This window comes from Bufo gargarizans, chromosome 8, assembly GCF_014858855.1.
Source record: "Bufo gargarizans isolate SCDJY-AF-19 chromosome 8, ASM1485885v1, whole genome shotgun sequence".
NCBI lineage: Eukaryota > Metazoa > Chordata > Amphibia > Anura > Bufonidae > Bufo > Bufo gargarizans.
The window spans coordinates 132,109,185-132,166,852 of NC_058087.1; the positions used below are offsets into that span (position 1 = coordinate 132,109,185).

At 43.2% G+C, this 57,668-nt stretch overlaps 1 protein-coding gene across 1 annotated transcript; it reads left to right on the top strand.

Annotated features, from left to right (window-relative positions):
- The first annotated feature begins 367 nt into the window (after positions 1-367).
- On the top strand, positions 368-49,660 carry LOC122945314 (acyl-coenzyme A amino acid N-acyltransferase 1-like). Its single transcript, XM_044304367.1, has 4 exons — positions 368-415; positions 9,594-10,088; positions 21,417-21,619; positions 48,150-49,660. Exons 2-4 carry the CDS (start codon positions 9,626-9,628, stop codon positions 48,726-48,728), a joined length of 1,245 nt encoding a protein of 414 aa, XP_044160302.1. The 5' UTR covers positions 368-415; positions 9,594-9,625; the 3' UTR covers positions 48,729-49,660.
- Positions 49,661-57,668: the final 8,008 nt, after the last annotated feature.

Here is a 57,668-nt window from a genome sequence, read left to right on the forward strand (position 1 = left end):
TGGGTCCCACAAATTAAGGACATATCTTACATGTTTGTCTATTGGTTCATACCTTTTCAGAAATATATTTTCACATGGTCATTTGTTATTTTGCTATTCTTTGAAAAAGGCCTAGTGTAGCCTGGAAAACGTAAGCTATTTTTACAGCTTTGTACTCTTCTATCAATAAAGTATACGTTTTTTATCTGTAATTTTGACTTAGATAATAACCATACTATATGTTACTATCCATGCAAAAATCCAGTTATTTCTAAAGGGTTCACTTACATTTTTTTGCAGCTTTAGCAAAGCAATAAAGCTGGTGTAATATTGTACTATGACCTCTGTTATCTAACAAGTTAACAAGTTAACTTGTTAGTGAACTGCATTTGATATCTAGAAACAAAGCTGAGAGGCAGAGTGGATGCTGTTTGAGGTTAGTAATACCATAGTCAGTGCATGTATGTCTTATTGGTTTGCGGTGGTTATGTCTTGGATTTACATGTGAGACAATTATTTGCGTATGTCCTTTTTTACTTTGGTTCTAAATGCATGTAACATGACTGTGGCTCAGGGACGAGTCAGAAGGCAAAACTAATGTGAGACACAAGAATCTACTACATGTTATTACTTTACAACTATCTATTAATGTAATGTTCACTATCAGTATTATAAGGTTTGTCTGGTTTATTGTAGTTGACATGTATTCTTTCTTTCAAGATATGTTATTTTTAAAAGGGTTTTCAACTTTGGGCAATCTTTACTTGTTAAAAGGGTCCTTTGACGATGTGTTCCAGAGGGAACATGAAACATTACACAGATTTCATTCAAATTAATGGCTGTCCATCCTCCAGAGTGAGAGGCACTATGTAACTTGCTTTCTACCCCTCCCTAATAGATTATAGCAAATTAAGGTTTAAGAACTACATTTACTGGCCAAAGTAGTTGTAGAAGGTAGAAAGTATTCACAGTAGAAAATATGTATACAAGTGTAGGAATATAAACTATGTATCACTGAATAATTATCCTACTTAAAACTTAACTTTTAGTCATTATTTGTTAAAAATAAGTCCCACAAAAATAATGTGTATATTTATGATAACTGCATAGGTCAGATACTATGGACTTAAGTACAATAAGACACAGGGTAAATAGGCAATCTCGTATGCTCGGATTTGGACCAGGGGTCCCACTCACGGTTTGATGATTTTTTCTTGTGTGGAGATGAACCACAACAAAAGAGACGTAGTAGGAAGGTCCACAGAGATCTTGGTAAAAAGGAGTTGAGATGAAACGATTTTTCTATTGCAGGGTAGGAGATGGCAGGGGCTGGGGAGATAAATATCCCTACCAGGCTATTAAGATTCTGCCTAAAAGCGGAGAGGTCTCCCGCCTAAATGCGGGAGAATCACCTCAGGAGGAGGCGACCCCACTTATCGATGGCTGTCCCTGTTGTCCTATCCCTATAAAAGTTGCTCCCAGTGTCTGTACAGCCAAAAATAAAGAGATTTAGGATTCCCAACGCGTTTCCTCCAATACAAATGTGACCGGATTCATCAGGGGAAAAAAGGAAGATGTAGATATATATAATAAAGATGTGGCACAATCGCCCTCAGCACAATGGCTCTCTATCGATAAATCCAACTGAATAATGCAGTCCAGAGATCTCTCTGCAACTGCGCCTCTATATATATGCTGAAATAAATTAACTTAACAAACATTTGATTAATTAAATACCTCATGGTGTGAGTGAAGAGCGGCGTGCGTTCCACCATCGGCCAGGCAAACCGGAAGTGCGTCATGTCGCGTGCGCCGACCGCTGCTATTGGCCGGCGGTGGAACGCAGACCGAGGATGAACCGCATGGAAACCGGAAGTATGTAATATGCACCGGAAATGACGCATGCGGGACGCTGAAGCGCATAAGGATATGCGCTCCAGGGTAGATAACTAGCGAAATATGTGCAGAAGATAAAGAATTACATATAGAGATGGAGGAGAGACTATTTTATGTATAAAGATGTAGTCAATAAACACTTTATTATAATATTATCATGTGGAGCATATATAGAATTAATTTTGAAGAGGGTTGGATTGAATAGTGTGGGATACTAAATGGAAACAGGGAAGAACATTATATTGTCAATACTTTCGACTAATAGAGTCCTAGCAACTGATAAAGGTTCCATTGAAATGTAGATATTACAAAGTAGACCTATTGCGGTCTGATACTTTCATTTGTGTGGTCCGAAGAGTAATAGACAATAGTCTTGATCAATGCAATGAGGTATATCAAGTTATCAAGAAAAATATTTTCTTATATTTTATATTAATTAAACCATGACAATAAAAAGGTTTTTGATGAGAGCATGGCAAAATTAATAATATATAAGACTAGATATTTAGAAGTAATGCCATTCAAACATATTCAGATGAAGCAACTAAATGACAGACTTTCTGGCCGATCTGAACAAGAACGACATAGGTATGCACTTCACATGTGAGGTGTATGACCAAGGTCTGGCCTTTTTGGATTTATTTATCACTTTACAGAATGGTACTATCATTACAAAGACTCACAGAAAACCTACAGCAACAAATAGCTTGCTTAGGTGGGAAAGTTATCACCCTGAAAACCTTAAATGTGGTATCCCAAAGGGGCAATATTTGCGAGTCCGCAGAAATTGTACTACCCAGAGAGATTTCTTTAGCCAAGCTAAAGACCTTAAAACCAGGTTTAACCAAAGAGGGTACCCCGATTACCCCTTACAAAGGGCCTTCAGGTCGGCCTTGAGTAAAAACAGAACGGATCTTCTGTCACCTCACCCCAAAAAAACAGATACGGATTCCATCTTTCGCATCATTGGGACATATGACACCTGCAGTAGAGAGGTTAGAAATATCTTCCAAAAATACTGGGATATGCTCTTGTTGGACCCAGACTATCCATGATATACTTCCATCAAAACCAGCTATAACATATAGAAGAGGTAGATCTTTAGGTGACCGTTTGTTCATAGTCATTACACAGCGCCCAAAAAAACAGGCACTTGGCTAGATAGAAAACCCCTGGGTACGTACCGGTGCGGATCATGTATAGCTTGCCCATACATATATCAAACAAAAAATTTTACAAGTTACACCACCAACAAAACCTATAATATCCGGGACTTTGCAAATTGCAAAACGACTGGGGTAGTATATCTTTGTATCTGTTCATGTGAACTTCAGTATGTCGGCAAGACAAAACGTGAACTCAGAAGAAGAATTGGCGACCACCTTGGGGACATAAGGCACAAAAGGGACACTACTATCTCTAGACACGTGCATGATCTCCATGATGGAAATCCAAAATGTCTGAAGTTCTGCGTTGTTGAGGTCATTCGTCCATCCCCTAGAGGAGGTGACCTCGACAAGAGAATTTTACAGAAAGAGTCCGAATGGACTTACCGTCTCAAAACTGTGAGCCCCTCCGGACTCAATGAAATTCTGTCATTTAGTTGCTTCATCTGAATATGTTTGAATGGCGTTACTTCTAAATATCTAGTCTTATATATTATTAATTTTGCCATGCTCTCATCAAAAACCTTTTTATTGTCATGGTTTAATTAATATAAAATATAAGAAAATATTTTTCTTGATAACTTGATATACCTCATTGCATTGATCAAGACTATTGTCTATTACTCTTCGGACCACACAAATGAAAGTATCAGACCGCAATAGGTCTACTTTGTAATATCTACATTTCAATGGAACCTTTATCAGTTGCTAGGACTCTATTAGTCGAAAGTATTGACAATATAATGTTCTTCCCTGTTTCCATTTAGTATCCCACACTATTCAATCCAACCCTCTTCAAAATTAATTCTATATATGCTCCACATGATAATATTATAATAAAGTGTTTATTGACTACATCTTTATACATAAAATAGTCTCTCCTCCATCTCTATATGTAATTCTTTATCTTCTGCATATATTTCGCTAGTTATCTACCCTGGAGCGCATATCCTTATGCGCTTCAGCGTCCCGCATGCGTCATTTCCGGTGCATATTACATACTTCCGGTTTCCATGCGGTTCATCCTCGGTCTGCGTTCCACCGCCGGCCAATAGCAGCGGTCGGCGCACGCGACATGACGCACTTCCGGTTTGCCTGGCCGATGGTGGAACGCACGACGCTCTTCACTCACACCATGAGGTATTTAATTCATCAAATGTTTGTTAAGTTAATTTATTTCAGCATATATATAGAGGCGCAGTTGCAGAGAGATCTCTGGACTGCATTATTCAGTTGGATTTATCGATAGAGAGCCATTGTGCTGAGGGCGATTGTGCCACATCTTTATTATATATATCTACATCTTCCTTTTTTCCCCTGATGAATCCGGTCACATTTGTATTGGAGGAAACGCGTTGGGAATCCTAAATCTCTTTATTTTTGGCTGTACAGACACTGGGAGCAACTTTTATAGGGATAGGACAACAGGGACAGCCATCGATAAGTGGGGTCGCCTCCTCCTGAGGTGATTCTCCCGCATTTAGGCGGGAGACCTCTCCGCTTTTAGGCAGAATCTTAATAGCCTGGTAGGGATATTTATCTCCCCAGCCCCTGCCATCTCCTACCCTGCAATAGAAAAATCGTTTCATCTCAACTCCTTTTTACCAAGATCTCTGTGGACCTTCCTACTACGTCTCTTTTGTTGTGGTTCATCTCCACACAAGAAAAAATCATCAAACCGTGAGTGGAACCCCTGGTCCAAATCCGAGCATACGAGATTGCCTATTTACCCTGTGTCTTATTGTACTTAAGTCCATAGTATCTGACCTATGCAGTTATCATAAATATACACATTATTTTTGTGGGACTTATTTTTAACAAATAATGACTAAAAGTTAAGTTTTAAGTAGGATAATTATTCAGTGATACATAGTTTATATTCCTACACTTGTATACATATTTTCTACTGTGAATTTCTTGTTTAGAATGGCTAGTTTCTTGTCTGGTCCGATTAACACTGACCAATGGCTGGCTGAGGCCACTCAAGTTTTTTCAGATCAAAATATTGACTGTATAGATACACCAGGTAACCTTAAATCCGTGTTCAAAGAACTATATGTGTGTTACAGGGATAATATCAAATCCTGGTGGGAGACTCAGTCTCTAGAAAACTATATAAAATCTGAAATTGTCCCCAAAGGACTACGTATTTTTATTTCCCCTGCCATTAGATCCCAAACACCAGATCTATTACTAAAGTGGGAAAAAACTCTAACAGAAAGTTCCCTCAACCTCATGCGTTTATTACTGACAGAGGAACGAGTTACCTTGGAAAAAACCTCTGCCAGACTAAACACTGCCATTGAACAGACTCTTAAATTCAAGGAGGATCCTGATTTCTCTAGAAGAGAGAACAATTTACAGATCTCCGTTGAGAGATACCATACCTCTATCAAAGAGAGGAAACATAACCAATATAAAAAAGATCTTCTTGAATTTAAAGAGAAACGGGCATATAATAATCTGGGTGAGAAGACCAAATCAGTAATAAAGGAAATCTCTTCTTCAGAAATAGATACCTCGGACACAGATAGATCTGTTGATTATAGTTCCCGAGGTAAGCCCAGATATAGAGGATCAAAGGGACCTAGAGGTCGCAGGGGAAAATATCAAAAATGGGGAACCAATACCAGAAACGACCCACATACTACATACTCAGAAGCACCATGTTCATCTGGTTCTGGCTTGCCATCCAATTTTTTAGGGTCGGGGGGGATCCCATACGACCTCAGGGACCGACCCCGATCAGCCAAATAGATACATCCCAGAAAGGACAAATTATTAATCTTACCGACTATACCTTTTCAGATACTGAAATGAACATACTTACTAGGGGTACCTCCTTTGTACCAACTACCAGGTACAACTCTTTTTCTTGGGTGAAGGACCTACATTTGTTCTGCCGTAAACTTAAATGGCAGAAATTTTTCAGACACAGTGATCTGGAGGAGAGTGTCAAATTAGGGATTCCATTGAATGAACTTCCTCTGGTCAGAAACCTGGCCGACCTTTTATCAGAGGGGGAAAGAAAAATAGGTGAAGGGCCCTTTACCAACCTTAAACCAAAAAGTACTAAACTCCCTCCCCCAACAGAAAACAGTTCTATAGACCTATTTTTGACAATAGTAACTAAAGAACTAGAAAAATTGGACAATAAACAGCCTAAAAATGGCTCCAATCTGGACAAAAAGGAAATAGAGGCCATGATGCAAATTCAATCAAACCATGATATTATCCTAAAACCATCCGACAAAGGTGGCAATTTGGTGGCTATGAACCATCAAGAATATAAACGAATGTGTAATACCATTCTCAATGATAAAAACTACTATCAGATTCTTGGGGCTGATCCCACAGATAATTTCACTAGGGATCTTGAAACCATTCTGATAGAAGCCCTAGAGAATAAAGTAATATCCAATGATGAAGTCAAATTCATACTTGCACCATACCCCCAAATTGCCACCTTTTATACTATTCCAAAAATCCACAAAGGACTAAGCCCATTAAAGGGACGCCCCATCGTTGCAGGCATTAATTCCCTCACACAAAATGCGGGTATCTATATTGATAAGATCTTGAGAAATTTTGTCACAGCCCTTCCCTCTTATATCAGGGATACGTCCGATCTATTGAGCAAGATAGACGGTATACATCTTGAAGACGATATTCTTATAGCCTCTATAGACGTAGAGGCTTTGTATAGTAATATCCCACATGACAAGGGACTGTGTGCCATAAATCATTTTCTCAGGAGTCGTGGTACACAATATCATGCACATAGTAATTTTGTTCTGAAACTTATGGATTTCATCCTCAGACACAATTATTTTCTTTTTGATGCCCGTTTCTTCCACCAGCTCAGGGGCACGGCAATGGGGAGCGCCTGTGCCCCCACCTATGCTAACCTGTTCCTGGGCTGGTGGGAGGATACTGTAGTCTTTGCGGATGAATGTCCTTGGACGTCGAGAATAGTCTTCTGGGGCCGCTATATCGATGATATACTGATATTCTGGGGTGGCCCCAGACGACTATTCTCAGACTTTCTGGCCGATCTGAACAAGAACGACATAGGTATGCACTTCACATGTGAGGTGTATGACCAAGGTCTGGCCTTTTTGGATTTATTTATCACTTTACAGAATGGTACTATCATTACAAAGACTCACAGAAAACCTACAGCAACAAATAGCTTGCTTAGGTGGGAAAGTTATCACCCTGAAAACCTTAAATGTGGTATCCCAAAGGGGCAATATTTGCGAGTCCGCAGAAATTGTACTACCCAGAGAGATTTCTTTAGCCAAGCTAAAGACCTTAAAACCAGGTTTAACCAAAGAGGGTACCCCGATTACCCCTTACAAAGGGCCTTCAGGTCGGCCTTGAGTAAAAACAGAACGGATCTTCTGTCACCTCACCCCAAAAAAACAGATACGGATTCCATCTTTCGCATCATTGGGACATATGACACCTGCAGTAGAGAGGTTAGAAATATCTTCCAAAAATACTGGGATATGCTCTTGTTGGACCCAGACATCCATGATATACTTCCATCAAAACCAGCTATAACATATAGAAGAGGTAGATCTTTAGGTGACCGTTTTGTTCATAGTCATTACACAGCGCCCAAAAAAACAGGCACTTGGCTAGATAGAAAACCCCTGGGTACGTACCGGTGCGGATCATGTATAGCTTGCCCATACATATATCAAACAAAAAATTTTACAAGTTACACCACCAACAAAACCTATAATATCCGGGACTTTGCAAATTGGGGTAGTATATCTTTGTATCTGTTCATGTGAACTTCAGTATGTCGGCAAGACAAAACGTGAACTCAGAAGAAGAATTGGCGACCACCTTGGGGACATAAAGCACAAAAGGGACACTACTATCTCTAGACACGTGCATGATCTCCATGATGGAAATCCAAAATGTCTGAAGTTCTGCATTGTTGAGGTCATTCGTCCATCCCCTAGAGGAGGTGACCTCGACAAGAGAATTTTACAGAAAGAGTCCGAATGGACTTACCGTCTCAAAACTGTGAGCCCCTCCGGACTCAATGAAATTCTGTCATTTAGTTGCTTCATCTGAATATGTTTGAATGGCGTTACTTCTAAATATCTAGTCTTATATATTATTAATTTTGCCATGCTCTCATCAAAAACCTTTTTATTGTCATGGTTTAATTAATATAAAATATAAGAAAATATTTTTCTTGATAACTTGATATACCTCATTGCATTGATCAAGACTATTGTCTATTACTCTTCGGACCACACAAATGAAAGTATCAGACCGCAATAGGTCTACTTTGTAATATCTACATTTCAATGGAACCTTTATCAGTTGCTAGGACTCTATTAGTCGAAAGTATTGACAATATAATGTTCTTCCCTGTTTCCATTTAGTATCCCACACTATTCAATCCAACCCTCTTCAAAATTAATTCTATATATGCTCCACATGATAATATTATAATAAAGTGTTTATTGACTACATCTTTATACATAAAATAGTCTCTCCTCCATCTCTATATGTAATTCTTTATCTTCTGCATATATTTCGCTAGTTATCTACCCTGGAGCGCATATCCTTATGCGCTTCAGCGTCCCGCATGCGTCATTTCCAGTGCATATTACATACTTCCGGTTTCCATGCGGTTCATCCTCGGTCTGCGTTCCACCGCCGGCCAATAGCAGCGGTCGGCGCACGCGACATGACGCACTTCCGGTTTGCCTGGCCGATGGTGGAACGCACGCCGCTCTTCACTCACACCATGAGGTATTTAATTCATCAAATGTTTAAGTTAATTTATTTCAGCATATATATATAGAGGCGCAGTTGCAGAGAGATCTCTGGACTGCATTATTCAGTTGGATTTATCAATAGAGAGCCATTGTGCTGAGGGCGATTGTGCCACATCTTTATTATATATATCTACATCTTCCTTTTTTCCCCTGATGAATCCGGTCACATTTGTATTGGAGGAAACGCGTTGGGAATCCTAAATCTCTTTATTTTTGGCTGTACAGACACTGGGAGCAACTTTTATAGGGATAGGACAACAGGGACAGCCATCGATAAGTGGGGTCGCCTCCTCCTGAGGTGATTCTCCCGCATTTAGGCGGGAGACCTCTCCGCTTTTAGGCAGAATCTTAATAGCCTGGTAGGGATATTTATCTCCCCAGCCCCTGCCATCTCCTACCCTGCAATAGAAAAATCGTTTCATCTCAACTCCTTTTTACCAAGATCTCTGTGGACCTTCCTACTACGTCTCTTTTGTTGTGGTTCATCTCCACACAAGAAAAAATCATCAAACCGTGAGTGGGACCCCTGGTCCAAATCCGAGCATACGAGATTGCCTATTTACCCTGTGTCTTATTGTACTTAAGTCCATAGTATCTGACCTATGCAGTTATCATAAATATACACATTATTTTTGTGGGACTTATTTTTAACAAATAATGACTAAACGTTAAGTTTTAAGTAGGATAATTATTCAGTGATACAAGGTAGAAAGTATATTCAACTTTCTGTGTCTTTCTTTTAAAGGTCTTACAAGGATTATTTTTAATCTTCCAAAAATGGCCAACCTTATTGTTATACCTGAGACAGGCTTGGCTGATGAGCCCATGCAAATTAAGGTCACAGGACTCCAACCTTCCCAAAAAGTGACTATTCGACTGACACTCAAGGATGACAAGGGTCAACTCTTCCAGTCACGGGCATTCTATGAAGCTGACAATGCAGGAGAAGTCAGCTTAGATAAAATTGCTGCATTAGGAGGAACCTACCAAGGCGTATACCCCATGGGTCTTGTTTGGTCTCTGAAACCATTAAAGCCTTTTCAAAGGCCTATGAAAAAAGATGTTGCGAATTGCCCATTTGAGTACACTGTGGATTTGTTTGATAGCTTGTCATTAGGATTATCTGCTGATCCACAGCCTACTCTAACCAAGACATGTACAAGATGGCATATGACTCCAGGAATACAAAAAACCCAAATCAAAGAAGGGAAGATTCGAGGCACTTTATTTTATCCTACAGGTAAATTCAAAAATATTAAAATACAAAGGCTAGATTACATCTTTACATAAACAGTGGTTAGGGAAAATCGTTATGCTTTATAAGATGTCTTGTTATATTTACATTATCACAATAAATGGCTTCTGATATTTAAGAAACTGTTTTATTAGAACAAGGTGACATAAGGGAATCTCAGGTTTGCCCAGTGTTCCACTTTCGACTTTAAATAATGTTATTCATTGAGTTGCATCTCAATAAATTAAAATATCATTGAAAAGTAAATTTATTTCAGTAATTCAATTCAAAAAGTGAAACACTATTTCAAGCGTTTATTTCTTTTAATGTTGGTGATTATGGCTTACAGCTAATGAAAACCCCAAAAGTCAGTATCTCTGAAAATATGAATATTTTATAACACCAATTTAAAAAATGATTTTTAATGCAGAAATGTTGGCAAATATCTTGGCAAAAGACAACTTTTCCCATTTTTTTATACAAAGTTGGCATTTGACCAAGATATTTTTCTCACCCAGCATGGGTATATGTAAAATGACACCCCAAAACACATTCCCCAACTTCTCCTGAGTACGGCGATACCAGATGTGTGACACTTTATTGCAGCCTAGGTGGGCAAAGGGGCACATATTCCAAAGTGCACCTTTCGGGTTTCGCCGGTCATTTTTTACACATTTTGATTGCAAGGTACTTCTCACACATTTGGGCCCCTAAATTGCCAGGGCAGTATAACTACGCCACAAGTGACCCCATTTTGGAAAGAAGACACCCCAAGGTATTCCGTGAGGGGCACTGCGAGTTCCTAGAATTTATTTTTTTTTGTCACAAGTTAGCGGAAAATGATGATTTTTTTTTTTTTCTCTTTTTTCCTTACAAAGTCTCATATTCCACTAACTTGCGACAAAAAATAAAAAATTCTAGGAACTCGCCATGCCCCTCACGGAATACCTTGGGGTGTCTTCTTTCCAAAATGGGGTCACTTGTGGCGTAGTTATACTGTCCTGGCAATTTAGGGGCCCATATGTGTGAGAAGTACTTTGCAATCAAAGTACTACGGTGCTCGTTCAACACTAATAGAGGCCCAAGTAGTGTCGAAAGATTGCAATTTTGTCATTCATCTTTTCAGTTAGCCATTGAAAGGTGGCAACCACTGAGGAATGCAAAGCACATGCAAAACAAAATAGAAGAATTAATTTTTTTTTTTCTCTTTTTTCCTTACAAAGTCTCATATTCCACTAACTTGCGACAAAAAATAAAAAATTCTAGGAACTCGCCATGCCCCTCACGGAATACCTTGGGGTGTCTTCTTTCCAAAATGGGGTCACTTGTGGCGTAGTTATACTGCCCTGGCAATTTAGGGGCCCATATGTGTAAGAAGTACTTTGCAATCAAAATGTGTAAAAAATGGCCTGCGAAATCCGAAAGGTGCACTTTGGAATATGTGCCCCTTTGCCCACCTTGGCATCAAAAAAGTGTCACACATCTGGTATCGCCGTACTCAGGAGAAGTTGGGGAATGTGTTTTGGGGTGTCATTTTACATATACCCATGCTGGGTGAGAGAAATATCTTGGCAAAAGACAACTTTTCCCATTTTTTTTATACAAAGTTGGCATTTGACCAAGATATTTTTCTCACCCAGCATGGGTATATGTAAAATGACACCCCAAAACACATTCCCCAACTTCTCCTGAGTACGGCGATACCAGATGTGTCACACTTTTTTGCTGCCAAGGTGGGCAAAGGGGCACATATTCCAAAGTGCACCTTTCGGGTTTCGCAGGCCATTTTTTACACATTTTGATTGCAAGGTACTTCTTACACATTTGGGACCCTAAATTGCCAGGGCAGTATAACTACGCCACAAGTGACCCCATTTTGGAAAGAAGACACCCCAAGGTATTCCGTGAGGGGCACTGCGAGTTCCTAGAATTTTTTTTTTTTTGTCACAAGTTAGCGGAAAATGATGATTTTTTTTTTCTCTTTTTTCCTTACAAAGTCTCATATTCCACTAACTTGCGACAAAAAATAAAAAATTCTAGGAACTCGCCATGCCCCTCACGGAATACCTTGGGGTGTCTTCTTTCCAAAATGGGGTCACTTGTGGCGTAGTTATACTGCCCTGGCAATTTAGGGGCCCATATGTGTAAGAAGTACTTTGCAATCAAAATGTGTAAAAAATGGCCTGCGAAATCCGAAAGGTGCACTTTGGAATATGTGCCCCTTTGCCCACCTTGGCATCAAAAAAGTGTCACACATCTGGTATCGCCGTACTCAGGAGAAGTTGGGGAATGTGTTTTGGGGTGTCATTTTACATATACCCATGCTGGGTGAGAAAAATATCTTGGTCAAATGCCAACTTTGTATAAAAAAAATGGGAAAAGTTGTCTTTTGCCAAGATATTTCTCTCACCCAGCATGGGTATATGTAAAATGACACCCCAAAACACATTCCCCAACTTCTTCTGAGTACGGCGATACCAGATGTGTCACACTTTTTTGCAGCCTAGATGCGCAAAGGTGCCCAAATTCCTTTTAGGAGGGCATTTTTAGACATTTGGATCCCAGACTTCTTCTCACGCTTTAGGGCCCCTAAAAAGCCAGGGCAGTATAAATACCCCACATGTGACCCCACTTTGGAAAGAAGACACCCCAAGGTATCCAATGAGGGGCCTGGCAAGTTCATTGAATTTTTTTTTTTTTCGCATAAGTTAGCGGAAATTGATTTTTTTTTGTTTATTCTCACAAAGTCTCACTTTCCGCTAACTTAGGACAAAAATTTAAATCTTTCATGGACTCAATATGCCCCTCAGCAAATACCTTGGGGTGTCTTCTTTCCAAAATGGGGTCAGTTGTGGGGTGTTTGTACTGCCCTGGCATTTGAGGGTCTCCGCAATCATTACATGTATGGCCAGCATTAGGAGTTTCTGCTATTCTCCTTATATTGAGCATACAGGTAATGAGATTTTTTTTTCCGTTCAGCCTCTGGGCTGAAAGAAAAAAATGAACGGCACAGATTTCTTCATTCGCATCGATCAATGTGGATGAAAAAATCTCTGCCAAAAAAAAAAAATGGAGGGGAAAGGCGTCTGCCAGGACATAGGAGCTCCGCCCTACATCCATACCCACTTAGCTCGTATGCCCTGGCAAACCAGATTTCTCCATTCGCATCAATCGATGTGGATGAATAAATCATTGCCGGGATTTTTTTTTTTTTTTTTTTTTTTTTTTATATATATACAAAGTGTTTGCCAAAGCATAGGAACGCCGCCTCCTCCTCAGCTCGTATGCCTTGGCAAACGTATCTGTCACTGCAGAGGAGAAAATCCCGTCTTGCAGCGCCGCATACACCGACTTGCGTGTAATCTGACAGCAGCGCAATGCTTCTGTCAGAATGCACATCGGTGCTGCAGCTAGTAGATCGGTTGGTCCACCTGGAAGGTAAAAAAAGAAAAAAAAAAAAAATGAAAAAACCAGGCCACAACGCAATAATTTTATTAATTTTGGAACAGAACATGTAAACTTTAACTTTTTGAACTAAACATTAACGTGTTTGCTTACTGGTGTTTTTTTTTTTTGTTTTTTTACCTTTATAGAACAAACCTCTCCTTCCCCATGGGTCAATGTGCAAAGCGCAAATCGCCCAAAGATGTGGCGAAGTGCGTTATGCACTTTGTCCCATGTGAAAGGAGACGTTTGCAGCAGCTGTGAGTGAATGGGCCCTAATAGCCCTGTGTGCCTGTCCTGGTGAGATGATCCCCATGCTAGGTGGACCTGTGTGTGGTACTTCCGGAAACACTCCCCTAAGCATAGGGCAGGGTGGTCAGGACAGTCAGGACAGAAATAGTGGGTGTCACGCCTTATTCCACTCCTGCTACAGACATGACATCTTTTTCGGGGTGACGGGTGGGTTGAGGTACCAGCAACGACATTGGGGAAATGTCGCTCGTGTAGACGGCTAACTACACTGGTGGATGGAGCCACGGAACCTCCTGGATACAGGAGGTTCTCGATGATCTCTTCCTGAAATTTGAGGAAGGATCCAGTTCTCCCAGCCTTACTGTAGAGAACAAAACTATTGTACAGAGCCAATTGAATTAAATATACAGACACCTTCTTATACCAGCATCTGGTTCTGCGGGAAACTAAATACGGAGACAACATCTGGTCATTGAAGTCCACCCCTCCCATGTGAAGGTTATAGTCGTGGACTGAGAGGGGCTTTTCAATGACACGGGTTGCTCGCTCAATTTGTATTGTCGTGTCTGCGTGAATGGAGGAGAGCATGTAAACGTCACGCTTGTCTCTCCATTTCACCGCGAGCAGTTCTTCGTTACACAGTGCGGCCCTCTGCCCCCTTGCAAGACGGGTGGTAACGAGCCGTTGGGGGAAGCCCGCGCGACTAGTTCGCGCGGTACCACAGGCGCCAATCCGTTCTAGAAACAAATGCCTGAAGAGGGCCACACTTGAGTAAAAATTGTCCACATAAAGATGGTACCCCTTGCCGAATAAGGGTGACACCAAGTCCCAGACTATCTTCCCACTGCTCCCCAGGTAGTCAGGCCAACCGACCGGCTCCAGGGTCTGATCTTTTCCCTCATAGACGAAATTTGTGTGTATAGCCTGTGGCCCTTTCACAGAGCTTATACAATTTGACCCCATACCGGGCGCGCTTGCTTGGGATGTATTGTTTGAAGCCAAGGCGCCTGGTAAAATGTATAAGGGACTCGTCTACGCAGATGTTTTGCTCTGGGGTATACATATCTGCAAATTTCTGGTTGAAATGGTCTATGAGGGGCCGAATTTTGTGGAGCCGGTCAAAAGCAGGGTGGCCTCTGGGACGGGAGGTGCTGTTATCACTAAAGTGCAGGAAACGCAGGATGGTCTCAAATCGTGTCCTGGACATAGCAGCAGAGAACATGGGCATGTGATGAATCGGGTTCGTGGACCAATATGACCGCAATTCATGCTTTTTTGTCAGGCCCATGTTGAGGAGGAGGCCCAGAAAAGTTTTAATTTCGGAAACTTGGACTGGTTTCCACCGGAAAGGCTGGGCATAAAAGCTTCCCGGGTTAGCGGTTATAAATTGTGTGGCATACCGGTTTGTCTCTGCCACAACTAAGTCTAAGAGCTCCGCAGTCAAGAACAGCTCAAAAAATCCCAGGGCCGAACCGATCTGAGCTGTCTCAACCCGAACTCCAGACTGGGCGGTGAAAGGGGGAACTACAGGTGCGGCTGAAGTTGGGGACTTCCAATCAGGGTTTGCCAGCACCTCTGGGATTCTAGGGGCTCTACGGGCACGTCTTTGCGGTGGCTGCGACGGGGTCACTACTGCACGTGCCACCGTACCAGCTTCAACTGCCCTTCTGGTGCTCGCTACTTCACCATGTTCTACGGCAGTGCTGGTACTAGGTCCAGGAAGGGCTGGGCTGCTGGTGTATCCCTCACCACGTAATCCGACAGCACCAGCCCCACTCTGCTGCTCTTGAAGCGGATCCTGCGCAACCTGCGGTCTAGCGACACGGGGCCGGGTACGCCTGCTGCTATCAGGGACCTCAGCCTCCTCGTCCGAACTTCGGGTCAGAGAGCCACTGCTTTCTACAGGTTCGTATTCTGACCCGCTGGATTCATCAGATGAGGGTTCCCACTCCTCATCCGACTGGGTCAGAAGCCTGTAGGCCTCTTCAGAAGAATACCCCCTGTTTGACATTTGGGCTACTAAATTTAGGGGTATTCAAAATATCAAAACAGATTTTTTTATCGCCGCAGTGCGTGTAAAGTGAATGTGCAGCGATCCAAAAAAAAATTGTTTTTGTCACTGCGGTGGGGCGGGCGTGGGCGAACGCACGTGTGGGCGACCGATCAGGCCTGATCGGGCAAACACTGCGTTTTGGGTGGAGGGAGAACTAAATACAATTATAGATCTGACACTTATACAATTATAGATCTGACCGTGATCAGTTTTGATCACTTCCAGATACTATAAAAGTACAAATGCTAATCAGCGAATAACGGACTGCGGTGCGGTGGGCTGGGCGCTAACCGATCCCTAAACTACCTAACCAAGGGGCCTAAACTATACTGAAACCTAACGGTCAATACCAGTGAAAAAAAAAAAGTGACAGTTTGCACTGATCACTTTTTTCCTTTCACTAGTGATTGACAGGGGCGATCAAAGGGTTAATTGGGGTGATCTGGGGGCTAAGTGTGGTGTAGTGGGTACTCACAGTGATGTGTGCTCCTCTGCTGGAACCAACCGACCAAAAGAAGGAGCAGAGGAGCACAGCAGCCATATAACCCCATCATATTTACTAATATGATGGGTTAAATGGCTGCTGATTGGATTTTTTAAAAATCAGCAACCTGCCAGCCAATGATCGTGGCCGGCAGGCTGCTGACGAAATACTCTGCTGCGAAATGCCGGCCAGCGATGCGCATGCGCGGGCCGGCTGTGACGTAATCTCGCGTCTCGCGAGATGACGCGCCGATGCGTCCAGGAGGAACAAATCAACCACATCCCGGACGCATCGGTGCGTTAGGCGGTCGGGAGGTGGTTAAACAAGACATTGGTACTTTTGGCAGTGTCAAGTCCTGCTGGAAAATGAAATCAGCATCTCCATAAAGATTGTCAGCAGAGGGAAGCATGAAGTTCTGACTTTTGACTTAATATAACACAGTGGATCAACACCAGCAGATGACATGGCTCCCCAAACGATCACTGACTGTGGAAACTTTACATTGGATCTCAAGCAACTTGAATTGTCTCTCAGACTCTGGAAGGGAAACAGGACTTTGGACCACTGAGCAACAATCCAGTCCTTTTTCACCTTGGCCCAGGTGAGATGATTCTGACATTGTGGGTCATGAGTGGCTTGACACAAGGAATGCAACAATTGTAGCCCATACCCTGGATACGTCTGTGTGTGGTGGTTCTTGAAGCACTCACTGTAGCCGCAGTCCACTCCTGCGGCATTTTCTTGACAATTCTTTCAAGGCTGCGGGTATCCATGTTGCTTGTGCATATTTTTCTAACACTTTAATGCGCATATTTTTCTAACATTTTACTTGCAATGCCCTTTTGTGGCTTACCCTCCTTGTGGAGGGTGTCAATTACTGTCTACTGGACAATTATCAAGTCAGCTGTCTTCCCCATGATTATGTAGCCTACTGAAATAGAATGAAGGACGATTTAAAGGCTTAGGAAACCTTTGCAGGTGTTTTGTGTTGGTAATTAAAGTGTGACGCCATGAGTCTACAATATTGAAATTTTTCACAATATTCCAATTTTCTGAGATACGGACTTTTGGGTTTTCATTAGCTGTAAAAAAAATAGATCGCTCAGTGTGTAATGAATCTATATGAGTTTCATTTTTTAAATTGAATTACTGAAATAAATTAACTTTTATATGATATTTTAATTTATTGAGATGCACCTATATAAAGTTCTGAGGTCCCACAGCAGGGTACAGATCGGCTGCGTGCCTTTTTACTGTCCTGTATTCAGTCTTGGATGGAAAATGGCAAGGTGCTTGTGGGCTGATATTCATTCCTATAGTAGCAAACTTCAGATCGAAAGTGGAAGAAATATATCTACAGTGGTGCTTGAAAGTTTGTGAACCCTTCAGAATTTTCTTTTTTTCTGCATACATTTTGCATTCGATTTTCACACAAGTCCTAAAAGTAGATAACAGTAACCATACCAAACAAATGTGTCAAAAATATTAGACTTAGTAATTTATTTATTGAAGAAAATGATGATGATCTAATATCATCTCTGTGAGTGGCAGAACTATGTGAATCTTTAGGACTAGCAGATAATATGAAGGTGAAATTAGGTGGTTTCAATAAATGGGATGACAATCGGGTGTAAGTGGACAACCTGTTTTATTTAAAGAACAGGTATCTATCAAAGTTTGGTCTTCATAGCATGTTTGTGGATGTGTATCATGGCATGAACAAAGGAGATTTCTGAGGCCCTCGGAAGAAGAGTTTTTGATGGTTATCAGGCTGGAAAAGACTAGTCAAATAAAAACCTGAATCAACCTAATTGCAAACCGAATAAGCTGTAGTTTTAATCTTTATTGAAGACAGGGTTGGAACCCTAACAGACAAAGATTTATCTGAGTCCACCCATTACAGTTATTACTCTAGTTAAAAACACATATTTTCAGGCAGGCTTATCAAGCTACCTAAAATGACCTTTACCAGACTAAACCTCTCCCCCACCAACTCCTCTGGCCTAAACTCGATGCTCTAGTAGTCCCAAACCTAAAGCAGATCGGCCAGCACCACTACTGTCAGTTCAATAATGGCTCAAATCCTACTAATCACAATCAACTACCTTATGTGCCACCCACAATTTCTCATAGATTGTAAGCTCTTGCGAGCAGGTCCCTGACTGCTAGAGTTTCAGTTGCATATTAGCTGGTTACTTTTGTTTTGTACATGAACCCTATAAATTTGTAAAGCGCTGCGGAATATGGTGGCGCTATATAAATACATTTTATTTTTATTAGTTGCCCTCCTCTGAATCCTCACCCTGGAAGCTGTTTTATACAGAGAAATTAGTAAAAATTCCTTCAAGCCAATGTGCAGGACTAAATAACCAATTATTGGAAACATTTAGTTGCAGTTATTTCTGCAGAAGGGAGTCACACCAGATACAGAAAGCAAAAGTTTATATACTTCTGCCACTGGATCATTTTTAGCGATGGATGAACATCTGCCGGGACGGTTCGCGAACGCGATCAAATGTTCGAACCGCGGCGGGTCCCATTAATTTTAATGGCAGGCGAACCTGAAAAACCTTTAGCTCATATTTGCAGCCAAGAAATAATTACTCAAAGTGCACAAATAGTCCTACAACATGAACAGTGACATACCAGATGTATTATTCGAATTTGCGATCTCCATTAATTGTTTTTTCAATGCAAAATATTGGCAATATAATTTTCGCGCATGCGCAAATGCACTATGCAGTACCCAAATGCACTATACAGAAAGTATATTGGTATATAACATATAATACCCCGCTTCAATCAGTTTTTGGGGGGTAGACTGGTATATCACACCAGTAGAAATTATTTGTTCCAATAACTCTTGTCCCTCTATATACCTGCAGTATCTCAGCAGAACCGCACACAACTGCCGCACGATACAAATGCACTATAATATACTTTCTAACATAGAAAGTATATTCTAACATTGTACAAGGAAGGCAATCCATTAGAATATACATAAAGATAAAACGTAACCTTTAATAATGTTACTATGAGGGTCCATTCACACGGATCCGCAAAACACGGACACCGGCAATGTGCATTCCACAATTTGTGGACCGCACATCGCCGATACTACTTGTCTGCAATTGCAGACAAGAATAGGACATGTTCTATTTTTTTACAGAAACGGAAGCACAGATGCAAATGCGGATCCGCAAATGTGGATGCGGACAGCACATTCCGGCCTCATTGAAAATTAATGGGTCTGCACCCGTTCTGTAAAATTGGGAAACGGATGCGGACCCATTTTGCAGACATGTGAATGGAAAAGATATCCCTCAAAATGAAAATAAATTAAATTATTAAAGTTAAGCAAAAAGCATTGATGTCGTAGGCAATAACAAGTGCTCGGCGGCACTAAATCAGAAACCATATGTCCAATCTGGGGGGTTCCAGTGCACATCGATGAATCCAGGAGGGAAAGCAACAAAAAAAAATCCATCCCTGGGCTAGATGATGATGTGGTATTGAAGGACAGGGTGGGCAAAGAACTGTCCCTGATAGCCTAACCACAGACCACCCGCCCTGATGAAGAGCGACCCCGTCCGGAACCTTACCCTATATAAAAATGGCCCTAGTAAGCCCCTAGGTCCCTGACTTCCAGGTGATGGGTCAAAGTTCTTCACAATGTAAAAGAATATGGCGGGCGCGAATTTCTCCATATGTTCGCATGTTCAGCGAATCGTATACACGCAAAGTTCGCCGCGAAACGACTGCCGGACAAATTGCAAGGCCATCTCTAATCGTTTTCCTTAAAGGGGTTGTCCTGAGTTATTTTTTTGTTCTTTCTATGTTCCTAACTTTACAATTAACTCACTTTATCTGCAGTGCCGGGTTTATTAGATTTGACTGACACATGAACTGTGATGTCAGCTTCTCTCCCTGCTCTGATAAAGTTTGTTTACAAGCCTGTAAACGAGACGTCACAGGGCTGGCCATGCCCCCCTTCACTGCCGGGCTGTCTGCTCTCTCCTAGGATTCTTAACCCCTTCAGCTGCACAGACTGGGTAGCTACAGCAATGACAATGCTGGGCACAGGAGCTGACAGACTAGAGAGAGCATTGCACAAGAAGGTAGGGGGAAGTTCCTGTGTGTATTAGCAGTGTGATTATACAGGTGGGACTTGTAGTTCTACACTTACAAGTTGCTGTTGATTCTCCCAGCACTCAGGGCAGCTCTTGTATCCACTCCCTTAGCAGTGTCATTATACAGCTGGGACTTATAGTTCTACACATACAATATGCTGCTGAGTCTCCCAGCAGGCAGACATGTCACTCAGGGCAGTACCTGTATCCACTCCCTTAGCAGAGCAGGGGGAGGGGCAGATTGTTTTTATTGCATGTAAACAAAGGGCCAGAAAAGAACCAGGGAAATTAGGAAATATATATATATATTTTTTATTTATTTAATTTTTTTTGCATAAAACTTGCTTAGCTTAGTTATATATTGCTGCCCATCAGAATTTCAGAGCTTTATATTTTTTTTCCATAACTCTGACAACCCCATTAATAAATAAATTACCAAGTCTAATACTTTAAATTATTTTGTTTGATTTGGTTATCTTTATCTACTATTACAAACTGTTTGAAAATGTGATGTAGTCTTAGGTGAAATTTATGCTGAAATGTGGAAAATTCTGAAGGGTTCACAAACTTTCAAGCAATACAGTATATCTACCCATAGTGTATATTATATTGACTACAGAAGAGTAATAGAAGAGATTGCAATACGTTTTTACGTATTCTTTTATCCAAGTTGGTTGATAATGTGGCAGGCTATACCATTATTTGCAGAGCCCGAATAACACATTAATTGTGTTAGTTTTATATACTGTATGTGACTAGCGCTGGAAGTTTTATACAGTTGTTTAACATGTCACAAATGCTTTATTTTCATACAACTAGTTATGTCTTTTTTAATATAAATTTTAATGTTAGAAATGCAATGGTTGCTTTTATTATTCCAGTATTAAAACTATGGTTTCTGCTGTTTTCTCAATTTTATCTTAAGATAATAATACAATTAAATGACAAATATTTTTTATCTGATACTGTAGGAGAAGGATCATACCCTGGTATAATTGACCTGTTTGGTGGAGGTGGAGGCCTTGCAGAATACCGTGCTAGTCTCCTTGCCAGTCATGGATTTGTGGTTCTCGCTCTGGCATATTTTGCATATTCTGATCTACCACAAACATTTCAAAAACTACATCTGGAATATTTTAAAGAAGCCGTAGATCTGCTTCTAAAACATCCAAAGGTAAAGTGTCACTTACAACCAATATACCGTGGTGATCAAAGTTTAGGTTCATCTGAGGGTTCTCATATGACACTTAAGTCACAGTACTTCGGAAAAGTTTGGTTTTTAAAGATAAACACAAGAAATTCTTTAAAATAAGATCATTATCTCATTTTGCTCTTTATTTCTTATTGATTATATAGCACCACACATTCCACAGTGCTTTACACACACAAGGGCACATTTCATAAGAAGTCAACTAACATATTGGTATGTTTTTGGAAAATAATTAGAAACTAGAGTATATGGAGGAAACTCATACACAGAGAGAAAATACAAAATCCATGTAGAATATTACTCAAAAAAATCTCACATCTTAACTTTCCGGGAACTGAATGTGGGTAATTAAATAGTAACTTAAAATTTATGTTCACAAATGCCAGAAATCTAGCAAGTAAAATGGGGGAGCTGGTGTCTATGGTACTAGAGGAAAACAGAGATGTAGTTGGTGTGGCTGAGACATAGATGGACTCGTCACATGACTGGTCTTTTACTATAAAGAATTTTACACTCTTTAGGAAACAGGGCAAATAGGAAAGGCGTTGGTGTGCGCCTGTATGTGAGGAGTAATATAAAGACAAGTGTGAAAGAGGTAATCGTGGGTGAGGAGGATGAAGATGTTGAACCCTTATGGGAAATAAACTCAGAAAAAATAACACTTGGTGTAATCTATAGACCCACTAACACAGAGGAGATAAAACTATCGCTGTATAACCAAATAGAGCGAACTGCACAGACTGGTACAGTGCTCATAAAGGGAGATTTGAATTTCCCAGATATTGACTGGGGTCATGCTTTTGCCTCAACTGCAAAGGGGAGAAAACTCCTCAACTTGCTGCAGGGCCATTTTATGGGCCAGTTTGTAGAAGGTCCCACTAGGGGTGATGCTCTGATGGATCTGGTAATTTCTAACAATGCAGAACTTGTTGGAAATGTTACTGTTCGTGAAACACTGGGTAATAGTGACCACAATATAATATATATAATATATAAGAGGAGGAAAATAAGAAAAATATTTTTCATTAGACCTCATATCATTAGACCTCATATCAGACCCCAATAAATATCAGGACATCAGATCAGGCCCCCATATCAGAACATCACATCAGCCCTCCATGTCAGAACCCTATCAGACCTCAGATCAGCCCACAATGACAAACCCACATCAGACCTCAGATCAGCCCACAATGTCAGACCCCTATCAGACCGCAGATCAGCCCACATTGTCAGACCCCCATTATCACGGCCTATGGTATGTTGTGTGACACTTTCCTTCACTTGGTTGTCCGTGGCAACGTGTGATGTTGACTGCATGTGGTGGCAGTGTCTCAGCCCTATGGCTGATCCCCAGGACATGATTGCCACACATGCCATTGCCCGCGGCAACAGGTGAAGTGTGTTTGTTTATGTGTGTATTCGGTATATGTACTAATGGGAGCACCCTTATAGGGTATATTAGGGATTCTGCCCGTACAGGGTCAGGTATCCGGACGGGGACGCCCCTTGCGGGGCAAGATCCTCGTGTAGGTAGGTAGGGCGTATTAGCCCCTGTCCCCCATTTAGGGATTTCTAGGGTTAACCCACCCTGTCACCCCATTACTTAAAGGGGCAACTACGCCTTTTACCATCCAGTACGGTGATCCAACAACAAAGGTCCGTTCCTATCCTCAACAACCTCCGAGAGAACCCCTGGTCTACATCTACAACCGGGTGAGAACGTTCCTTTTTGTCTTTCCATACCATCATTCCCGTACTGTTTTTGTGTGTTCAGTCTAGGCCTTCGGGCTGTTTTTTATGTTGTACGTTACAGAGGCTCATCCTCTAGTGTCTATTTATTTTATAATTGACCTTATTAAATGTTAAGTCTTACCCCTCTGTCCCCTAGGGGATCAGTACATATACCACATTAATTCTTGGGAGTAAACAGGTCCGGTCGTCAAACCTGACCTTATTGTGTTTTCTTATGTGTGTATTCCCCTTTAAGTGGCCGTCTTCCCTTGCCTTGTGTTTGAAGGGTTAATTCCCTTCTGTGTGTGTGAACACTGGGTGTGTCTGTGTGGGTGTGACTACTTGGGCCTATAAAGCCTCAGTGAATAGCACTTGTCTGAGGGGTACTTCAGCCATGGTTAGCTGGAGCATCCTCCTGTCTATTCAATCTGCCAGTGGGGGCCACCCTTGTGGTCATAAGTTTATGTGTGATGTTTACTTGATGTTTTCCTTTGTTATTCGATGCAGCTATGGATCTGGGTTCCTGTGTGTGGATGTGTGTGTGCTGAGTTCATTTTGTATTGTGTGGACTTCAGCTTGCCAGCACAGGGATCCAGTCAGCAAGGCTGTGGCAGGTGGCTGGAACTAGTGCAGTTCACCTGCCATATCCATAGGACTGTTTGTGTTCCCCTTTTCCCTGCAGCTTGGCCAGTGAGACTCCTGTTCCTCCGTGTCCAGAAGGAACAGGTTGTCTTACCCTACTCCTAGTTCAGGGACCGGCGGAGGGTGAGTAGGGATCCGAGGTTCCTGAGCATGGGCCCTCCTACCTTCAAGGTCGGCTCATGCAGCTAGGAGTTAGGGTTGGATTAGGGATGCGTTAGGAGGTGACCTGCTCCCTAATTCTCTCGTCCTGGCCGAGCAGCCGTTAACATCTTCTGGCATCGCACGGCTGAGGGTTTTCCCCATCCTCAGCCGTGACACCCATCAGACCTCAGATCAGCCCACATTGTCAGACCCCCATCAGACCTCAGATCAGCCCACATTGTCAGACCCCCATCAGACCTCAGATCAGCCCACATTGTCAGACCCCATCAGACCTCAGATCAGCCCTCAATGTTAGACCCCATTAGAACTTGGATCAGATTAAAATAAAAACCTCCTCTTACCTGTCCTGCGCCGCGGCTCCTCTCCACCTCCAGCAAAAGTCATGCTTCCCTGTCTTCCCGGCCTGCGCTGCTCTGTATGTGGTCAGGACAGTAAAGCACCATCCCCAGGAAGGAAAATTGGGAAGGGTGAGTACCACAAGTGCTTACGGTGCTTCACTCCCCACTCTCGGCACCTAATGCACACTAGTGAGCGCTTCCATAATGAGGGAAAAAAGTGAGTCTTATAAAGCAAAAAATACGGTATATTCCCCTTGAACTATAAAAAGCAAACTCTGACTGGGAGAGTAAACACACTGAATTTTAAAAAGTCTAATTTCCCTGGGTTGAAGGTGGCATTTCAGGGCATAGACTGAGAGTATCTGTTGTCACATAATGATATAGAGAATAAATGGGAGAGCTTTTGTTGTGCCCCTGTTCAAAATGTTTAGAAATTCTCTAGGGACTGGTACAGTGCCAATTGACTGGTCCAAGGCAAATGTGGTCCCTATATTCAAAAAGCCCTCTAGATCTTCCACAGGTCAATTATATACCATAATGTTTTCCACAAGGACTATAGAGTCCCTTAAGTACTCTTAAGGGACTATATACAGGAGGATGTGACTGTAAATATCATAAATGATAACTCTCAAGAGTTTGCCAAGGACAGAAGTTGTCAGACTAACCTGATTTGTTTTTATGGGGCCAAATAAAGAGAAGAAACTCCCACAGCGCAAAAAACAATCTTTGATGACGATATAAACTTGATTTAAAATTTTAGCAGGTGCTATCACGTTTCGGGCACTCACTGAAGCCATTTGGCATGAGGAGTGAGATAGTTTGTGGACTCTCACTGCAGTCTTTGGTGGCCATTTGGCGCCGGGAGTGTTGTGGAGTGGGCCGGCATGCATGTTGGTACCTGCACTCATTGGATACAGTGGAGGCCATTTTGGCACCCAAAATGACAGTTATAGAAGCAGACCCAGCATGCATGTGGAACCTACACTCCCTGAAGTGTATGGTAGCCGTCATGGCACTTAACAGGTAGAATTTAGTGTTAGGAACCCGTCTAACAGAGATCGCCTTGACGTGCAGCAGACGGGCTCAATTTATTTTGTACAAAATGATTTGCCAAGTATCTCTCACTTATAGTGTAGCACTTGTAATTATTATGCAATTTTGTACTTGCAGTGAGTTGTCGCATTGCATGTTTTGTCTTTTAAAGGAAAAAATACGGTATATTCCCCTTGAACTATAAAAAGCAAACTCTGGCTGGGAGAGTAAACACACTGAATTTTAAAAAGTCAAATTTCCCTGGGTTGAAGGTGGCATTTCAGGGCATAGACTGAGAGTATCTGTTGTCACATAATGATATAGATGATAAATGGGAGAGCTTTAAATCCACATTGGATAATTACATTGGAAAATGTATTTCTGTAGTACTATTAACAACTACTGTAAAAATGGCAATAAATTTCAAAAAAGGCATTTAAAAATACAAATATAAGGGGTTAGCTGTAGTCTTTGAAATTTATAAAGGGCTAAATAAAATGTATAAAAGAGATATAATCTGCAAAAAATACTAAATGAATGGCAGGTGGCGACAGAGACAACCCCCCTCAAAAAAAATCTTTAAATATACATGCTAAAAAACCAAAGTCAGAGCAGTCAGGTCCCCTAAATAATGGTAAAGGAGGGATGCTCAGTAGAAATGAGGAAGAGGCAGGGCTACTACATTATTATTATTTTTGTTAGCTTTGTATATGTAAAAGAAGAGACAAGAGCTGTTATTGGAGATGCCAGGGCTTTTAGTACATCCAGTAATATGAACATATATGACATAAATGTGAACACAAAGCTCCAGGTCCAGATGGATTACACCGTTTAGTTATTGTTGTGCCCCTGTTCAAAATGTTTAGAAATTCTCTAGGGACTGGTACAGTGCCAATTGACTGGTCCAAGGCAAATGTGGTCCCCATATTCAAAAAGCCCTCTAGATCTTCCACAGGTAATTATAGACCATAAAAGTTAACTTCTGTTGTGGGAAAATGTTTTCCACAAGGACTATAGAGTCCTTTAAGGACTCTTAAGGGACTATATACAGGAGTATGTGACTGTTAATATCATAAGTGATAACCCTCAAGAAGTTGTCAGACTAACCTGATTTGTTTTTATGGGGCCAAATAAAGAGAAGAAACTCCCACAGCGCAAAAAACAATCTTTGATGACTATATAAACTTGATTGAATAATTTGGCAGGTGGTACCACGTTTCAGGCAGAAAACACCCCTTCATCAGGTACAGACTGCTCATACAGTAAACACAACTACAAGACACAGTTAAATACATTTAGAAAACTCCAAAATGGCATAGAAAGGGGCGTGGAGGGGGAGGTCCTTACCCCTCCACATGTCAAATGTTGAATATACAATCCAGCTTACAAATCCGTACCATCATTAAATAGGGCTCATTGTTGAATAAAACATTGGTGGTCAGTGTGGAATAAATAAAGACATTTCATACAAACAAACTTGTTTGGGGACGTTGGAGCAGCGTCCGGCTGAATGAAAAAGCCAGAACACATAGCTCTGCTAGGTGCGGTCATGTGATGGCAGCGGCGGTCACATGACCGCTCCATCACCTAGCAACTGGACGCTACTCCTCCTGCCCTGTTAGAATGTATGGGCGGGCGGGAGGAGGAGCGCATCGGAGGAAACAAGCGGTGTTGGTAACTTCGATGCTGCTCGTGGATGGGAGGGAGAGTGGGGGAAATTAAATAAGAGGAGAAGAGGAGATCAAGGAAACGCTCCTATACTATAATAGGAGGTGGAGGGGGAGAGACAAGAGGCAGGGCTGCCAAGGAAAGATTGCCAAAAAGATCGGTTTTGGTTTAATTTGGCTGGGTGCTAATAGGTTCTTTAGAGACTGGGTCCTCCTAAATGTCATGTGGGGTCTCTCTGGTAGAATCTTGTTCAGAATGGGGTCTCGTTTGAGGATAAACCAGTGTTTGTAAAGGATCTTTTTTATCGTGGTGTGATTGCTATTAAAAGTGGTTAAAAAGTTGGTACTAAAACCTCCCACGGGCAGGTCCTTCTTTTGGCCAACAATGTGTCTTGCAACCAAGGATCACAGCAGCACAATGCTGCAATGCATTGAGTTAAAATGAACTGGGTCGCATTGTGACCTTCAAGTTTCTTACAATTACAATCAGAAAGTCGCAAGAAATTCAGCAGACTGGATTTTTAGTGACTGTCAGGTGACGGCCCCATTTACTTTTACTACTTGCGGTGTAGCGTAGTGTTGCTTCAGGCTTTGGCTGCACAATGTGTGTTGCAGCCACAGCCACCTTGTGGTGTTAACCTAAGGGACCATTTAGACAGCCATATATGTTTTGCAGTTCGCAAATTGCAGATCCGCAAAACACGGAGACTGGCAGCGTGCGTCCTATGATAGAAAATGGTGATTCTTGTCCGCAATTGCCGAAGAACAGAAGTACAGCACGCATTGTGCTGTCTGCATCATTTGAAGCCCATTGAAATGAATGGGTCTTTTTCACACTTCCTCACAGGCACTCTCACATAAACACACTGTCATACATGCAGGCACTCTCACATACACACACTCCCAGTGCAGGCACTCTCACATACACACACTGTCATGCATGCAGGCACTCTCACATACACACACTCCCAGTGCAGGCACTCTCACATACACACACTGTCATGCATGCAGGCACTCTCACATACACACACTGTCATGCATGCAGGCACTCTCACATACACACACTGTCATGCATGCAGGCACTCTCACATACACACACTGTCATGCATGCAGGCACTCTCACATACACACACTGTCATGCATGCAGGCACTTTTACATACACACACTGTCATACATGCAGGGCAGGCACTCTTTTACACTACATTAAATATAGATCCCTTCCTCACCTACTGGCCTTCTGTATTGCTGGTTCTTGTGTCCTCAACCAGGCTTCTCCCCTTATCAGTAGCAGGGCTCAGTCTACACACAGAAGCAGCCCTTCCTTTCTTCTAGCAGAGCTGGCTCATTGGAGGAGAGGCTGTCAGTGCTTTTGAGTGACAGTTTGTAGACCAATCAGCTCTCCTGGTCAGTAAGGTTGGGTCCACAAGGTCCTATGGCAAAATGCAGTGTTTTTTTTCCAGGAAACCGGGGTCCTCCAGCCACAGCTCTCCCTGCTCTGTTCTCGTTGTAGGTGCAGGTCCCAGAGGTGGGACCCGCACCTATCAGACAATGGGGGCATATCCTAGCGATATGCCCCCATTGTATGTGATAGGAATACCCCTTTAATAGGTAAAATAAAGTCTATAGGCTTAGACAGTATAGTTTGTAATTGGATTAAAAATTGGCTTAAGGACCATGTCCAGAAAGTTGTGGTCAATGATTACTATTCTGAATGGTCTGGGGTTATAAGTGGTGTATCCCAAGGTTCAGTGCTGGGTCCCCTATTATATATTTATTAATGATATTGAGGATAGGATTAATAGCACAGTTTCTATTTTTGCAAGTATTAATAGGATCACCTAGCACTCCTGTACAGTATACTGTATTTGTTAAAGCACATGGCTCCCATATTAGTTATTTCGGCCAGGTGTAATACACATGCATCATTGAGATCCTGTTGCTGTTGAAGAGATAATGGGAATATATTGTGGGCATATGCAATATATTCCAGAGAAAAATAGGTGGTATGTCCAATATATCCTTCAGGCCTACTGCAGTTGCTAGAAATTAAAAAATAAGTGACGATTTTCCTGCGTCTGTAAAAAAAAGAAAAATAGACCTGTACTTGATTATTTTGGTGGTAATTATCATCACTTTACTGCTCACAGTTAATGCTGTTAATGAGTTCTTATCAGTATATTGAGTTATAGACAGGTATCACTTATAATATTTATCATCCATTATGATTTTCTAATTTGTCCGTAAAAAAACATCTGTCCGTGATTTTGGGATATTTTGTCCACAAAAAAATATAAATTCTGGTTGACAACACTGAGTATAGTAAGGCTGGGTTCATCTCAGTTTTGAAAACTACATTGGGTATATACAGTGGATATAAAAAGTCTACACACCCCTGTTAAAATGTCAGGTTTCTGTGATGTATAAAAATTAGACCTTTAATGTGACCTATAAACTGTACAACTTAATTGAAAAACAAACTGAAATCTTTTAGGTAGAGGGAAGAAAAAATATAAAATAGAATTATATGGTTGCATAAGTGTGCACACCGTTAAACTAATACGTACTTTGTTGAAGCACCTTTTGATTTTATTACAGCACTCAGTCTTTTTGGGTATGAGTCTATCAGTATGGCACATTTTGACTTGGCAAGATTTGCCCACTCTTCTTTGCAAAAACACTCAAAATCTGTTAGATTGCGAGGGCATCTCATGTGCACAGCCCTCTTCAGATCACCCCACACATTTTCAATCGGAGTCAGGTCTGGCCTCTGGCTGGGCCATTCCAAAACTGTAATGTTCTTCTGGTGAAGCCATTCCTTTGTTGATTTGGATTTATGCTTTGGGTCGTTGTCATGCTGAAAGATGAAGTTCCTCTTTATGTTCAGCTTTCTAGCAGAAGCCTGAAGGTTTTGTACCAATATTGACTTCTGGTATTTGGAACTGTTCAGAATTCCCTCTAGCTTAACTAAGGCCCCAGTTCCAGCTGAAGAAAAACAGCCCCAAAGCATGATGCTGCCACCACCATGCTTCACTATGGGTATGGTGTTCTTTTGGTTGTGTGCAGTGTTGTTTTTTTGCGCCAAACATATCTTTTTGAATTATGGCCAAAAAGTTTAACCTTGGTTTCATCAGACCATAACACCTTTCCCCACATGCTTTTGGGAGACTTCAGATGTGTTTTTGCAAAATGTAGCCTGGCTTGGATGTTTTTCTTCATAAGAAAAGGTTTTCGTCTCACCACTCTACCCCAAAGCCCAGACATATGAAGAATACAGGAGATTGCTGTCACATGTACCACACAGCCAGTTCTTGCCAGATATTACTGCAGCTCCTTTAACCGCCTCCGGACCGCCTAATGCAGGATCGCGGTCCGGAGGCGGCAGCTCCAGGCACAGTCACACATATACGCGTCATCTCGCGAGATGCGAGATGACGCGCTTATCCGGCCCGCGCATGAGCATCGCGGGCCGGCAAAAGTTAGAGGGGGGTCACGTCACCAGCCTGCAAGCCAATGATCGTTGCTGGCAGGCTGGCGATTTTTAAAATCTCAAATCAGAAGCCATCTAACTGTCACCACCAGACATCTGAGAAGCTCTGACAGATGCCTTTCAGAACCTCCTCCTTGAGCTTCCTTTCGTTTTGCTTTCATTTTCTCATCTCGTTAGCCTCTCTCAGCTGTCATGTAGTTGCACTGATTGCATCCCTTTAAATCCCTTCCCAGACTGCTTCACTTTGCGGTTTATATTCCTTCCTGGAGTGTGTGCATGCTGATCCTACTTCTGAGTCTTCTACAGATAAGTTTTGTTCATTCATTTGTGTTTTTCTGTTTGCGGGATCCCAGGTGACCCTGACTCCCTCCGTATCAAGTGTAGGGAGCCGGTGGCCGTGTCCCCTCACTATTATAGGGTGTTCAGGTGTTATACAGTCGAGGTACGAGGATATGCGATCATCTACCATTGGGATTTTCGCATAGGCTGAGCAGTCAGGGAGAGTGCCAGGTCTGATGCAGGGCTCTCCCTTTTGTTCCTTAGTTTTGGATCCAGTCAGTCGGATATTCATTTTGTGTCTTCTAGTTTCCTGTACACCTTCCGTGACACTAACACATTATATTTGTAAATATGATGTGTTAAATGGCTTCCCTGCTCCTCTGCTGGTCCTTTTCGTCGGTTGGTCTCAGCAGAGGAGCAGGCATCACAGTGAGTAGCACCAAACACTTCACTTAGCCCCAGATCAACCCCCAGCACCCCAATTAACCCCTTGATCACCCCTTGTCAATCACCTAGTGAAAGAAAAAAAGTGATCAGTGTAAACTGTCACTTTTTTTTTTTCACTGGTATTGACTGTTAGGTTTTAGGATAGTTTAGGCCCCTTGGTTAGGTAGTTAGCGATCGTTTAGCGCCCAGCCCACCGCACCGCAGTCACTGATTCGCTGATTAGCATATCACTAATCAGCATTTGTACTTTTATAGTATCTGTAAGTGATCAGAACTGATCACAGTCAGATCTATAATAGTATTAGTGTCACCTTAGTTCGCCCTCCACCCAAAACGCAGTGTTTGCCCGATCAGGCCTGATCGGTCGCCCACACGTGCGTTCACCCACGCCCGCCCCGCCGCAGTGACAAAAAAATATATATTTTTTTATCACTGCACAATCACTTTACAAGCGCTGCGGCGATAAAAAAAAAACAGTTTTGATATTTTTTATCAACTGCAGCAGCCTCCGGTACTTCGCTAGCCTCCCATTTGTAAGACAGGCTTGCTTTTTTTCTTGGGTAGTCTCAGGGAATACCCCTAAATTTAGTAGCCCAAATGTCAAACAGGGGGTATTCTTCTGAAGAGGCCTACAGGCTTCTGACCCAGTCGGATGAGGAATGGGAACCCTCATCTGATATATCTAGCGGGTCAGAATATGAACCTGTAGAAAGCAGTGGCAGTCTGACCCAAAGTTCGGACGAGGTTGAGGTCCCTGATACCACCAGGCGTACCCGGCCCCGTGTCGCTAGACCACAGGTTGCACAGGATCCGCTTCAAGGGCAGCAGAGTGGGGCTGGTGCTGTCGGATTACGTGGTGAGGCATACACCAGCAGCCCAGCCCTCCCTGGACCTAGTACCAGCACTGCCGTACAACATGGTGAAGTGGCGAGCACCAGAAGGGCAGTTGAAGCTGGTACGGTGGCACGTGCAGTAGTTACCCCGTCGCAGCCACCACACAGACAGGCCCGTATACCCCCTAGAATCCCTGAGGTGCTGGCAAATCCTGATTGGCAGTCCCCAACTTCAGCCGCAGCATTAGTTCCCCCTTTCACCGCCCAGTCTGGAGTTCGGGTTGAGACAGCTCAGATCGGTTCAGCCCTGGGACTTTTTGAGCTGTTCTTGACTGCGAAGCATTTGGACTTAGTTGTGGCAGAAACAAACCGGTATGCCACTCAATTTATATCCGCCAACCCGGGAAGCTTTTATGCCCAGCCTTTCTGGTGGAAACCAGTCCAAGTTTCCGAATTAAAAATTTTCGGGGCCTTCTCCTCAACATGGGTCTAACCAAAAAGCATGAATTGCGGTCATATTGGTCCACAAATCCAATTCATCACATGCCCATGTTCTCTGCTGCTATGTCCAGGGCACGATTTGAGGCCATCCTGCGTTTTCTGCACTTTAGCGATAACACCACCTCTCGTCCCAGAGACCACCCAGCTTTTGACCGGCTCCACAAAATTCGGCCCCTCATAGACCACTTCAACCAGAAATTTGCAGATTTGTATACCCCTGAGCAAAACATCTGCATAGACGAGACCCTAATACATTTTACCGAGCACCTTGGCTTCAAACAATACATCCCAAGCAAGCTCGCCCGGTATGGGGTCAAATTGTATAAGCTCTGTGAAAGGGCCACAGGCTATACCCACAAATTTCGGATCTTCGAGGGAAAAGATCAGACCCTGGAGCCGGTCGGTTGCCCTGACTACCTGGGGAGCAGTGGGAAGACAGTCTGGGACTTGGTGTCACCCTTATTTAGGAAGGGGTACCATCTTTATGTGGACAATTTCTACACAAGTGTGGCCCTCTTCAGGCATTTGTTCCTAGAACAGATTGGCTGCTGTGGCACCGTTGCGAACTAGTCGCGCGGGCTTCCCCCAACGGCTCATTACCACCCGTCTTGCAAGGGGGGAGAGGGCTGCATTGTGTAACGAAGAACTGCTCGCGGTGAAATGGAGAGACAAGCGTGACATTTACATCCTCTCCTCCATTCACGCAGACACGACAATCCAAATTGAGCGAGCAACCAGAGTCATTGAAAAGCCCCTCTGTGTCCACGACTATAATTTGCTCATTGGAGGGGTGGACTTCAATGACCAGATGCTGTCTCCGTATTTAGTTTCCCGACGCACCACATGCTGGTATAAGAAGGTGTCTGTATATTTAATTCAATTGGCTGCATATAATAGTTTTGTTCTCTACAGTAAGGCTGGGAGAACAGGATCCTTCCTCAAATTTCAGGAAGAGATCATCGAGAACCTCCTGTATCCAGGAGGTTCCGTGGCCCCATCCACCAGTGTAGTTAGCCGTCTACACGAGCAACATTCCCCCAGTGTCGTTCCTGGTACCTCAACCCAACAGTCACCCCGAAAAAGATGTCGTGTCTGTAGCAGGAGTGGAATAAGGTGTGACACCCGCTATTTCTGTCCTGACCACCCTGCCCTATGCTTTGGAGAGTGTTTCCGGAAGTACCACACACAGGTACACTTAGCATAGGGATCACATCTCACCAGGACAGGCACACAGGGCTATTTGGGCCCGTTCACACACAGCTGCTGCAAACCTCTCCTTTCACCTGGGACAAAGTGCATAACGCACTTCGCCACATCTTTCGGCAATTTGCGCTTTGCACATTGTCCCATGGGGAAGGAGAGGTTTATCCCATAAGGTAAAAAAAAAACAAAAAAAAAAAACACCAGTAAGCAAAAAAGTTAACGTTCAGTTTCAAAAGTTAAATAATTGAGTTAATAGTTTATATGTTCTGTTCTAAAGTTATTCTAAAGTTAATAAAATTTATTGCATTGCGGCCTGTTTTTTTTTTTTTTTTTAACCTTCCAGGTGGACCAACCGATCGACTAGCTGCAGCACTGATGTGCATTCTGACAGAAGCATTGCGCTGCTGTCAGATTACACACAAGTCGGTGTATGCGGCGCTGCAAGACGAGATTTCTCCTCTGCAGTAAAAGATACGTTTGCCGAGGCATATGAGCTGAGGAGGCGGCGGTGTTCATATGCTTTGGCAAACACTTTGTATATATTAGGGCTGCAACGATTAATCGATGTAATCGATTATATTCGATAACTGGATTCGTTGTCGACGAATCCAGTTATCGAATAATCGCCGATTCGTTGCTATTCGGGCGGGCGGGCGGTCGCTGCATCTTTATTTTACCATTTTACAATGACGCTCCAGCTCCTGTAACAGCCAGGCAGAGCGGACGGCGGCGTAACGTCACTCACTCACGTGACACGCCTGCTCCGCCTCCTTCATTCATGAAGTGGGCGGAGCAGGCGCGTCACGTGATTGAGTGACGTTACGCCGCCGTCCGCTCTGCCTGGCTGTTACAGGAGCGGGAGCGTCATTGTAAAAAGGTAAAATAAAGATGCAGGCATCGGGGCCGGGGCTGTTAGGGGGTAGGGGGAAGGGGGGATCTGTCTATGGCACTGCTATGGGAAGGGGGGTCTGTGTATAGCACTGCTATGGGGAGGGGGGAGGATCTGTCTATGGCACTGCTATGGGGAGGGGGGTCTGTGTATAGCACTGCTATGGGGAGGAGGGGGGGGTCTGTGTATAGCACTGCTATGGGGAGGATCTGTCTATGGCACTGCTATGGGAAGGGGGGTCTGTGCACTGTTATGAGGAAAGGGATCTGTGCACTGTTATGAGGAAAGGGATCTGTGCACTGTTATGAGGAAAGGGATCTGTGCACTGTTATGAGGAAAGGGATCTGTGCACTGTTATGAGGAAAGGGATCTGTGCACTGTTATGAGGAAAGGGATCTGTGCACTGTTATGAGGGAAGGGATCTGTGCACTGTTATGCCCATAACAGTGCACAGATCCCCCTCTCCATAACTACGCCGTCCACAGATCCCCCATAACTACGCCGTCCACAGATCCCCCATAACTACGCCGTCCACAGATCCCCCATAACTACGCCGTCCACAGATCCCCCATAACTACGCCGTCCACAGATCCCCCATAACTACGCCGTCCACAGATCCCCCATAACTACGCCGTCCACAGATCCCCCATAACTACGCCGTCCACAGATCCCCCATAACTACGCCGTCCACAGATCCCCCATAACTACGCCGTCCACAGATCCCCCATAACTACGCCGTCCACAGATCCCCCATAATAGTGTCGTCCACAGATCCCCCATAATAGTGTCGTCCACAGATCCCCCATAATAGTGTCGTCCACAGATCCCCCATAATAGTGTCGTCCACAGATCCCCCATAATAGTGTCGTCCACAGATCCCCCATAATAGTGTCGTCCACAGATCCCCCATAATAGTGTCGTCCACAGATCCCCCATAATAGTGTCGTCCACAGATCCCCCATAATAGTGTCGTCCACAGATCCCCCATAATAGTGTCGTCCACAGATCCCCCATAATAGTGTCGTCCACAGATCCCCCATAATAGTGTCGTCCACAGATCCCCCATAATAGTGTCGTCCACAGATCCCCCATAAGTGTCGTCCACAGATCCCCCATAAGTGTCGTCCACAGATCCCCCATAAGTGTCGTCCACAGATCCCCCATAAGTGTCGTCCACAGATCCCCCATAAGTGTCGTCCACAGATCCCCCATAATAGTGTCGTCCACAGATCCCCCATAATAGTGTCGTCCACAATTTGTTTTAATATGGCCTTTGAACATAATTTTTCAAGTAAGATCATATAAACCTCTCTGTTTGGTAATTTTGTCGTTTTTTCCGATTAATCGATTAATCGTAGAAATTAATCGGCAACTAATCGATTATTCAAATAATCGTTAGCTGCAGCCCTAGTATATATATATAAAAAATAAATAAAAAAAATACCGGCAATGATTTATTCATCCACATCGATTGATGTGAATGGAGAAATCGGGTTGGCCAGGGCATACGAGCTAAGTGGGTATGGATGTTGGGCGGAGCTCCTATGTCCTGGAAGACGCCTTTCCCCGCCTTTTTTTTGGCAGAGATTTTTTCATCCACATCGATCGATGCGAATGAAGAAATCTGTGCCGTTCATTTTTTTTGTATAAAAACTTTGTATAAAAAAATGGTAAAAGTTGTCTTTTGCCGAGATATTTCTCTTACCCAGCATGGGTATATGTAAAATGACACCCCAAAACACATTCCCCAACTTCTCCTGAGTACAGCGATACCACATGTGTGACACTTTTTTGCAGCCTAGGTGGGCAAAGGGCCCCACATTACAATGAGCACCTTTGTGATTTCACAGGCCATTTTTTACAGATTTTGATTTCAAACTACTTCTCACGCATCTGGGCCCCTAAAATACCTGGGCAGTATAACTACCCCACAAGTGACCCCATTTTGGAAAGAAGACACCCCAAGGTATTCCGTGAGGGGCATGGCAAGTTCCTAGAATTTTTTATTTTTTGTCACAAGTTAGCGGAAAATGATGATTTTTTTTTCCCTTACAAAGTCTCATATTCCACTAACTTGTGACAAAAAATAAAAACTTCCATGAACTCACTATGCCCATCACAAAATACCTTGGGGTGCCTTATTTCCAAAATGGGGTCAATTGTGGGGCAGTTATACTGCCCTGGCATTTTAGGGGCCCAAATGCATGCAAAGTAGTTTGAAATCAAAATCTGTAAAAAATGGCCTGTGAAATCACAAAGGTGCTCATTGGAATGTGGGCCCCTTTGCCCACCTAGGCTGCAAAAAAGTGTCACACATGTGGTATCGTCGTACTCAGGAGAAGTTGGGGAATGTGTTTTGGGGTGTCATTTTACATATATCCATGCTGGGTGAGAGAAATATCTCGGCAAAAGACAACTTTTCCCATTTTTTTTATACAAAGTTGGCATTTGACCAAGATATTTATCTCACCCAGCATGGGTATATGTAAAATGACACCCCAAAACACATTCCCCAACTTCTCCTGAGTACGGTGATACCACATGTGTGACACTTTTTTGCAGCCTAGGTGGGCAAAGGGGCCCACATTCCAAAGAGCACCTTTCGGATTTCACAGGCCATTTTTTACAGATTTTGATTTCAAACTACTTCTCACGCATCTGGGCCCCTAAAATGTCAGGGCAGTATAACTACCCCACAAGTGACCCCATTTTGGAAAGAAGACACCCCAAGGTATTCCGTGAGGGGCATGGCAAGTTCATAGAATTTTTTTGTCACAAGTTAGCGGAAAATGATGATTTTTTTTTTCCTTACAAAGTCTCATATTCCACTAACTTGTGACAAAAAATAAAAACTTCCATGAACTCACTATGCCCATCACGAAACACCTTGGGGTGTCTTCTTTCCAAAATGGGGTCACTTGTGGGGTAGTTATACTGCCCTGGCATTTTAGGGGCCCAAATGCGTGCAAAGTAGTTTGCAATCAAAATGTGTAAGAAAATGGCCTGTGAAATCTGAAAGGTGCTCTTTGGAATGTGGGCCCCTTTGCCCACCTAGGCTGCAAAAAAGTGTCACCCATGCTGGGTGAGATAAATATCTTGGTCAAATGCCAACTTTGTATAAAAAAATGGTAAAAGTTGTTTTTTGCTGAGATATTTCTCTTACCCAGCATGGGTATATGTAAAATGACACCCCAAAACACCCCAAAACACATTCCCCAACTTCTTCGGCGATACCAAATGTGTGACACTTTTTTGCAGCCTAGGTGGGCAAAGGGGCCCACATTCCAAAGAGCACCTTTTGGATTTCACAGGCCATTTTTTACACATTTTGATTGCAAACTACTTCGCACGCATTTGGGCCCCTAAAATGCCAGGGCAGTATAACTACCCCACAAGTGACCCCATTTTGGAAAGAAGACACCCCAAGGTATTTTGTGATGGGCATATTGAGTTCATGGAAGTTTTTATTTTTTGTCACAAGTTAGTGGAATATGAGACTTTGTAAGAAAAAAAAAAATCATCATTTTCCGCTAACTTGTGACAAAAAATAAAAAGTTCTATGAACTCACTATGCCCATCAGCGAATACCTTAGGGCAGGCATGTCCAAACTGCGGCCCTCCAGCTGTTGCAAAACTACAACTCCCAGCATGCCCTAATAGCTGTAAGCTATCCAGGCATGCTGGGAGTTGTAGTTTTGCAACAGCTGGAGGGCCGCAGTTTGGACATGCCTGCCTTAGGGTGTCTACTTTCCGAAATGGGGTCATTTGTGGGTTTTTTCTACTGTCTGGGCATTGTAGAACCTCAGGAAACATGACAGGTGCTCAGAAAGTCAGAGCTGCTTCAAAAAGCGGAAATTCACATTTTTGTAGCATAGTTTGTAAACGCTATAACTTTTACCTAAACCATTTTTTTTTTACCCAAACATATTTTTTTTATCAAAGACATGTAGAACAATTAATTTAGTGAAAAATGTATATATGGATGTCTTTTTTTTTTTGAAGAATTTCACAACTGAAAGTGAAAAATGTCATTTTTTTGCAAAAAATTTGTTAAATTTCGATTAATAACAAAAATGTAAAAATGTCAGCAGCAATGAAATACCACCAAATGAAAGCTCTATTAGTGAGAAGAAAAGAAGGTAAAATTAATTTGGGTGGTAAGTTGCATGACCGAGCAATAAACGGTGAAAGTAGTGTAGTGCAGAAGTGTAAAAAGTGGTCTGGTCATTAAGGGTGTTTCAGCTACGGGGGCTGAGGTGGTTAATGTTGCTGTAGGCCTTTTGGTAGCCTCCCAGACTTTCTTCTCGTCTTTTCATCAATTTTGGAGGTACATCCAGTTCTTGGTAATGTCACTGCTGTGCCATATTTTCTTCACTGTGTTCCATGGTATATCTAATGCCTTGTAAATTCTTTTGTACCCTTCTCCTGACTGATACATTTTAAAAATGAGATCCCTCCGATGCTTTGGAAGCTCTCTGTGGACCATGGCTTTTGCTGTGGGATGCGACTAAGAAAATTTCAGTAAAGACCAACTAGAGACGCTAAACTTCATTTGGGGTTAATCAGAGGCACTTTAAATGATGGCAGGTGTATGCTGACTCCTATTTAACATGATTTTGAATGTGATTGCTTAATTCTGAACACAGCTACATCCCCAGTTATAAGAGGGTGTACCACATTATTTTTTTATTTTTTTTATTTTTATTTTTTTCTTCCCTCCACCTAAAAGTTTTCAGTTTGGTTTTCAAATGAGTGGTACAGTTTATAGGTCATATTAAAGGTGGAAAAAGTTCTGAAATTATTTATCTTTGTCTCATTTGTTTACATCACAGAAACCTGACATTTTAACAGGGGTTTATAGACTTTTTATATCCACTGTACGTCCGGAAATTCAATATACCTTTGATTCAAAAACTATATGCAGAAAGCACAGACAGGAGTGACATAGGATTGTATATTGCTTCCTAGAAGATGATTTGTGCACAAGTAGACCTGTGTGGCTTAGTGAGGCTGAAAACTGTCAAATAATATTTGATGCTGTTGTTCAGTGCAGTAGCTTTTTCCTTTAATGAGGTTATAGTAACATAGTTTGTGAGGCTGAAAAAAGACATCTGACCACCCAGTTCAGCCTGTTATCCTGCAAGTTGGAAGGGAAAAAAAAAAAGTCAGGTAGAAGCCAATTTTCCTCACTATAGGGGGAAAATTCCTTCCTGACTCCAATAAGGCAGTCAGAATAAGGCTGCATTCACACGTCCGTGGAACACGGTCCGTGTGATACCGGCCTGGATTTCTTCAGAGTGCAGGAGCGCACGGCGTCATTGGTTGCTATGATGCCGTGTGCTTCCTGCTGCTGCAGCCCTACAGTAATACACTGGTATGATCTATGACCAATGACGCCATGCACTCCTGCACTCTGAAGAAATCCAGGCCAGTATCACACGGACGTGTAAATGCAGCCTAACTCTTTTTATGTACCCCATGACTTTATTAGCCGTGGCAGCAGCTGCCTGGCACTGGTTTCTACAGATAAGTTTGCTGTCCACTAAAATTCTTAAGTCTTTTTCCATGTCAGTGTTACCAAGTGTTTTACCATTTAGTACTTATGAGTAACTTGCATTATTCCTTGCCATGTGCATAACCTTACATTTGTCAGTGTTAAAACTCATCTGCCACTTTTCTGCCCAACATAGCCAGATATATTTGTAACAATATACTGTCCTCTTCCGTGTTAATTACTTTACAGAGTTTAGTGTCATCTTCAAAAATTGACATTATACTGTGCAAACCTTTTACAAGATCATTAATAATTATGTTGAAGAGAATAGGGCCCATTACTGACCTCTGAGGTACCTCAGTGACCCAAAACATCCATTAACTTGCAGCGCTCAAGTCTAAAACTTACCTCCTCACAGAAACTGATTAAATTAGTTTGACATGACCGATCAATCATGAAGCCAGGCTGAGACAGTGTTGTAGATTTATTTTCATTGAGGTACTCCAAGATAGCATCTGTTAGAAAACCTTCAAACAGTTTGCCCACGACAGATGTTAAGTTTACTGGCCTATGGTTACTGGGCTTTATTTTTGACCCCTTTTTCAATATTGGCATCACATTTGCTAAGCGCCAATCCTGTTAGTATGGAGTCCTTAAAGGATATGTACACCTTTTGGGGACAATTTTTTTTATGATTGCATTTTACTCATTTTGTGCTTAATCATTTTTTCAATTGGCCTTTATTAAAAATATTGAACCGCTCTGTTACAAAGGGTTAACAGTGTTTTTTAGCTGTGTGAATGCTACTTTCTCTTTCATCTAATACCCCTTATCTGTAAACTACTACATAAACACTTATTTTAGCCACATTCCTATCAGTAAGATAAAAATGTAGCTTTAATTGGTGTTTATAAAGTCAGAGATCACTAATAAGGAACCTGTCAGCTCCCTACCTGACAGAAAAGAGAGAGAAAATAGTGGATAAACTCAAACCTGTGGGTCAATGGCTCATCATTTGTAATAAAGACTGATCTAAAAAGTTCAAAATGAGTACAATGTAATAATAAAAGAAAATTGCCAACAAAGGTGAACATAGCCTTTAAATATCACAAATAAGGGTTTGCCTATGAAATTACTTAATTCTATTAGGATACGAGGGGGGGGGGGGGGGAAATGCCATCTGTATGCGATTTGTCTATTTTAATCTTTTTATGACGCTGCTGCACTTCTTACTGGGTCAGACAGGTCACTTTTAATGGGAAATTTACTTATACATTCTGCATTTCATATGATAGTTTATTTTCCTCACTGAATACAGTGGAGAAAAAATATTTACCGTAATAGTTTTGCTTTCTCCTCCTCGCTCATTGCAACTCCCCCTCATCATTCTGCAAAGGGCCGACACCTTCAGATTTATACTTTTTACCATTTATATAATTGAAGAACATTTTAGAGTTAGTTATAGCATGATTTAGCTAAAAAAAATGAAATCAGACATTATATAGTAGATGACAATCACTTTATAACAAAGCTGGAACCGGCCCTGTACTTCACACAGAACCAGAGATCTCCCCATTCATTGCTCCAATTGTTCTGCCAGATTCTAATCTGGCTTGTCAGCTCAGGGGTGTGTCTTTTCTCAGGGAGCATGTCCTTTCTGCTGCAGCTCTTTTCCCTATCACTTAGGGTCCATTCACACGTCCGCAAAATGGGTCCATATCTGTTCTGAAATTTTGCGGAACAGGTGCGGACCCATTCATTTTCAATGGGGCCGGAATGTGCTGTCCGCATCCGCATTTGCGGATCTACACTTCTGTTCCGCAAAAAAATAGAACATGTCCTATTCTTGTAGAAAGCCATTTTCTATGAGAGTGCCAGTGCAATTACAAAAATATTCAGATACAGGTGCTGCTTTGAAATATGTAGAATGTTTTGTGGCACAACCCATTTTAGGGGTAACTAACCTTTCGTACAATTTTATTTAAAACGTTTCTAAATGCCCTATAATTAATTTTTGTAATGCACTTTACTTATTTTTACCCTTTTACGGACAAAATAGGCACTCGAAGTTCAGTGTGTCTCATCAATACACTGCTGACATATATGCAATGTATGGATTCCACTGTACTGCAGGCTTCTGAAAAGCTCAATGTGGGACAATATCTACAGTGCTGCAGCAATTTTCTTTACACTAAACCGTGACTCTAACACTGCCCAATTTCTAACATGCCTTATTTGGCTCAGTCCCCTTTGTGCCTCACATAGTTACAATGCTCCCTTAATGTCCCCTAGATATAGGGAAAAATGAAGCACTACTTATATTCTTCAGAAAAATTGGTGATGTTTATTCATCCAGCATTGCATTGCATTAGTGATGTTTAGTCACTGTTAGTGCCCCCTTCACGGTAGAATGCTCATTTAGTGCCCCCTTCAAAGTTGTAATGCTCACTTAGTGCTCCTTCACAGAAGAATGCTCCTTTAGTGCCCTCTTCACAGCTGTGATGCCCCTTTAGTACCCCCACACAATAGTTATACCCCTTAGTTCTCCACACAGTACTGTAGTTATGTCCCCTGTGACACAGTAAAGAGAGTTGTATGGGGAGGCAGGTATTTTCCTCCCAGTGTGTACTGTTGGACTGATTAGCGACCAGGTGGGGTCAAACACTGGACTGGACTTATGTGCTGGTCCGGGTTTTGACAACACCTAGCTGCCTTTAAAAGACAGCTGGGTTCAGCAGAAAGAATCTCTATATTGGGATCTGAGGCTTGTGCTGGGCTTGGAGGTCTGAGACCAGTGTGAGGGGAAACAGGCCGCCTAAAGTCTATTCATGGACTCTTTGAGTTAGAACTGCCAGCTGGGTGTAAACTTAGGCTACTTTCACACTTGCGTTTGGGGTTGTGCTTGTGAGATCCGTTTGAAGGCTCTCACAAGCTGCCCCGAATTGATCCGTACATCCCCAATGCATTCTGAATGGATGCGGATCCATTCAGAATGCATCAGTTTGGCTCCGTTCCGCCTCCATTCCGCTCAGGAGATGGACACCCAAACGCTGCTTGCAGCGTTTTGGTGTCCGCCTGGCCGTTCGGAGCCAAATGGATCCATCCTGACTTACAATGCAAGTCAATGGGGACGGATCCGTTTGATGTTGACACAATATGGTGCAATTGCAAACGGATCGGTCCCCCATTGACTTTCAATGTAAAGTCAGGAGTCCCTATTAATATACCATCAGATCGGAGTTTTCTCCAATCCGATGGTATATTTTAACTTGAAGCGTCCCCATCACCATGGGAACACCTCTATGTTAGAATATACCATCGGATTTGAGTTAGATCGTGAAAACTCAGATCCGACAGTATATTCTAACACAGAGGCATTCCCAGTGATGGGGACGCTTCAAGTTAGAATATACTAAAAACTGTGTACATAACTGCCCCCTGCTGCCTGGCACCACCCGATCTCTTACAGGGGGCTGTGATCTGCACAGTTAACCCCTCAGGTGCCACACCTGAGGGGTTAATTGTGTGGATCACAGCCCCCTGATCGGGTGCTGCCAGGCAGTAGGGGCCAGACCCCCCTCCCTCCCCAGTATTAATGGCCAGTGCGGCCCCCCTCCCTCCCTCCCCAGTATTAGCATTGGTGGCCAGTGCGGCCCCCCTCCCCCCCCCCATCATTGATGGCAGCAGAGCGGCATTTCCGATCAGAGTCCCAGTTTAATCGCTGGGACTCCGATCGGTTACCATGGCAGCCAGGACGCTACTGCAGTCCTAGCTGCCATGGTTACTTAGCTTATACTTAGCCAAACAAAAGAACCAGACCAATGACCCCAAAGAAGATGAAAAATGAACATATAAAATATATGTAATTTATTAAGACATAATCAAATAACAAAAAATAGAATGACATAAGGCACAAGGATAGAGGAGGGTGGGGGGCCCCATGTAGCAGGGTCAAAAGCAACCACCCTCACAAAACCCAACTGACAGGGAAAGAGGGGTCACAGCCCCGGGTATGAGACCGCATAAATATGGGTGAACTGTAGGTACACCCAAATTGACATATAATGGTAAGTATGCTGCATGCTTATGCAAGGTAAAAAAGGTCATACGTAGCCAAGATTGCCCACCCCAGAATAATAAAAAGGCTGCATGGAATTGCAGGTGGCCAAATCACACAGAATAAGGCAGGGCAAAAGTGCTAGGTGTGATCAGTATCCTTAAGATAACAAACTAACTAACAAGGCATGACAACAGATGCAAAGTTACCCATGGTATGCTGGAACCCAGAGTATGTGACCGGAGCTGCACCTTGACGAACATTTCGCCTCTATACTGTGTCACCATTTATCTTACATACCATTTGAGTGAGTTGTTCTTTATAGGTTGGTACTTAGCTTATACTTACCTGCGCTGTCTGTGGCCGGCCGGCGCTCCTCCTACTGGTAAGTGACAGGTCTGTGCGGCGCATCGCACAGACCTGTCACTTACCAGTAGGAGGAGCGCCGGCCGGCCACAGACAGCGCAGGTAAGTATAAGCTAAGTAACCATGGCAGCCAGGACTGCAGTAGCGTCCTGGCTGCCATGGTAACCGATCGAAGTCCCAGCGATTAAACTGGGACTCCGGTCGGAAATGCCACTCCGCTGCCACCAATGATGGGGGGAGGGGGGGCCGCACTGGCCACCAATGCTAATACTGTGGAGGGAGGGAGGGGGGTCCGCACTGGCCACAATGCTAATACTGGAGAGGGAGGGGGGGCCGCACTGGCCACCAATGCTAATACTGGGGAGGGAGGGGGGCTGCACTGGCCACTAATGCTAATACTGGGGAGGGAGGGGGGGTCGCACTGGCCACCAATGCTAATACTGGGGAGGGAGGGGGGCCGCACTGGCCACCAATGCTAATACTGGGGAGGGAGGGGGGCTGCACTGGCCACTAATGCTAATACTGGGGAGGGAGGGGGGGGTCGCACTGGCCACCAATGCTAATACTGGAGAGGGAGGGGGGGCCGCACTGGCCACCAATGCTAATACTGGGGAGGGAGGGGGGCTGCACTGGCCACTAATGCTAATACTGGGGAGGGAGGGGGGGTCGCACTGGCCACCAATGCTAATACTGGGGAGGGGGGTCCGCACTGGCCACAATGCTAATACTGGAGAGGGAGGGGGGGCCGCACTGGCCACCAATGCTAATACTGGGGAGGGAGGGGGGCTGCACTGGCCACTAATGCTAATACTGGGGAGGGAGGGGGGGTCGCACTGCCCACCAATGCTAATACTGGGGAGGGAGGGGGGCCGCACTGGCCACCAATGCTAATACTGGGGAGGGAGGGGGGTGCCGCACTGGCCACCAATGCTAATACTGGGGAGGGAGGGGGGCCGCACTGGCCATTAATACTGGGGGGAGGGGGGTCTAGCCCCTGCTGCCTGGCAGCACCCGATCAGGGGGCTGTGATCCGCACAATTAACCCCTCCAGGGGGGTTTGTGCGGATCACAGCCCCCTGTAAGAGGGGCAGCAGGGGGCAGTTATGTACACAGTTAGAATATACTAACTTGAATGCCTCTGTGTTAGAATATACTGTCGGATCTGAGTTTTCACGATCTTGAAAACTCAGATCTGAAAAGGCTGTTATGCAGACGGATCCGTTCTGAACGGATACCATCGTTTGCATTATAGGTGGAGATCCATCTGTGCAGATACCAGACGGATCCGCATCGAACGCAAGTTTGAAAGTAGCCTAACACCAAAACCAAAAGGTGGGTTTTTGTGTTGAATGTGACTTTTTGTTTATGAACTTGCCAAGAGTGTGAATAAACACTGAACTGTTTGATTTAAGAACTGGTTGGTGCCTCTATGCTGTGTCTGCTTATCCTGTCTACCAGACCGAATCCCCACACCCTTTAGTGCTCCCTCACAGAATGTCCTGAAAGTAACCCCAACAGTTATGCCCCCTTAGTGCTTTACACAATAAAATGCTTCCTTAGTGTTTTAGTGCCCTCTCACATAGTGCTTCTCCCTTAGTGCCCCTCACAATAGTGCTGCCCTTTAGTGCCCCCTTACAATAGTGCTTCCCCTTTTAGTGCCCCCTCACAATATTGATGCCCTTTAGTGCCCCCTTACAATAGTTTTGCCCCCGTAGTGCCCCCTCACAATAATGCTCCGTTAATAAAATTTAAAAAAATAATACACACCAAGCCCCACTTTTCCAATGAATGGAGCACAGCATCCCCTGGCCTGTGTTCTATTTTGCTCAGCCCAGAAGATACGATAACGTCACTGAATTTCTCTTGCCTGCTGGGGAATACACAGGCTGAGGAATAGTAAAGCAGGGAGCTGACATCTTCCTGCTTCACCATTTTATTTAACTGTATCTGTGCCCTCAGGACACAAATACAGTTGAAATTGGGACCCAGTGGTTCACTGCTAAAGGGTTAATAACAGGTTTATTGCTAAAGGGATAATACTATGTTCACTGTCAGAGTTGTTAAGATGTTTACTGTGATACTGATTCTGATCTATGTGCTATGTAACCTGAGAAGACTATGGTCCTAATTTATCATGCTTTCACTTCAGAATTCTGGCTTTAAAAAGTCAGAAAATGGGGCTTACATCACTTTTTGAACTTGCTCAAACTTGCTCCAGTAGGAGTTTGGAGTAGGAAAAGTAGGGTAGCTTTTCTAGACAAAAGTGTTAGGTTTAAGGATGAGGCAAATTTGTTAAATAACATGTGAAGTATGATAAATGTGGCATACCGTACTCCAACACAGACTCAAGCAAAAGTGACTTTAAATATTCCCCTCATGGTAAATTCCCCCTATGTATGAGTAAAAACAGTTAACTGGCAGTTTCTTTGTTACAGTTGCCAGTTAATGGGCTGGTCCCATTTTCCCATGGTTAATGGAGTCTGCTAGTAATTAGGTTAGAGTGAAGACTCGTTTGGTGTGTGTTGCTGCCAAGTAATCCTTATACAGGAAAACACTATTCCTGTGAGTAAAAGCTACCAGAAAAAGCCACTTTGCTGGGAATTACCTCTTAGGGAAAGATTGATTGAATTACTGCAGATGGTTTACGACCATGAGGCTGTGCTTGGTAAGTAAAGGTAAAGCACTCGTATGGCTTGGGTAAACTTTACTGCCTGTGGCTTGGGTAAACCGTCACTGCCAAGAAATATTGAGGAATTGTACGCCTTTGGTCATTATGGGAAGATTACCATCATAATAGCTACGTCTTATACGCAGCCTTTTGAGAAAAGCCTACTGTGTAAAATAGTTCAGGACTGTGCCTACTGCATACATATATTTGTACTGTGACTTCCATTATCTATTCAGTAAAGGGAAGACCTTATTTTACCACATTCAAGCCAGCTTGGTCTGTAGTATCTATACCCGATCATTATCATCTACCCTCCTGTTCTCCTGCCTTGCACTCCACTGCTCATTCCCTCTTAACATCAAGAGCACCCCAACCACCACCAGGCAAGAGACCTCCAAAAGTCCAGAATTTGCCCCGAGGGGAAGTTGGGATGCCCCCCCTTCGTTCACTGCCTGCACAGTTAAAATATGGTTTGAATCATAGGCACACACCAATCTATTGTAGTCCAGATTCTGCAATTTGCTTTTAAAGACTTAACAAACAAATCCATAAAGTACTGGTATTTTGTGTTAATTTATTTGTTTTTACAAGAAAGGGAACCAGCTGAGGGTGGTGGGAGGTTTTGCAATAAAAATTGAAACCTTTGTTAAGCTTTGGACACCAGCAAGAATTAAATATTTCATCTTATTTATTTTAGGTTTCTAAGCCTAAAGTTGGAGTTTTGGGTGCCTCAAAAGGTGCAGAGGTTGCCCTGGTATTGGCTTCCTATTTACCACAAGTAGGGGCTACAGTTAGCATTAATGGAACTTGCTATGTATTTGGTGGCACAATGTACCATGAAGGTAAAGTTCTTATTAAAGGAACACCTTATGTGCAGGAGAAGATGGTGATTACTGCAGATGGTTTCCTGAAAACTGCTGGGTTTTATGAAGATTCTCCTGCTTCATCCATTCCAGTGGAGAGAGCACAAGGGCACATCCTTTATATTACTGGGGAAGCTGATCAATATTTTAACAGTAAACATTATGCTAAAGTGGCTTTATCCAGAATGAAGAAACATGGACGGAACAATGGAAGGATGATCTCCTATCCAGGAGCCGGTCATCAAATAGAACCTCCAGGATTCCCTTTTTGCTGGGCCTCATTCCTACGTGGCCATAATATAGCACTCCTAGCGGGTGGAGAGATGATCCCTCATTGTGAAGCAGAGGAATCAGTCTGGAGAGAAATTCAGTTGTTCTTTCGTCAGCATCTGAATCTTTCTAGCAATCTATAAAACTGATTATAAGGAAACATCTATTATGTCAGGCAAACTGTTACTGACTTTCTTAAATCATTGAAATGTACTTGCTATAATGCCATTTTGTATAAGCTTAAGTATTTGCATTGTTGAAGCAATATCTGAATTGATTATATTCAACCAGTGAATTAATTAATATTATATGAATTTTCTAGTGCAGGTCTTGATGGGACAAGGGTGTTCTCTTTGGGGTTATGCATCGCGCCCTCAGGCCCTGCACTAGGCATAACATAGTGTATTAGTTTTATTAGTTTTTGTCATTGTTGGCCTATAAACTCTTGGCAACACACACCATATATTTACTTCCAATACTGTAAATGTATGGCACAGTGATGAGGGTGGCACAAAAACCACTAAACTGATGAAGGACAGCAGATATTTACAAAGCTCACAACCAGAATCTTGGCTTAAAACAAAAATATATTGTACAACTGATAATGATCTAGCCTGCTCTAGAGCCATTTGTAAAAAAGAAGTATATGATATGTTCTTGGTTACTGAAGTCCTTCCCAGTCAGTTCGTTTGGTCTGTGTTTAGGTAATACTTACTTACTGGTTATGACGCCCCATCGCGTTCTTTTGATTGCTTCTCTGAACCTAATGTGCTCAGTGCTGGCGAGAAGAAGCACTTCTAGTGCACAAATTTTATTGGCTTACAGTATCTGAACAATAACAAGAATCACTCCACTGCCCATGTACAAGTGAATCTGAAAGGGAATAAGACCACCACAAGCTGCCAGAATGAATATGAAACTTTATGCTTTGCATGATCTAACAAAGAAATGTAATTAATCACAGGAAAATTTCTTTATGTCTCCCTCTTGTACTACCCCCGAAAAATTATATGTATATCAGACCTCTCAACAGCTATAAAATAAACAATTATTACCACTAAACAACAATAAACAACAATTTAATCCAATGACTCAGAGTTGACATTTTTGATTGTAGTTCTTCCCTTTCGATGTCCTTTCCATTTGGCCTAGACCAGCATAATGGCTTCTTCCAGCTATAATGATATCTGCAGAGTTTGCTGCCCAGGTTCCTCGATTTTACACCACATATCTCCCATGATAGCCACAATGTCCAATGGCAACTACAGTGCCCTCCGTGAGAGCTACTATGCTGCCTTGCTAGCCAGTACTCTGCCTTCTGTAGGCAAAAGCCCAGTCTACGCAGGCTTCTGTGTACGTCTGTTGTGTAGCTCACATTCCCATTAGACAAAGTAACTGATGTCAGCACCGCAACTGGTTTATCTGCTAGTCCAGGGCTGGCCAACCTGCGGCTCTCCAGCTGTTGCAAAACTACAACTCCCAGCATGCCCAGTCTGCCTACAGCAGGGAATGGTGGGAGTTGTAGTTTTACAACAGCTGGAGAGCCGCAGGTTGGCCAGCCCTGTGCTAGTCTCTGCCTCTGCATTGGCTGAGAAGAAAGGCTCTAGCTTAGGTATTTAAATGTACCAGTCAGGTATCCAGCCCATTCACACCGCACAGGTCACATGCGGTACAGAAAACTGTATAACACATTTGGTCTTTGCACAGATGTAGCAGCGCAGTGCGTGTCACAATGATATCTCCTCAGCACCAGGGGTCATATTCTCATGAAAGGCCCTATCTTCTGGATAGCCATTACGATAACAGCAATGAATATTATTTGCAACATGCCTTTTTGCATATGTGTCATTAAAGTCTCCAGTGTCCAGTTCCAGATCTGCCCTTCTTCTAAAATACCAGGTGAGCCACTATATCTTCTGTATTTCAATTTCTCTTTCTAGGCAAGAAGCCTAGAAAGAGAATAGCTGATATAAATAGATGATTTTCCATCAAGGGTGGTGAGTGGCTTTGGGAATACAATTTAGAAATCATGCCAACCCTCTTGCCGACCTTTGATCTCAGTTTGGTGGTTTTTGCAGCACTAAAGAATGCCTGAGAAAGGCATTGGCCACCCACCGGACTGGACTGGAGAACAGTTATTCATTGAACATAGCCAGGCCGCCCCCCACCCCCACAGCATCACCGCCGGCGGCCCAGAATAAACACTTGCCTGCCCCTGATATGTGCCACAGCCAAGCCACCCACAGTAAGAAGATACAAAAAAAAGTTAATGTAGGTATTCTAGATGGGAGGAGGGCAGCAGCAAGCAAGCAGAGTTCCTGTGGGGTTGGGGAAGGGGCACTGTAGGCTCATAGATAAAGGACTCAGGACAGTGTGCCCAGCCAGCACACTAGCAGCACATCCCCACTCAGTCACCTTGCAGGGTTATGCAAACTAAGCTTCAGCATAAAGAAGTTAAATGGGTTATCCAACCCCTATAATGCCTGGGCATCTCATACAGGGTATACTTACCCCACTCTCCGGCACCCACTTCCCTCCAGATGCCCACACGGACGCCACTGCATCCCCCTGTCTCGTGGATGAAAACATCCGGCGACGTGGGTGCAGTTAATGGCAGGCCACGATCAATGTGAACTAGCCTTCGTAGCATCACAGGTGACACTAGGGAGGCTCATTTTCGTTGGCTACTGGCTGCACTATCCCCCCCCCCCCAGCATAAGTATTACCTGTATGTGGTGCCTGGCATTTTGGGGGCATAATAGGGGTTGGATAACCCTTTTAACCATTTAGATACCAGAGGTTTTTTCTTTCCCATCTTCCTTGAGCCATAACTTTTTTTATTTTTCCGTTCACATATCCATATGTAGTGGGAAGCGGGCAAAGAATTGCAAACAGGGCGGAATTGAAAAAAAAATATCCAATTCAGATTATTCCTATTGGGCCCAATGATTTCTATGTATGCCCCTGCTCCAAAGCATTTGACGCTGTGCCACATAAAAATCTAGTATATAAAATGAGAATGCTTGGACTGGGAGAAAATGTTTGTATGTGGGTAAGTAACTGGTTCAGTGGTAGAAAACAGAGGGCAGTTATTAATGGTACACACACAGATTGGGTCACTGTCAGTATTCCTTTTAAGCTCACAAACTCCTATAAATGCACAACACGCCAGCGGTGATGTTCATATAAAACTTTATTAAACATATATGCATATATTTTTAAATACTGATTGGTTCTGTCTCCTTTAATTCTGTTTAATACTCTGTGTAATAGTTTACAAGTAGAGTTGAGCGGACACCTGGATGTTCGGGTTCAACGGGTTCGGCCTAACGTTGCAAAAAGTTCAAGTTCTGAACCCGAACTTGACCCCGAATCGGAACCCCATTGAAGTCAATGGGGACCCAAACTTTTGAGCACTAAAATGGCTGTAAAAATGTCATGGAAAAGGCTAGAGGGCTGCAAATGGCATCAGAATGTGGTCAAGAGCATGGCAAGTGCTCTGCAAACAAATGTGGATAGGGAAATGACATCAAATAACATAAAATACGTTTAAAAAAATATATATAATCTTGATCAAGGAGGACAAGGTCCATATGGAGTAGGAGGTTGAGGAGGCGGTGGATGTGGCGGTGTAGGTGGAAGCGGCTATAGAGGAGGAGGAGGTAGCCTACGCTGCTTTTTGGTTTTAAATTTATTTTTATTTTTTTAAATTAGGCTACACCCCAAAACATTGGGAAATATAACCTGTGATAACCCCCTCCAGTCGTGCTAAACACACGTTCAGACAATACACTTGCTGCAGGGCAGGCCAGCACCTCCAAGGCATAAAGGGCAAGCTCAGGCCATGTGCCCAATTTGGAGACCCAGAAGTTGAAGGGGGCTGACCCATTATTCAGTACGTGTAGGCATGTGCACACATACTGCTCCACCATGTCACACGTCCCCGTGATGTCCACGATCCAATTGGATATCTTCTCTATCAACTTTCGATGTTCTTTTATGCGCCTACCATGGTGACCACGGGTGGCAGGGAATCGGGATTCCAGGCCAGAGAGGGAGCCTGAGAAAGGGATACTACATCCAAGGGAGGTCAATGGATGAAATTAAATGTAATTGAGCGGAAATGTGGGACAAACTATTGAAGCATAACCTTCCAAGTTAAGGAGGGGGCGTGCAGAAATTGCCCACTCCTGACTCGGGGAGGTAGTGAGGATAAATAACAATACAGGACTCTTAAGATGCCCTGTTATTGGAATGATTAATAAAAAAAATTATAGGGAATGTCACTGGGGTATTTTGGATTTAGAAACGTTAGTCAGGAGAGGCCCTGCTGCCGCTTTGTTGACTCTAGATAACTTCTGCCTGATCGCACGTCCCTGTGACGTCCACCATTCATTTGGATATCTTCTCTATCAACTTTCAATGTTCTTTTCTGAGCCTACCATGTTGATCACGGTTATCGGCGAATGAGGGTTCCACGCCGGAGAGGGAGAGTGAGAAAGGGAGACCTCATCCAAGGGAGGTCAATGGCTTCAATGGGATGAAGCAGAAATGTGGCACAAGTTATTAAAGCAGAAGGATCGAATGAAAGGGCAAATTAAAGACGAATTTTAGAAATTTAAGTCCCTGTCACCTATGCAGAGCAGGGGGAGTTTTCATTGCCAGAAATGGGTTAATGTCACCCACCAATGGAACAGATTATTTTTTTAAATTTCGGTCCCTGTCACCTATGCAGAGCAGGAGTTTATTCACGGCAAAAATGGTAAAATGTCACCTAAGAATGTAACAGAGAAATTAGTGAGCAGGGGTATATCACACCCAAAAACTGGTGAATTTCACCCAGAAATGTAACAAACAAATTAGAGATTTTTTTTTTTTACCTGTCTACTAGGAATACAGTGGTATATCACACCCAAAAATTGGTAAATTTCACCCGAAAATGTAACAGACAAATTAGTGATTTTTTTTTTACCTGTCTACTAGGTAATAGCAGTGGTATATCATACCCAAAAATGTGTGAATGTCACCCGAAAATGTAACAAATTAGTGATTTTTTTTTACCTGTCTACTAGGTATAGCAGTGGTATATCACACCCAAACATTGGTGAATTTCACGCGAAAATGGAACAAATTAGAGATTTTTTTTTTACCTGTCTACTAGGTATAGCAGTGGTATATCACACCCAAAAATTTAACTGACAAATTAGTGAGTTTTTTTGACCTGTCTACTAGGTAGAGCAGTGGTATATCACACCCAGAAATGTATGAATTTTACCCGAAAATGTAACAGACAAATTAGTGATTTTTTTTTTATCTGTCTACTAGGTATAGCAGTTGTATATCACAGCCAACAATTGGTGAATTTCACCCGGAAATGTAACAGACAAATTAGTGAAATTTTTTTACATGTCTAATAGGTATAGCAGTGGTATATGAGATGCTATCTTGGAGTACCTAAATGAAAATAGGACTATAACATCTTATCAGCATGGTTTCATGAGGAATCAGTCATGTCAAACTAATTTAAATAGTTTCTATGAGGAGGTAAGTTCTAGACTTGACCACTGTGAATCAATGGATGTCATATTGTATATCTTGAGTTCTCCAAAGCAGTGGCATACTGCCAATATAGGCAGACCATGCAGCTGCTATGGGGCCCGTTACATGGAAGGCCCTGCCCACTTTTCTTTTCTTCTGTTCAGGGCCCTGCTTGTGCAATGAGCAGGACACTGGTACAATGGTCAATGATGCAGTGGGTCAGGATATGCATATATATGTTTGAGTTGTTCGTGACGCCAATTGCAGCTTGCGCAGGCACTGTTGCAGGGCCCTTTAAGATGTTATAGCTCACGTACCAGGTGAGGAATGCCAGAGGGGGATAATGTCTCTGTGTAGTGTCAACGGTGTCTCCTACCTGGGTACGGCTGGACTCCTGGATCCTGGTTCACTTGCAATAAAATGAGTGTTGTTAATAGGAGTAATTGAGGAACTTTGGTAGCAGTAAATGAGATCCAGACTGATAATATAATCCAACTTGTCTTTACTGAATGGCAACAGAAATCCATACGAGTTACAGCAATAGTCTTTAGGTCCCAGCAGGTTTAAGCAATGTATGGCAAGGATCAATATCTCTTCTGCTTCTATACTATGTGCCTGGAGAATCTGGCAGCTATCTATCTTCTGCTCTGTCTGTCTTGTTATGGGCCTGACTAGCTGAGGAGGAATTTGGCTTCTCCTGGACTCTGGATAAGTACTCACAGGACTGCTCGCAGGGAATGGTTCTTCCTGGAGATCTGTAGTTCTGGAGGTGTTGCTTGGTGGTCCACAGTCGAGGCTGAAAGGCTCAGACTGGGAAGAGTGATCCTTCGCCTCAGCCGAGGCTTGATCCTAGGTTGGGATCCCTGTAGCTGGGAGCTGCTACTAACACAGCCTGCCCCTAGCAGGGGTGGATGGTACACTAACTTAACTTCCTTCTCCTCCTCATGAGACAGTACATGGGAACAGCCCACTTCTGCTCACACAGGGGAGATTAGATTGGAATGAACTATTCCAGCCTAGATATATTAAACTGGCTAAGGTCTACTGAACACATTGCTGCCACTTGCTGGTGCACATGGAAATTACAGCATAATATATCAAACAGACCTGGAAAATACATATACAGGGAAATACAATGTTAGATTACACAAGATGACGATAAGTATATACCTGACATGTTGTAGCGGGGAAATCAGAGTTTAGTAACATACTCTGGGATGTTACACTTGCTTCCCCTATACTCAGTCAGGGCCCCCCTTCCGCCCACGCGCTGATGTCCTGAGTACAGACCCTGACCCTGTCTTACCAGTCCATCCAGGCATGCCCGGCCAGGAGCCTCCACACACCGGGGATCCCCGCACCCCCATGCGCTGCTAACAAGGAAATCCAGGAAGTTTGTTGTGAGCCTCCTGCGAGAGGTGAAGAGCCTCCTGTACACAAAGGTGAGGGCGCTGCGGTACCACGAGAGGAGGAGGGAGTATACGTCAGGTGCCAACAACCATCCAGGAGCAAAGGCATGTCAGATCCTGTGGGAGTCGTAGGTGAGGAGTATGGATGATGGGTGTAGTAGGTGAGGAGTATGATATTAGTATGGTGGATGATAGATGTAGTAGGTTAGTAGTGTGGTGGATGGTGGGTGTAGTAGATGATCAGTATGGTGGAAAATGGGTGTAGTAGGTGATGTAGTTGGTTGTGGGAGGTCAGTAGTATGGTGGACGATGGGCGTAGTAGGTTAGTAGTGTGTTGGACGATAGGTGAATTAGGTGTTGGGTATTGTGGACGATGGGGATAAAAGGTGATGTATAGGGTGGGTTGTGGAAGGTTAGTTGTATAGTGGATGCTGCTCTTCACTTCTGGTCACATAATTTTTGAACTTGTGCGTATTTTGAGGAATTTTTTGCTGCAGATTTCCCAGTTGGATCCTGGGGTGGATCCAGCCATCAGCCGCAATCTATAGAACGGTGGGTCCAGCCATCAGTCACCCACCGGACCGGACTGGAGAACAGTTAGTCATTGAACATAGCTGCCCACCCTCCAGCATCACCGCCAGCGGTCCAGAATAAACACTTGCCTGCCCCTGATATGTGCCACAGCCAAGCTGCCCACAGTAAGAAGAGTAAAAAAAAAGTTCATGTGGGTATTCTCTATGGGAGGAGGGCAGCAGAAAGCAAGCAGAGTTCCTGTGGGGTTGGGGAAGGGACACTGTAGGCTCATAGATAAAGGACTTAGGACAGTGTGCTCCCCCCCCCCCATAAACTCTGCTTGCTGATGGAGGACAGTGTGCCCAGCCAGCACAGCAGCAGCACATCCCCACTCAGTCACCTTGCAGGGTTATGCAAACTAAGCTTCAGCATAAAGGAGTTAAATGGGTTATCCAACCCCTATAATGCCTGGGCACCTCATACAGGGTATACTTACCCCACTCTCCGGCACCCACTTCCCTCCAGATGCCCGCACGGCCGCCACTGCATCCCCCCGTCTCATGGATGAAAACATCCGGCGATGTGGGCGCAGTTAATAGCAGGCCACGATCAATGTGAAATAGCCTTTGTAGCATCACAGGTGACTCTAGGGAGGCAAATTTTCGTCTGCTACTAGCTGCACCTCCCCCCCCCCCCCCGAGCATAAGTATTACCTGTATGTGGTGCCTGGCATTTTGGGGGCATAATAGGGGTTGAATAACCCTTTTAACCATTAAGATACCAGTTTTTTTCGTTTTTTCTTCCCCATCTTCCTTGAGCCATAGCTTTTTTTTTTTTCACATATCCATACATAGTAGGAAGCGGGCAAAAAATTCCAAATAGGGTGGTTTGATTTCTTTGAATCCAGAGGGGAGACAAACCAGGCTGGTGTAGTGAGCTGTATCTATATTTATTTATATAAGGAGATATATAACGCGAGTTTGACCGCGACGCGTGGTTGATTTAAGTGTGGTTGCGTAAGTGTGTGACTTAAGATTAAGTGAGGGAGTATCTGAGAGCTAAATTATTTGTGGACATTGAGTGGCTGTATTTGACTGTATTGTATGCTGTGATAACACTTTTTTTTTCCTTCTCCAGGGGTTGCACAGGTGAGTAATTAGGGTGTGGCTGTCTAATTTGGGTGTGGTTGTCTAATTAGGAGACTATAAAAACTCGGCAGTGTGAGCAGAACAGCCTCTTTGAATCCAGAGGGGAGACAAACCAGGCTGGTGTAGTGAGCTGTATCTATATTTATTTATATAAGAAGATATATAACGCGAGTTTGACCGCGACGCGTGGTTGATTTAAGTGTGGTTGCGTAAGTGTGTGACTTAAGATTAAGTGAGGGAGTATCTGAGAGCTAAATTATTTGTGGACATTGAGTGGCTGTATTTGACTGTATTGTATGCTGTGATAACACTTTTTTTTTTTCCTTCTCCAGGGGTTGCACAGGTGAGTAATTAGGGTGTGGCTGTCTAATTTGGGTGTGGTTGTCTAATTTGGGTGTGGTTGTCTAATTAGGAGACTATAAAAACTCGGCAGTGTGAGCAGAACAGCCTCTTTGAATCCAGAGGGGAGACAAAC

Excerpts from the sequence above, each read along its gene's own strand:
- LOC122945314 (XM_044304367.1), top strand. The coding sequence starts at position 9,626 with ATGGCCAACCTTATTGTTATACCTGAGACAGGCTTGGCTGATGAGCCC. Across the intron at positions 10,089-21,416 it reads CACTTTATTTTATCCTACAG|GAGAAGGATCATACCCTGGT; the intron begins GTAAATTCAAAA and ends CTGATACTGTAG. Across the intron at positions 21,620-48,149 it reads TGCTTCTAAAACATCCAAAG|GTTTCTAAGCCTAAAGTTGG; the intron begins GTAAAGTGTCAC and ends TATTTATTTTAG.